The sequence below is a fragment of the Lepisma saccharinum genome, chromosome 2, assembly GCF_977018435.1.
Source record: "Lepisma saccharinum chromosome 2, izLepSacc3.1, whole genome shotgun sequence".
Taxonomy (NCBI): Eukaryota; Metazoa; Arthropoda; class Insecta; order Zygentoma; family Lepismatidae; genus Lepisma; species Lepisma saccharinum.
In genome coordinates, this window is record NC_139230.1 from 3,050,112 (window position 1) to 3,122,200 (window position 72,089).

General features: G+C 38.1%; 1 protein-coding gene across 3 annotated transcripts; it reads left to right on the forward strand.

The window, feature by feature from the left end:
• Positions 1-413: 413 nt before the first annotated feature.
• Positions 414-44,529, forward strand: LOC145983866 (uncharacterized). Of its 3 annotated transcripts, none has more exons than XM_083116928.1 (8): positions 414-776; positions 13,252-13,527; positions 18,247-18,378; positions 20,692-20,875; positions 22,151-22,220; positions 34,771-34,920; positions 37,951-38,093; positions 40,333-44,529. In XM_083116928.1, exons 1-8 carry the CDS (start codon positions 679-681, stop codon positions 42,328-42,330), a joined length of 3,051 nt encoding a protein of 1,016 aa, XP_082973054.1. In that variant the 5' UTR covers positions 414-678; the 3' UTR covers positions 42,331-44,529. The 3 variants fall into 3 exon arrangements, with proteins under 3 accessions (XP_082973054.1, XP_082973056.1, XP_082973055.1); XM_083116929.1 differs by lacking the exon at positions 414-776 and adding an exon at positions 830-1,000; XM_083116930.1 differs by lacking the exon at positions 13,252-13,527.
• Positions 44,530-72,089: the final 27,560 nt, after the last annotated feature.

Consider the following 72,089-nt stretch of genomic DNA (forward strand, 5'->3'; position numbering starts at 1 on the left):
TTCGATTTTTCTTAGCTCCTCCAACGGTCGCATCACACAGACCTTCATAAAGTAAGGGAGCCAAGAAATATGAAGTTGATTGTTTTAAATGTAATTTATATTGACTTCACAGTAGAGTATTGAAAAGAAAATTAGTATCTGCATGGTTATTATTAACTTTATCCGCTTCAGTAATTCCCAAGTTTCGCGGTTTTCAGTGTATTTCAAAATTCGCTTTAATACATTCATTTGTTTTGTTCCATATATGGCGAATCACAACCCCTCTTCTCCCCAAGTCCCACCCACTTATCGAGCAAAGCAAGTTGGGCTTCCAGCTGATTAGTGAATCAATCTTTGCACTTCGAACCATCGGATCGCGGTTGAGGATTTGCAGTACCTGTGAACGCAAGGAAAAAATAACAGTGTTTTGTGTTTGAGCATGATATTTATTTTCTCCTTGAACATACATATGTCTCAAAAATGGAGGCTCAGAGTGCATGTTATTGATTTTTCAGCAACCTAACAGTTAACCAATCGCAGTGGAGCTCACTCTTTTTAAAGGGTGAGGTTTCGATGCTCGTTTGGTTAGCCATATTTAAATGGCCAGCCATTAGGTGGAAGGGCTGGCGAAACTGTGAGACGTCGGATGTGTAAAAAGTTATTGAAACAACAAGGAACGTGTGTTTACAACATCTCACAATGCAAGTTGCAACTCTTTTTCGAGAAACCGCTACGCTCCTCGGAGCTGCAATGGAAGCGCAAGACGCTCCTGGATCGGAGTCACAGGGCTTAAAGTTGTGAGTAAACTCCAACCTGTCATTTGTAAACTAACCAGACACTGCATCAGTCATCGGCGTAGAGTAGCAGGTGCAGAAGACTTGTGTGTTGTGTTGTCATTGCAACTTAATTTTTAGACAGCGTAAAACATGCAAAAAGTGGTGCATGACTGTGTATGGCCAAACATGGGCTTTAAATGCCCTGAAAATCATTACTACAACCCCAACATGGAGTTCAGTATAGGGTAAGAAAGAGAGGATCTGGCATTTATATTATTATTTAGGATTAGAAAACAAAAAGAGGCTCTATAACGTCCGATAAGGAGCGAATTTTAAAGAAATCGATTAATACATTTCAGCGTCAAGCGATCACGGGCTGTTTGTTTACCTTTCGTTAGGCCTAATCTGCCCCGCACTGGTAAAGTTTGTTCATTCGGATACTGTTTTTTTACTTATTTCGTCGTTGCTCTACTGGACATGCAGAGGTTCTTGCGTGTGGAATATTTAATTTATGAAAGGATGTACACGCTGAAACTGAATTGTAACGGGAAAAGTACTGAATCGTCGAGGATAGCTTGTGGGTGAAATTTGCATGACGTCTTATTGATATATATTCAAAACAATAAAAAGTCACGTTACGAGTAAACTAATGGTTGAATTTTGGTTGTCAGTGTAATGTTTACAACTGCGAAGTATCCACTTTTTATGTTTGAAGATGGAAACCTTATTCAGTTGTAAAAATAGTATAAAAATCTGCCCTGTTTATGTTGTTTTATGATCCATTACTAATATTGGTAGAAGTCCTTCATTCTACTACAGAATGCACATCTTATACGTACATAAAGTTCTAAATGAAATCACTGACTCTTTTAATTGTACTACATCTCACTTTATTTCATGTGACAACCTAGAGTGGTTACCCAAAATTCAATTACTTCCACTAAGTTCCCTGTTTTACTTAGATAATGATTTTCATTGCAAATTTATGGTGCATGTGTGGATGTGCTTTGTAACAGTGAATACACAGAAGGGGCAATTGTTTAGGTGTAGTGTGCTTTGTATGGAAGTAATTTGTCTGAGACTGCTACCTCATAGGTTGAAATGAAATATATTGGGACAATGCAATGTTCTGCTTTGAGCATGATCCGTAGGATAAACCCTCAACATTTGCAAATTGATTCTCAATATTCTTTCAAGAGCACATAGAAACTAACTGGGGACACATGGAAAATAATTATTTCTACATTATGTATTGTACATTTATTTATCTCTAATAGTTTCAGTTTGCACAAGTTCATTGGTTATCTGATTGCTGCTTACAGGCAATGAAAATGAGAGCTTACAATTTTAGACATTTTGAAATTGGTGCTTACATTATGCAGCATTGTTTTTGAATCTGCAGTCAGTGTATAAAGTTGTTTCACTTAAGCAACGGAAGGTGAACTCTCAATTAATCATTATGTGGTTTACAGCAAGTTACATGCTTAGATGGTGCGTAATCCATTGGTAAGGGTACTGAGTGTGTAATGATTTTTACAAGTTGCATAGGAGGATAACAAAGGTATTAAGAATACTGGAAATGAGTGTGGAAGTAAGTTCCAAGTTCGGATAAACTATTGGATCCTTTCAAGGACACAGAAAGCAGTAATTCATGACGAATTATGTGGTGAAAAATGGGTTACATTAGTGATCACTCTTGTAAGTTTCTGCTGTCTGAAGCATTCTTAGAGTAGTTCACCCACTGTCCCTCCCTCCCGAGAATTATGTTGATTTTTTTAATCGACAAATTTTGATGTTTTACGTAATATAACATTGGTTCCAGGAGACACGGAAAACACAAATAACAGAGGTATTTCATCCAAAGAATGGCCTGTGTGAGTAAAATCCTGCCATCTCGGTACTTTTGCTGCATTTTATTATATAGCGACCACAAGGAAAAAAAAACGAAAAGTGCCCGTGCAGCTTTCCCTTCTTCCGTTCAGCTCGGGCCATAAGGAAGCATGGTCCACTCTTTCCATCCCCTCCTCACAGGAGTCACAGGTCTGTGCAGGTTGTTTTGCTTGTGGTTGCACTATAGTAGAAACTGTATGCACACTGAAATAGCGAAAGAACACATTAAAAATTGTTACCAGCTCCAAATCTAACAACTCCTATAGACGTAAAATTATAGCTGCTGTTGTGGAATTTTGTTTTGGGTGCTATATTCACTTGGGCAAAGCCTTCAGACTGTATTTCTTCGTGGTAAGGTAACGGACATACCTTACTTCACAATAACACATTTCCGCAAGCTAAAAACAACATAATCTTCATGAACCATGCAAAATATTTCACTTTCTCGAGGGGGTACGGAGTGTCAAGGGTACCACATTCTTTTTTGCATTGTGTACACATGCAAGAAATAAAGAAAAATGTGGAAATATGAATGTAATCAAATCTATCAATCCTAATCTACTCAAAAATATATAAATAATAACAAAGTAAGCATGTAGGATCATGATAATAATGTTAAGAATACCAAACATGAGCAGAATGGAAACAAAAATAATCAATATGTAATCAGAAAACCTGTTCAGAATGTGCTTACAGACAGGTATTGGATTCCATTCATGTAGAAAACATATGTGCATCATTATGATATCCAAATTCTGCAATCAAGATCTGGGCCAATGATATTTGCTTTGCCTATGAACACAATGGTACACAGGTGAAGTATTCACAGTTGGACCAGCTATCACAAACCATGAGCTAGGAAATCATTCTCTTACTCAATATATACTGTTATTAAACCGCTCAGAAAACTACTGATAGGTTTCTCTATTTAGTGCAGAGTGGATGAAAACAGTATAGTCAATGTATTCACGGCACACATTTCGGCATAGACTCATCCACATTTCTCAGTTCTAAAATCATTTTAGAATGGTGATGGTATGCTACAATTGTGTGTGTGTGAAAGTTTTAAATCGAAGTCAATAATGAGGGAGAGTTAAAAACACATGTTCATGTTTGGTCTCTCTGTCATGTAAGAATAATGCACATATAATTAACTGCACAATCAAATTATTCTCAGTGGATGAAGATGGGTTTCTGCCATTGATGCAAATGCACAAATTAAATGTGTTGCTTGTGTTTCATAACCAAATGGATTTTTCCATTGACTTTGGTATATCAGTCTTTGGTGTACCTTCCCACACGTAGGCACAAATTTTACATCATCAAGATGATTATCTGTATCATACCATTGCAGCAAATTCCATTGAATACCATGTACTGGTGGACTGATGATTTGAAATACTTTTTTGACATACTCTGTTTTTTCACTCCTTGCTTTGTATTTATTGGTTACTATGCTTTGTGTCTTCATGCATGTTGCTCAGTTCTAACTAAATTGATGCATGGCAAGTAACTTGAGTGCTTACTGTAGGGTTGCCATGAACTGTGAATGCTGCAGTGTGTTAAATCATTATGTGATGGAATCATTAGTCATGGTTTTGTCATAATTACCAGAAGTGCACACACACACTAACCTTGGAACATACGTACTATGAATAGGCATTCAAATTTTACTGAAATATTAAAAATTCTTGGAAAGTTGTGATCACTTGTACAATCCTGTAAGACTGCATTTCTTTCCATAAAGGAGGGGAGTGTGCAGGTTTTTGAAGAGCAGCAGGAATAACACATTGACTCACTCTACCAAGTGTACCATGGAGTGTGTAGATCTTATGGCCATTTCTGTAACACCTATGCAAATTTAGACTTTTTCTTTACATCTCTTTTCTACCACAATATAAATGATGATTGCATGACGTTTGATGAAAGGATACCTGTACACAAGCACTGATGCCCAGTCTGAGACTCAAATCTAACCATTGGGGATGGTTCATCGAAGTCCTGATTTCTGATAGTGTGCGCGACTAATGGCACACCTAGTTTTTACTGAAAACCCACTCTGCCGTTCCGTGAGTGACTGACACAGAGTACTTTGTTTATTTATGTGTTTGTGATTTTTCTTAAACTGTGATATTTTGTGCAATAACTTAACAGTTGGTGTAGTAAGATGGACAGAAAGCAGGAAGAGCAGATATGACAGTTATTCTTGAAAATTCCAAGGGAAAGTGAGTCAATAGATGGACAGTTTGATTCAGATGACCATTAAGCCCCATCAGCGTAACATTTGTAAGTGTGTCATGAAATATTAAAAGGACTTTGAATCACCAGTTATTTTTTGCAGCAGAAACTCATTTTTCCAGTTGCCTTCCCAATGGTGCAGTGGTAACTTTTTTGCCTTTTAATCAAGCTGTCCTAGGTTTGATGCCCAGTAGGGGCAAATGTGGTTCGGATCACACTTTAAACTGCAAGTCCAGTCCTGATTAGCCTTTCTGTGCATAAAGTGGACTTAGAACAAACACTCAAGAAAATCATTTTTCCAATTTCATGGTCACACATGTAACATCGAAATTTTCATTGTGTGAAATATTACTTATTTTGTCCTGTGTATTTATTTTATTAACTAAATTATACATTTCATAGTTTTATACAATCTCAACTGTTTGCAAAAAAATTATTCATGATAATTTTTTGTTTGGCTTTTTAGACCTTCAGTTGAACATATTTTACTCACCTGGTCTCTGGCACTCTGCGCAACCTATGACGTAATTTTTCTCGTGGGACTGATGAAGGGTTAAATTGTACAGTGAGTCAAATCTACAATTAATACAATGCAATATAGTAATTAAAAATATGTAGCTCCACATGCAATCAACTGAAAATAATTCAGCGCCACCAGAGTACTGATAGTACCACTACTACTGTTATTAATAATGATAAACATTACTGTCGAAGGATTTTGAGTTGTCAGTTAAATGATCATTGCAAGAATTGAGTTTGACATGTCTGATGTAGTTGGTCTTCATAGAAGCTGAATGATCTCTGCTTGCATGCATGTTACTACTATCTTCATGCATGATATATTATTTTGCTGGTTTTAGTAGTGTAGTGGATGTATGGAAGAGTCATTAACGTAATATGATACAATGCCAGAGGTTCCAGGTTCAAACTCTGCATGAGACATGGGTAAACATTGAGTTTATCCCATTGCCCATTTTGTAATCATGAACCTAAGAGGTAGAAAAGTGACCTACAGTAACTTAAATAGGAAGAAAGGAACCTTGGAGCCTGCGGTTAAATAAAAACCCATGTAGTTGGGAAGATATGCAGGGAACAGATGTTTTAAGTGGGAATTGGAAAGAAATGCTGTAATGGTGAATTAAAAGGAAATGACAGGTACATTTAAAATCATTGTTTTTGTTGAAATATATATTGCTAATCACCATTCTCTCCATACAAACTGAATACAAGACAAATTTCTAGATCTAAAGCAAAAAGAGAATAAGCTTCCAATAGCTCATAAAATTTAACAGTTGTGGCATGTATGGTATATACAGGATTGGGAAGGAAAGCATGAAAAATTCAACATGACTTGTTAAGGCAATCAACAAATGCTGCTGATGACATCACTATCTGCAAAAACATTGTTTTATTTCAAATCCTTCCATCTTATTCCCCATGTTGTTATACATGTAACCTTGCATACTTTTTATACCACTCTTGGCTAGCACCTGTTTCTGTAAGTATTTATAACCTGGAATTTAAACATGCTGCTCATTAAAGTGTATTGTGATTAAGTAATAAACAGTCTCTAGTGTTGTTTAATTTTTTTAAAAAATAAAACTTGTGACTTGAGTTGATATGTGTGTTCAAAATGCATGCAAGGATCAATCAACTTGGTCACAGGGTTAGCTTGTACTATGGACATTATGCTGGGGCCATAGTGCACAATGAATAAATTATATATAAATAACAACATCCCATTAACCATTCAATGTATTTTACCATCTTTTGCTCTTAGTTTTACCATCCTATCAATTTCATGTTTTTGTGATGTAGGTTGTAGAAGTGGTATCCAGTTGAAAACACCCAGCAGGTTACCTGTTATACACTTGACCCTGTAAAACCACAGTTTATGCCTTACATCCCCTTTCATTTTGCATGTTTCCTTTTCTACAGAGTTTGCTAAAGAAAATCTGCATTTTGACTGAAGTTAACGGAAAGCTTATTTTGTGAATTTTGTTCTTACTTTCATGTAAGCCTGTGAAAAACTGTATTTCGTCATTGGATGCCTTAACATCCAGTAAACTTTGCTGAATGTGTGCATTGTCCCAGTGTACATGAATGGAATAGCTAGACTGTACTTACAGGTTCACGGCAACAGTTTTCAAGTATTTGACTCACGATCCCACAACCGTAGGTCTCAGGTTAAAGTCCCACACTGGGTATGTGTTTTCATTTTAAGTATTCCTTCATCAGTTTCATGTAATCATCATTCATTTTCTTCATGATTAGCCTGATACGCTTATGAAACAATTGATTGATTTCTTTCCGATGTTTTGTAAACACCACATTTTCTTTCACAAGACCACAGCGTGAGGACGATTATTATGTTGTGAAGAACTTGAATAATTTCCTGGCCTAGAAGACTAGCTGGTTCAGCACATCCTCAAACCAAAACTTTTATCATTGCACAAATAAAGCATGCCTCCTACATGTGCATATGTTCACTGTATTTTATTGTATACCACTGCATTGTAATTTAACCTGAAATAACTTTTTTTGTCCCATTCCATGAAAGTAATGTCTTATAAGTGATTTAGGGATATTGGGTGAGTTCAGCTTAATTGTTGAACTCAAGGTCTGTTGTGGGATTACTTGCTCTAAATGGTTTGCACAACACAATATTTTTCTTGGCCTGGTATTTATTTGAAGCATTTTATCATCTGAGAAATAATTCTGAGGGTTTAGAACATTGGAATATGCTACAAGACAAAATGTGAATTAATCAAGATGTAGCACCAATCACACTTGTTTCAACATGGCATTTCTGTAACCAGAGGACGTTCAAACAGGTTTTGATGATATGTACGAGAACCATAGGCAGAGATTTGTACATCTGCAGAAAGAATAGAATTTCGATGCCCCCTGCACTCATGCAAGCTTCAACTTCTCTTGGAATAATTGTTGGGAGGAAGAAACATTTCTTTTTTTGTGGCTCACTGAGATGTGTGTCAATTTTTTATTTAGAACAGTAATGTACACATTCCGATTGAGACTCTACCGAGTTAGTTTCAGTACCTATTTGTAGTAGTAGATAGCTGGAAATGTTTTCAAAGTGTTGAATCTCTTTCCTCTATTTTTTTTTTTCTGAATCTGGGATACTTTACTTGTGCTAATGCTAACCTGATAGGTTCGTGAATGCAATGACATGCGCTGAGGACTACCGAATCTAGCAGTGATAGATTACTAGATCTTGCATCTCTTTATTATTCCCTCCATGGCAAAGTGGTTAGCACAGCATGCTATGATGCCAGAGGTCCTGGGTTCAAATCCTGATCTTGGCATGGGTGTTCTAATTTTTAAAAAGAAAAATACTCCAAAAGAAGCTCTGACTCCCTATAATCCCCCTCCTCCCCTTTGGTGGGCCTATGAGATTATTCCGTGTGTCTTTATGTACAAGTGTAGCAAATATGTGAAGAAAATTAAAGCTACTTGTGCAATCCGACAAGATTTTCAGTCGCCCGAAGTATACACCTAAAAGTTTGTGTTTCGTTGTTTAGCATTTCCTTTCTACATTTAATTTTGACAGTGAGGACTAATTTTTTATAGTATCTACTATAACGTTAGATGTAAATCACATTTAATTTTTTAAGTGAACTGCATTGAGGATTCAGATATTTACAGACACTTGCACAGATAAATAAAGTTAAGCCTTTGTACCAAATTATCACTTTCACTGAAATAGCCAAGTTCTTTCGTCTATATTGAAACAACTGCACTCTATGATTCTACGCATTTGTGTGCATGTTTGAAAAAAAAGGGGGGGTGCTTTAAAGATATACATGTATTCAATTGATACCTCAAGTGCCAAGGTCATTGCTTATCACTGGAAGACTGGCCTAAACTTGACTTCAATGAGGCACACACTATATAATTACAGTTTACGTTATGAAACAAATGTTTACTTCACCATTTTAGTTCAAATTCACAACAGCAGGTTTGTGTTTAATGTTCTCTATAAAAAAACATATAAGAAATAATGTTGCAAAATAAAGAGTATTCTTAAAGAAGTTTTCTCGGGCAATCAGCCAGGTGATTTACGGAAAGGCTACCGAGAGCTAACGCCACTCTCATCTTCAGGGAATGAAGTTCACCAGACCCCTTCCATACCAAATACATATAACGTCACCCTGACTTTTCTCTGCACTTCATTCCCTGAAGATGAGAGTGACATTACTTCTCGGAAGCCTTTCTGGAAATTACCTGGCTGATTGCCCGAGAAAACCTCTTCAATATTCGCTGCCAGGAAAGCTTCAAGAATTATTTAAGAGTATTCTTGTCGACATGTGCTGCTTCTACTTTACTATTTTCATTATTTCCAAGGCATATACTGTTGATTACTGTAATCCGTGGCGCTACAGCCCATTGAGGTGCCCAGGCCTACCTATTAAGTGCTGGCCTCACTCCCACCTGATTCTACTCACTCGAGGTGGGAGATATCCAACCAGTTACCAGGTGGCGTGTGGTCAGCACGATGGATCCCCAGTCATCGTCGTTGTAGCTTTCCATGACCGGGCTATGCTACTCATTCGTAACTCCCCAATTTCCTCATGATGGTGGGTGGCCAAAATCTCAAAAGAAAAGTTGTTACACTTCCCCCGGGAGACTCGAACCTGCATGTGTCCCATTGCCAGAGCCCAAAGGTTGCACCTTAGAATGCACGGCCATGGTGCGAGACAATGTTCAGTACTAGCATCGAACAATCTAGGTAAAAATAACTCTCGCAATACATGCCACTTCAGTGACCAAGCACATTGAATGCTTGACTCATGATCTCACTGCTGCTAGTCAAAGTAAAAGTCCAGGCCTGGGCATGGCATTCCTTTTTGTCTTTCCATCAATTTAATCTTGGTTGCAGATCATCATAATCACAATGAACCCAAAGGAAGAAAGTCAATGTAAAATTCCAAGACTAGAAACATATCTGAATTCGCATGCACAACATAGTTGGAAGATACTGCATTATGCTTTTTTTTTTTTAAGGTGTGTTCAATGCAGTTGTCATTATTTATGTCACTGCCAACTAAACATCACTCCTTAGTCTCCATATGTAACCACTACTACTAAGCTGACACTTATTATTATTTATTTTTTTAAAGAAAGTTGAATTTCGAATATTGCTTTATCCTAAAATTCATGCTTAATGATGTAATTCATAGACTTCTATTTTTTAAATAAATATTTCTCCTTCATTTTTTCACATCACTAAAAGCGTTACACTTTCGTGGTTTTGTTTGTTACATGCATCTTCTTCGCTTGTATTGAGCACCAGTTTTTTTCTACACAAGATGTATCACACATGTCCATGAGAGCATTAATTGATTATTCAGAAATCAGCTCTGGCAGTTATTGATAGCTCATTGTTACACATATGTTGTGCACTACATGTGCTATTTGTTAAGGACAATTATGTTTGTGTTAGGTCCAGTGGACACTTTGAATTTCTTGTTTATTATGAATCTTTGAATGGATCATCACCACAAATGAGTGTCTGCACTGTTGAGAAAAATCAAACATTTCTGACTAGTGTTGTATCATTACAACTGTATTGAATTTGTTTGACTTTGACTTGTTTCCCATGCAAAACAATGAAAATTACATTTTTATTCATCAAACTGCATGGACAGAGCAATGAAACAACCAAAGCTATTGCTGCATATTCTTTTAAAAGTTTTGTTTTAAAGGGAATTATTTTCTGAGATAGGCCTAATATACTCTATGTGATCAGAAGTATCCGGACACCCACCTGAAAATAAAGTACAAGTTCGGGCAACCCTCCATCGGGAACACTGGCAGTCAATACGGTGTTGACCCACCCTTAGCCTTGATGACAGCATTCACTCTCACAGGCATACTTTCAATCAGGTGCCGGAAGGTTTCCTGAGGAATGGCAGCCCATTCCTCGCAGAGGCCAAAAACGAGAAGAGGTATTGATGTGGTTCGGTGTGGTCTAGCACGAAGTCTACATTCCAAAACATCCCAGAGATGTTCTATGGGTTTCAAATCAGGACTCTGCGCAGGCCAGTCCATTAGTGGGATGTTGTTGTCGTCAAACCACTCCCCACAAGCCCTGTAGTATGGACGGGTGCTTGGTCGTGTTGAAAGACACAATGGTCATCCCCGAACTAGTCTTTGACGGTAGGCAGCATGAAAGCTGTTAAAATGTCAACGTAAGCTTGTCCCGTGACATTGCCGTGTAAAGCAACAAGGGCGCCAAGCCCCCTCCAGGAGAAACATGACCACACTGTAACCCCGCCACCTCCGAATTTCACTGTCGGCACTACACAGGCTGGTAGATGTCGTTCACGAGGCATTCGCCACACCCACACCCTACCATCGTATCGCCACATTGCGTACTGTGATTCATCACTCCACACAACGGTTTTCCACTGTTCTATGGTCCAGTTTCGACGCTCCTTGCACCACACGAGGTGGCGTTTCGCATTTGTCTGTGTGATGTTTGACTTGTGGGCAGCTGCTCGGCCATGGAAACCAAGTTGCCGCACCTTGCGCCAAACAGTAATGGTGCTTGGAGTAGATCCTGATGCAGTTCGGAATTCCTATGTGATGGTGGCGATGGATGATTGACGATAATGCTGTACGACCTCTTCAACACTCGATGGTCTCTGGAGGTTAACATGGGAGGTTGCCCTGCACGCTTTTGGGTTGTACACATCCCTTCACTATAATATTGGAAACAGTGGACAGAGGGATGTTTAGGAGGGTGGAAATCTCACACACAGACTTCCTACATAAGTGGCACCCAACCAACTGACCATGTTGAAAGTCTGTGAGTTCCTCAGACCATCCCATACTGCTGTCTCACACTGTCTGCAGACTACTGAGTTCGCTGACTATGTGTTGTACGCGGTAGATGTCAGTACTGTGTCGCCCTCTATGATAAACACACGTTTCGCGATGTGTCCGGATACTTTTGATCACATAGAGTATATCCCACCGAAATTCCTTATCAAACAATAACATGCAGACACTATTTCACATGGAAGCATTTTTTTGTAGCATTTGGGTTGGCATTTATTACATGGTTTTGATTTGAAAGCAAATACATTTAAAGTGTGTATTGACGTGACTGCATATTAATACAGCAAGTGCCCATGGAAGCACGCTGCACAGTCATTCGGATCCCACTTTAAGCTGCAGGTCCAGTTCCAATTATTTAAATTTACTGTAATCCAGCAATCTTTCACCTGCGTTCTTTATAGCCACAGGATTCCATGAACTGCATGTTATTGTCGGATCAACATTTCTAGATCTTGATCTGTGCCACAAATATCTCTATAGATGATTTCTACTCTTCTTGCTTCCTTTGTGAAGAAATGTTTTAATTTTTTTTTTTTTTTATGAATGGACGTTCTCAAACATTCATGCCCAGGCCAGGATTTGAACCTGAGATCTCTGTAGTTGCGTAGTGCGACTGTGATGTGTACCTTGATGTGTTTTTCCAAGTTTTTGGTTTGGTGCCTTTGATAAAAGTTGTAATTGACTCCTTCCTTTTTATTTTCATGATCACTGCACATTTTTCTATACATAATTGTTCATTGAAGCTAACGTGCCAGTCTCACCACACTGTATTAAAATTTGAATCATTGCTTCTTGTTAATTTGCTTTATTGAATCTTCATGGCAAATTTCCTAATTTTGTAACATAAAATTGTGCTAATATTGTCACTAAGATGGTGTCATTATTGGAATAACAGTTCCACAAAATTTTATTTAGTAGGGTCTGGTGTAGACTATGGACACTAAAGCATATTCATTAACATTACTCCCAAACAATATTAGTTCCAATTTCAACTTTTGTTGCAGATTTTTTTTTATAAAGAGAGATTAAAATGGTCTTAAGGTCAATGAGTGTAACAAATGTCTCCCTTATTACATAAAAATTCTTCAGATCATGTTATGTGCAATCTACAGATAATAAAATACCATTCCCTTGTACTTTTCTAACAGCATGCAAGTATCATTTGCAGCATACACAGAATGTTAATCATACAAGTATATACCAGTTGCATATGATATGCAATTGTATCAAGAGGTAGCTTGCATATGACTTAAATGTATATGAATCACAACACATGAGTTTCTGCATATTAGAGTAACTAGTGCATATAAACTTTAGTAGTTAGGGTGCAGTAATTTCATATAAATGTGTATGCAGTAAATTTAAATGTTTCCTATACCTTGTAACCCAATACTGTGAATTGATTAAATACAATTCTGTCCTTACGTAGATATAAGGTTAATGATGCAGTGAAGTTTTTTTAAGCACCAAACGTTAGTATTTACTGTAGTTGTTGTTCATGCAGGTCGGCTTTTCCTGACAGTACAATGAAACAAGAAGCTCATGATGATGGATATGAAACAAGTGGTGATCTCGATATCAGGGTACAAAGTGACGGACAGAAGTTATTAAGTCATATTCAGGGTAACTTGGGTCTTAAACCCGATCCTCCTGATGATCCCTACAGTTTTGTGGATGATGATCCTACTCCACCACCCCAACCACGAGGCCCCACTGTTATTTTGCAACCCATCCCCAAGAAAAGAGGACGTAAGAAAAAGCTGAAGCCAGAAGAGGAAGGGTAAGGAAATTTGGTCTATGTTCTTATCTCTCGTTCTGTTGCATTCATTGGTAGGGAATTCCTAGAAAGCTTCAGCAGGGTTCTATCTTTCCCGTTCTTTTTTTTTTCATCCATTGGTTGTTTGGCAAATTCTTCCATGAAGTTATGGAACTTAAAATGTTTGACTTGTGGCAAATTCAGTGTGTGAAAAATTCTCTTAATTTTTTAGTGCTCATGTGTATCTAAAATGTAGTTTCAACCCATGTTCCTTTCTTTTTATGTAACAACAACTATAATGTCACCCTCCTTTTAGTTTAGAGTACTGAATTCAAACAATTTGTAGTACTATTTTGTTGTTGTTGATGCAAGTATGATGTAATGTATGCTGTTATATTCCTATTGTAGAGATTCCTAAAAATTCTTTCCTTTGTTAAACTTTAATTTGTAAACTAACTTGGCAAACCCTTCTGTTTTTGTTCAAGTTGGCGTGCATTCAGTTGTCAGAGGGAGAAAGAAACCAATAGTGAATGAAACATGTTTTGTGCATATCACCTAATGCAACTTCTGTGCATTAGTTGGTCCTTTATTCACAGAGAACATCCTGCTATGTCCATTTACAGGAGAGTTTGTTTTTATATCCAAAACAAAGCTGTAATTACAATGATCAATATCGTCTAAGTATAGTTGATGCCGTTTCTATATTTTTAACCTTCCTTATATATTATTCCTGAAGTTAATCATGATTATGAGGATGAATTATGATTAGATGAAAGTTCTGAAGGGATGATGTAGCAAGTATTTTTGGCATGGCTCCTGAAGTACGAGGTTTTCCATTTTATGAACCTATGTAAATGTGATGATGTATAGAGAAGAAAGGACTCTTGTTCCTTTGAATCATCAATAAGTCTATAAAGCAGATGGTTTTATTTGTCATCTTCAATCAGACTGAATAGTTGTCATCAGTACTCATTCATATTTATTGTTGTGTGTGTGTGCAAGAAAGTGTTACAACTGCTTTCATCACAGAATTTGAATATTTGGAGCTGGGGTCTAATGCAACCTCGGAAATGCAAGCAAAAGTGTCAGATCCGTGAACTTAGAGGGCCATGTTTTGAAACAACATCTGGTGATGTTTTATTTACAACAATCCGTTACAAATGGACAGTTGTCCTATTTTAATGGAATTATAGCCAGCCATTGAACCTCCATGCATGAAGTTGAGCATAACCGACAGATTGTAATTTTGCAGCCCACAAAAGGGCGAACATTCCAATGAATTCTTGCCAGCACAGGCAGAAAGTGGCAGGTGCATGTGAAACTTATTTTTCAGCAGGATGTTAAGATTATCGACTCGATGAACTATGGTTTTATGTTTCTTACACAACATACTATGGGGTATCAAAAAGTAATGCCTCCTGCCATCCCAGATCTTTAATAATGCATCAATCAAGATAAAATATACGTCATAGTGAAGCCTCTTCTACATATGCTTACTGTTCCACATAATCACCGTTCAGTTCAATGCATGTACGGCAGCGTTGAACCCAAGTGTCAAATCCATGTTGGGAAAACTCTGGAGTTTGCTGTCTGCACTATGTCATCACTTTCTGTGTTGATCTTGCAGACTTGAATTTTTTGGAATGTGGAGGCCACTATGGCACCATTGCATCGATTGCACTTTACTCTCTGGGTCATACTTATATGCCCATGTTTCATCTCCAGTGACCCAATCTTTGAAAAAGTCATTCTGATGTGCTTCAAACGTGGCCAGGATCTCTTGCAACACTTCCTCACGCCTAGTGAGCATGTCTGCGGTCAGTTCTTTGGGAACCCACTTAGCACACACTTCGTGGTATCCTAAGTCACAGACTAAGGCCTGAGAAGTCCCATAAGACACGTTAAGTACGGCTGCCAACTCCTCGATTATGATGCGCCGATCCTGATGAATCAATTCATCTGCCCGGCATTTCTTGTCCTCCATCAGTGATGTTGATTGAAGTCCGCTGCGTGGTTTGTTTGCAATATTCTTCGTTGAACCTCTTCACCCAACATCTGACATTGCTCACGTCCACTACAGTGTCCCCATACACATTTGTTAACCTCCTATGAATTTCTACAGGGAAGCAACCCTCTTTTGCCAAGAACTCCATCACAGCTCTTTGTTTATGCCTCAAATCCATGGCTTCCTTCAGTCAAACTGAAACATAAAGTACACAAGTGTTAGTGAAGGTCTAATATATCACATAGTAATAACACATCAACAACGTGCTACACATTACAAAAAAATATACGAGGAGGCATTACTTTTTGATTATATATATATTTTATTATATTATTATTAACATGTATATTAATTATCATTATGATTTCTTTTTTATTCTACACTTTTCGAGAACATATTTATTTGTATTTTATATGTAATACACTTAGAGATTTCTTTCCTGTTTCACTAAATATTTCTAGCATTTTGTCATGTATATTTTGTTTCTTAACCTGTGGTATTTGAAATCAAGCTGCACATGTAAAGTCAATGATAATAATTTGAGTGTGTCATTGAAATGCATGCACCTTGATGTTCAGGGCATGGGTGTTTCGTTACGTTTGTTGTTTCATCTAATCATCGTTTATGCACATCATCGCATTTAACGTAGAACACATGTAAATCGTAATAGGAATGCATAATGTCACAAAAGAGCATTTACACAGCTTTAAACATGAGCATATTTCAGAAGCTAGAAATCTACTTAGGTAATCCGTAGTTTTGTAAAAAGATACTTTTATTGTGCTCAAAAAAGGACTAATAATAAACATTTCACTCCATCAAATTTTATTCCTTTAGGCAAGAGGTGTAATTTTTAAACCTCATCAAATTCTTGTTTCATTTCTCAAAGTATATATTCTAGTATTTTAAGAGTTTCCTTTTGACCCATTTTAGTAATATGCTTTTGAAGATGAGGTATGTCTTTCATTCTTCTACAGTACACTTCAGACCTTAATTAAACCCAAACAAAAAATTTAATGATATTAAATTGGGTGACTGTGTTGCCTCAGTTTGAAAACATCTACAATTAATCTGCCAGTCATGGAAGCAATTGTTAATGTAATCCACAACAGTCGTGACAAGGTGTTCTATCTCCTGAAATTGAGATTTGAAGATCATTTGAATTATAACCTCCAAAATACTTCAGTGTTGCAGAACAATTATTTTTATGCCAAATATTTCAATTGAATCAGTCACTTCAACAATGTTGTAACCAACGGAGGCAACAGAAACATTAATTTGAAGAAAAAAATGTTTTTGGCTTCTAGAATATATGTAGTAGTGACAAGATTTATGAACAGATAGAAGAATTTTCTGCACCATGTAACTTTCTGTTTGAGTTAAAAAAGCAACAGGCTGATTGTTTTGTTGTTTCTGTCGCATTTGGTTTTTCCTGGATACAATGTTGTTCATGTGACCATTTCAGTTGTCAAAATAGATGGCCATTTCATTAAACACCTTCTGTTGTAATATTGTTTACAAAAATTGGCATTTAAGCTGGTCATTGACAGACCATAGAATTAGGGCGGGAAAGTGGTAAAATAAAGTGGTTATGTCATCGAAGTAAGTCTTATAGCTTTACGGGTGACGAATGATGAAGAGATTCTCTCGAGCTATCTAGTAGGTGAGTTGTCGAAAAGATTCCAAGCTTTCAAAAGCTAAAGTCACTCTCATCTTCAGGGTAGAGTGATGTTAGCTCTCGAAAGCTTGGAATCTTTTCCACCTGGTCGATAGCCCAAGAGACTATTCATGGTTATGTCATCGTTGTAATCTTCCACAACCAGTTTTGAGAGCCCATGGTTTATCACCTGCTTGAACAGATTTCCATTTAAAAAAGTAATGGTTTACAACTTTTCAACATTTTTTTTTTTTTTGCATGAACCTGCCCTCAGTGTGTGGGAGTCAGTGGGAAAATTACTGTAAAATGGATCTACATGCATTAGTGTCAGGGATTTTGTTGAGTAACAAGAGTGAAGGAGTGAGTTTGGGTGTTTTCAGGAAAAGGAGTAATAAATATAACACTTGAACACGTATATCTATGTATTGATATTGGCCAATTCTTTTGTGGAGTATTGGTATGTTGAGTAGTTTGCAAGAATACTACACAACACTTTCGCAAAGTCTATCCTCTAAATTAATGCAAAATTCAAAATTTTAATTGTTGAAGAATTGTGGGAGAAATGAATTTAGTGATTAAACTGTGGCTATTTTAATATTCTGATTCAATTCTTTAAATAGTTTTAAGCAAAACTCTAGTAAATAATATATATTGATGCATTCACGTTGAAGTGTTTGTAAATGGTTTAGAAAATTGAGATTTTTATGAGTGCTCCCTTGTTTCATTCCACAATATATATGTATGTATAATGTGTGTGAGATGACTGTGTTATGAACATTCTTAGGTTTATGGCAGAGGGGCAGGGGCATGATACAATAAATGCAGTAACATTGTAAGTGCACTGTTATGTCTTATGTTTTAAATTTCTATCTTTTGAGCCTAAGGATCCTCTCATCTAAATCCATGTTGGGGAATATTAATTAAGTCCTGTAATATAATGCAATATTCACTAAATTTTGGATTCCCTGAGTTAGTTGATCCAAACTTGTTTGTGTTTTTTGACAGAAGAAGTAAACTCTTATGTTAAATTTATATTCATGTTTGACTTTTTTTGTATAGCTGTCTTTCTTCTTATTTAAAGGAATCAGCAGATTGGAGAGCCAACAATGTATAATTCCTTTGACTGGAGTGCAAATCAGAAGATTCCATCTGGCTGGGCTCAGTACAACATGTGCAAATATCCAACTCACAAGATGCCAGGAAGGCCTAACATGTAAGTGTGAATCCTCTTCATGGGAAGAAGGAAATCAGACACTTTGTACATTACTATATATTGCATTTGTTTGTATATTACTTCTACTAGGACCTATTGAAATTGTGCAAATTAATTATATTGGTGGTTGGTAGGGGTTGCGGTGAAATACAGTAGCAGAGAGATTTGTGGTGGTCAAGTTGGTAGGGTGTCTGACTGCCATGTGAGAGACCAAGGTTCATTTCATGGAGTTGGTGATCTAGGTCAAAGTTTTTCCAACCTTGTCCCTGCATAAAGTGGCTCTGTGGTTCACCCAGCACCAAAAGAATAGGTACCTTGAGGAGGGTTAAGACAGCCAGAGCATGGTGCTGATCACATCACCCCCAAAAATGGCTGAGATTGAGAATGTGTGGTGCCCTACTTACACATCTCCCTATGTGCCTTCATGCAATGTGCATGGGAACTTGGCCTTATCTACCTACATGATGCAACATATTCAGAGTGATCTATTCAAGTGTAGACCACTGTCCCACTGTTTGCACTATGGATAAGGGAGGTGCTTGTGGCCATGTGTTGGCACTGTAGACTGTGCATGAAGCATGCAAGTTTCCATGACTAGTTTAAAGAGTGATTTATTTGCTTACCAATTTATGAAAGAAGGTGCTGAAACTGGCAGTCTTCATTGTCCACACATTTTTTACACCTCTTGATGAAGTTAACTTATAACTTGCTTCAGTTCCTGTTGATTAATGTTGGTAATTTCTTGATGGATGTTATGTTTCAGTTCTTTCAGGGTGTGTGGATTTGACTTGTATACAGCATTTTCAAAATCTACCCCAGAGATAAAAATCACGTGAAACTTTTACATCCGGGAATCTTGTTTCAAATCGCTTTTGAACTTCACGTGCCGATTTAGTTAACACACATGAATCATAAAGAAATACACGCTGTGCAGTAGAAAACATTTGCTGAACCATAACACACTTTGTGGTTGAATACACTAGGAAAACACAGTACGTAACAAGCACCCTATCACTTTACAGTCGCCAGACTAACAAACAGGCAATACAATACAAATCAAGGACCCTTATCACTTCACAGTCTCATGTCTGCTTTCAAGACCTCTGTAAACACAGGTTTCTAGCTGCCCCCCCTCCCCCTCATTGCCAGCCAGCTTGCATTAGTAGGTGTCTTAATAAAGATGTATCAAAAATGTGTGTGCATCGAAGGAGACTAGTTTGAACACCTCCTTTTATAAATCTGGTAAGTAAATCATCATTGTCATCCTTTGCCATTTCCTGCCTGTGACTGGGTTGGCATAGAAGTCAAGCCTCTCCATTTTTTCCTGGTCTTCCACCACTCCTATCTTTCCACGGTGTTCCAATATTGTCCACTTCTCCTAACACTCTCCGCTATCTGCTCTTTCAACAGACATCTTGGTCTCCCACTTTTTAAAATAATTACAAAAACCGTGTGTGTGCTTGCTTCATTGACACTCTACGATGCCAACAAATGGTCACGAGTGCTTTGCTTGCTGATAGCGCAAACACTGACGTGGTGGTGTACACTTGAATGGAATGTTCTCTTCAAACCCATATTGCAACTTACTTTTTGCACCTGTATATATTATTAAATTTATGCATATAAGTAAGTGTTGTGAATAAACAATTTTAAAGCATTGCTTAGAATTTAACATCACATCATGTGCTAACATTGTAACATATTAAAAGAGACTCTTCTTTGCACATCATAAAGTGGCTATCCTATATTTCACCAAGTTCACTTAGTTTCTTCAAGTATAGATTGAGAAACAGGAACACTTACATGTTGGAGACAGCAATGTTAAAAGTATTACAAATATGTATCCAGCACATTTTCTCCTTCATCCTTTATATGTAATACTACAATCATTTTAAACTTCCTCTGGACACCTACTTTCACACTTTTAACACTGCTGTCTCCAATATGCAAGTACTCACATTGCAAAATATATTCCTGAAGAAGCCAAGTGAACTTGGATTACAACCTTACAGCATGCTAAGGTGAGTACCTTTTATTATATTGTAACATTGACTGCACAGTAGTGAAATTTGGAATCATGCTAGTATAGTAGCAGTGGCTTTCAGATGAACAAAACATTAAAAGTCCAAATATATGGTTTTGCACTTTCATGGTGCCACCTTGCAAAGTACTTCTGGGACACCTAAAATGTTAATACTTTTATTTGTAATAGGTATGTACATATTTGTTGTTAGTGTTTATATTTCATACAAGGTGATTTTTGTACTTAAACATTCAACATCTCAAACTAAAAATGTTCATTCTTTTCCACAGGTTAGATAGTACTGAAAGTATTATGAATGGGGATCCAGTGAAGAAGAAAAAGCTAAAAGATGATAAAATAGTGCCAAATTTCAAGGAGCGAAAAAAGCATGATAGGTTCAATGGAATGCCAGAAGAAGAAGTATCCAAACGTACTTTACCTGATCATTTGGCTCAAAATTTAGATATCGTAATTGTAAGTATGTCTTTAAAATAAGTATTATACAAATTTTAATAATTGGAATAACAACATTTTTGTACTAGATCCACATTCATATTTATTTGTAATAACATTAGACATCAGTAAATTAATTATGTATGACACACTATACAAAAGATTAGCAAATCATCCTTGTTTACTTTGGCTAATTTTTATTTTATTGTCACATTCATGCTATTTAATTAAAGTAGGTAATGACGTATATAGATACATATGTTCTTCTTAAATGTTTGCATAACCACTTTTTGTGGATGCAAAATGTTGAAATACTGTTATTTTAAGCGGTTTTAATTTTCCTTATGATGTTTCATCCTGGTATCCCAAAACTTACTCAGGCCACCAAAAAATATTAAACACACACAATGCACAACCTTACATGGCTAGTCACTCCACACTTCTAAGGAACGTATAGTTTGTGTCCTTGTTTCCTCCTATAGTGCAGGAGGCCTTAGAAAAAGCATTTCGCGGGCTAACAGCAGACATCGCTCGCACACTTTTGCCGATACTCTCATGTCGTCTGCTCCTCAGCTGAACAAACAGGCAGAGGTCACTCACCCTTCCAGAAGGGTGGATCGAGCTAGCTGTGGCAACTGGGCTCGCTCATTCGCGGACCTGATTGGTTCTCTCAGACACACCCCCATGTTGTCATCTGCTGTAAGCCCGCGAAGCGATCTTTCTAAGGCCTCCTGCACTATAGGAAAACTGTTTTTTCCACCTTGTTCTATCTCCCCAGGTGTATAAGTGATTGTTCCTTTCCCTCCCCTTCATCATGCAACCTAATCTTCTTGTCTTCCCCCTTCCCTCCTCCTCCTCCTGATGGCACTGACCTTCACATTTCCCTTTCCCCCTCCTGGATCAGCACTCTCATCCTTATCACAGTTTGTTATAGTGTTTGTTACAGCATAGCATTATTTTGCAAAACAAGTCAGGCATGTAAAAATAATTAAATAGAATAGGAAGAAGATGTTAATGTTGTACATTGCAACTTTCACTATGATATCACAATTTTATATTTATCATATATCCCCTTTGTTACCTTATCCTCTGATATTTTATGTATTTGTTTATTGAAGAAAATTTATATATGAGTATATACATACCTACATACATATGTTTTTCCTTTGTTTGTCGCATTTTGTCTCTTAAATGCTAGTAAGGATATCTCACGTGTATTACAAGGGAAAATTACATTTTTGTACCAATTTTCTATAGTTGTAAGTAGTACTTACATTTAACCTTTTCCTAATGTAGATTGGAATCAACCCAGGGCTGTTTGCAGCGTACAAAGGACATCACTATGCAGGACCAGGCAATCATTTCTGTAAGTATTTTTCAGTATTTTTTTTCTGATTTTTTTTTTGGTGGCCATTATTCTTTGAACAACATAGGGTATTTGAATTTATAGTTTTCTTTTCAAGATTGATTTGTAAATATCAATTGTATAGTATATGAAGATATTCTTTTTGGGTAATTCCATGTCAGATCAACCAAGAAAACCTAAATTTTGGAATTTGATCTCATGGATTTGATTAATTTTTCGTATATATATGTTTCTTATCATCTGAAGTATAGAAAATATTTTTTTTTCATGTTGCCAGTTTTTGAGTTATTGAAATTTGAAAATTGACAAAATTACCCAAAAACCACCCAACGCTGAAACTTTAAATACAATTTGCAAGAGACCTGTTTCAACTACAGGGCTGGGCATGGTCTCATTTTAAAGCTTATGAAGAGGGCTTTCATTTGATTAACAACATGCTTGTTTTTTTGTGAAAAACAAATTTGAAAGTTGTTTTAAAATTTTATTTTACAATTTCCAAAAAAACTAAATTTTCAAAAAATTTTCACATATTTCTACACATCTACTGAAGGTTCAGTCAAAATTTCAAGGTGGTATCTCTCTGGTATCATATGAAAAGTGAATTCCTTTCAAACACATACAGTGTGAGTACCACTGGCTCGTGCTATTATGCAACTCTTTGGTCACTCATCTTAAGTAGCAGGTATTTAAATTTAAAAGTCTGAATATTTCTCTCTGATTTCCCAGGATCAATCTTTTTTTAATGTGGATGATAGGTACACAACACTGACACATCACCAAATATTTCGATAATAATAACCGTCGAAATTTTCGGGACAAATTTTCAGGTACAAAACCCGCGATGAACTTTGTGACAAATCCTGTCTTGCAACCCATTTTTCGGTCTATTCTTCTTGTAGTGATGAAGCAATGTTCTAATTGACAAACCTTGTCGTATATCCAAATAAATTGTTCCAAAGCCTGACAGTTCTGTCTGCTGAACCATGATTCCGAAACAATAAATTCCTTTCACGTGATGAGGTTAGTGTAATCCACACTTCCATAGCTGGTTCAAAACTTGAATATCCTTGCTCAGACTATCATCCTTTTACCGACTGGGTCATAATGATGAGCGTTGAAAATAGATATCCATGGACATCCATGTAGAGTGAAGTGTACGTACAAGGGCCTTGTTATTTAACCTTTTCTCGTATTTTGGTAGATTTTTCGAGCATGCAGCTGATTACAAAATTCCTGTTTTTTTTATTATCTTGATACTTTTCTGTTATGTCGGAAACATGTACATTGGGTTAAACGAAGCTTTGGCATGTCATGTGGATACATCCCCCCCCTCCCCCGGCTCAAAATTTGTGTGTGGAAGATGACACGAATTATAAATTTGTACACTTATTCGACAAAAAATGTTATAACTTGTAGACTATTTGACCAATCTACTTTGGCTAACTTTCATTTTTCAGCTAAAACATCAGGGTATGCAACCGTGCAGAAATGAAAACGTCATAGCCAATAAGTGGGGTTGGGTGGGCCACGGCCCCCAAATTTCAATGAATGAAAAGATCATAAAAAAGGGGAGTTTGCCCCCTCTTCCCCTGCTATTTTGGGAAGGGGATGCAAATTTAGCCTTATTTTCAAAGAATGGTCCTTTCTCAACTGAATGAAAGTCATTTCATGTTCCTGGGTGCACTACATTATCAAATATGTGAAACAAACTCACCATTTTTATGATATTTTTCATTGAAAGTTGGGGACCGCGGCCCACCCAACCTCTCTTATTGGCTTTGGCATTTTGATTTCTACATGGTTGCATGCCCTGATGTTTTAGCTGCAAAACAAAAGTTACCCGAATTAGATTGGTCAAATACTCTACGAATTATAACATGTTTCGTCAAATAAGTGTACGAATTTAAAATTTGCACCAAAGACCTCTGCGAAACCGGGGTTACTTTCTGACGACCCCCTCGGCAGAGTAATGGTTAAGCATTTTGGTTTTATTAACTGCAAACAACATTTTACACAATCCGTACATTCACCTTACCGACATGTTACCAATGAACAAAACAGAATATACCCTGACAACATGCAAGTTGTCTTCTTCTTGAGAGTGTAAAATAAACCTACCAGTGGATACGTTTACCATCTGTGTCCCTCACGGAAACATAGTCTTTCGTGCCAGGCATTTGACTGCTAATTCATCACTGCAGTAAAAATCTTTAACTAATGATGCTGTTTCTTCTGGTAAAGTTTTTCCACGTCTGGGGTCAGGTGAGGACAAAATTCCTTTCTCTTCGACTAGTTTTTTTTTGCTTTCCTTGCTATGTAAGTACCAACACCATGTCCAACTTTTGGGAAAATAGACAAAATCATGAGCCTTTCACTTTTATTTGCAGTTTTAAATCTCTCTTTAAGTTGCTCAAACATTTCTGATTCTGAATTGCTACAGTGGCTCTCTTCATCATCTTTATCACCTTCTCCATTCAAAAGGGATTGGGTACAAGTATTTCTTATTTTCTTTATCTTTTCTCTGCAATACCTTTTCAAACTCTTCAGTTTCTTCTTACTCACTGGAGACTCACCAAGAGAGATCAAAGAGGCATTCAAGTAGCTGAACCCTGTATCAACATCCATATATTCTGAATCTTGGTTACTGCAACTAGGACCAGCATTATCATCTGGCCCTGAAGGATTTTCTTTTTCTGGAACGATAGCCTGCTTTTCCTTCCCCAACTGCAGTTACAGGAAGTGCAAATTTTCATGTTTTCTTTACTTCCGTAATTTAAAGAAATCATCCAAGCTGCCACATTCCTCAGATCTTTACTACACCAGTGTCCCTTTTTCTTCAAAGGATTACAACAGTAGTTGGGCCTCCCTGATGTCACAGTGGTAGCGTTGTGGCCTTGTAATCAAGGGGTCCCAGGTTTGATACCTGGTGGAGGCACATAGTGGTTCAGATTTCACTTTAAGCTGTAGGTCCAGTCCCAATTAGCCTTACTGTGCATAAAGTGGACTTAAAACACCAAATCAATAAATCAGTAATTACAACAGTAAATGGACCACTACTTGCCATCCATATCAAGATTTTTTAAAAAATGAAGACACTAGTAAAGCAAGTTTCAAACAATTCACAGCACAGAAGTTAACCGAGATGTACACACACTGACAGCTACACCACAACTTATCCAGTTGGACAAAGAAGCATAGGAGATCAGGAATAAACAAGTCACTGCAGGAAAGGGATGACTCACACTTGAGCTTTAACTGTCTCTCACTCATGATACCAAGGGCCTCCCCGATGGCGCAGTGGTTGCGTCGTTGCCTTGTAATGAAGGGGTTCCAGGTTTGATACTCGGTGGAGGCACATGGTAGTTCGGATTCCACTTGAAACTGTAGGTACAGTCCCAATTAGCCTTACTGTGCATAAAGTGGACTTAAAACACCAACTCAACTCATGATACCATAGAGATACCACCTTGAAATGTTGACTAAACCTTCAGTAGGTGTGTACAAATATGTGGAAATTTTTTAAATATTTCGTTTTTTGGAAATTGTAAAATAAAATTTTGAAACAACTTTCAAAATTTGTTTCTCACAAAAACCAAGCATGTTGTTAATCAAATAAAAGCAGTGTTCATAAGCTTTAAAATGAGGCCATGGCCAGCCCTGTAGTTGAAACAAGTCTCTTGCAAATTGTATTTAAAGTTTCAGCGGTGAGCAGTTTTTCGGCAATTTTGTCAATTTTCAAATTTCAATAACTCACAAACTGGCAACATGAAAAACAAAAAAAAAACCACAATATTTTCTATATTTCAGATGTTAAGAAACATATATACCAAAATTTAGCCAAATCCATGACATCAAAGATTTATGCACTGGTTGATTTGACGTGGAATTACCCTTTCAGGAGTAACACTTTCATTGATACAATCTAATTAAAGTTGTTGTTTCAATGTGACTTACAGATCATTAAAATTCCTTGATATTAGTCACAGTGTGTCCAATATTCAGTCACATGGAATCAAGTCCTTTTTTATATTATTATTTGTAGTATACCACTCCATCGTGTGGTTCAATGAATTGAAAACTCTTTTCATTTCAGTGCCTCTAATATGCATGTTTCTTTCTCAGTGCTAATCCTAAGTAGCACATATGCCAGATGGGAATATAAAATCACACACTAGATTAAGCCCTTCCCCTTCTTACCTTTTTTTTTTTTTTTTGCATAATCTTCATGCACTATCTAAAATATAATTGCAAGGAAACCATCCAGAATAGATATGGATGGATGCCTTTGAACAAAGTAGTAGTAGTAGTAATAGTGAACAAAGTACAGACAGAGAACATAGGCAATAGCAACGAAAATCAGCCATAGGAGCATCCGAGGAGATAGATGAGGAAATCAATTGTCATGCAAAGGGAAGTAATTTATTTGATTGTAAACTCTGAGAAAATTTACTACTAAAGTCTCCTGAAAGTGCACCCTGGCATTTGCGTAGGAAAAGTTTGTGAATTTGTAGATACATAATGAATTTTCAGCATCTTGTAATTCCTGTTTGTTGTTGCATACTATAATGTCTTCCTTCCTCAGGTGCCTGAAAACCTATACCACTGTTTAAGGTTCCACATCCTTGAAAAGCAGTAGGTATTTTGATATTTGTCTCAGTCTTTCTGTTTTATTTATTTAGGAGGAGGGAGTATGTAATTTGTTCCAGAAACATATATGGTAATCCAAGATCAGTTGCTCAAGTTGAACCAATGTCTAGAATTTTTGAATTTATTTAACTATTTCAATTGCAGCCCAAACAAGGAAATTAAAGCAACCTGCACCTGTACTCCATTTTTGTCAAAGAAGTTGCTAATATAAAAAAAATTGCTGTTTTTGTTATGATTCTTTCAGGACTTTTTAATGACTGCATGCAGCTTCTTCAAAATCAGAAATTCAACATTAAATTTTTAGGTGTAGAGTTTTCTGCATTTCAAAATAGTGGACACTGTGTTAAATAAGTATAATTGTTTATAGTTACTGGAGAACAAAGGTAAAATACATGGTCGAGCAAAGATAATAAAAGTAAGCTAAGTTGCCCAGGATGCTTGAAAGGAAGGCACAATTTTTTTTGTTACAATATGTTGTTTAGTTGTCTGCAGAAATGCAATATTGTATGGGTGTGTGTGTGCATGATTGAGGGAAGATTTAAAATTTGCTGTGTTCAAGATATTTTTATGAATGAACCATTTACACTTAATTTTCTTCATTTTGTGGATGTCTTTCTGCCCCTTGTCCATTAATGAAAATAATGCAAGGAAAAATTAATTCATAATACACAAGCATGACCATGTTATGCTATAATTTATAACATAGCAACTAACCAAATTTTGCAACTTTTGCATGTTGAACTTTGCATGAATGTTTAGTACATTAACATTGATGCTTGCTCTAAACTGTTATCATGGTTGATGGAATTTATCAAGATAATATTACTGTTCATCGAGTCTTAATTTTGGTTACTATTGTTTTTTTAGAGAAAAAGCAGAGATAGAATTATTTATTTTTTTCTCTCATATTCCACAGACACATGGCAAAGAGTACTTTGAAGAAGTACTAAGGTCCGGTAATAAGGAAGAGGTATGTAAGGCAAAATTCAACTAGAATGATGATACGAGGGTGGTAGCAGTGTGGGGAAAAGACAGTAGTACTTGAGATATGCTAAAAGTATCTTTTTTTAGGAAACAAGTATCATCATGCATTTTGTAAAGGTAAAATATTCCTGAATGTCATGCATGCCAGTGCACTTAGTGATGAGGTTATATATGAAAACCAACCTGTAGCCTTGTGTTGCCAAAAGTAAAATCAGCAATTCAGAAGCATCAAAAGTTTTTCAGCATGTCCAATAGTATCAATGTTTGTGAATTGAATGGTGGATAATTATGTTTTCTTTGCATGTTAGTGTGTTTGTAATTTACGTTTATGACTATTTTGTAGTGAGATATGTTGTACTTTTGTATTTTGCAATTATTGTTTTCTGAAAATGACACCACAGAGATCAAGTGCCCACAATTCATGCATGTGGAGTTCATTCATTATCATAAGTAAGGTAAGGGCTAGCGTATGTCACTTAATTTTGTGGATTGAGTACGTTATCCTTTAGAGAACGGGATGTCTGGCCTCCTGTAAGCCCCTCAGGATGGGGGGTTTTAAAGCATGCACTATTCAGATGTGCAGTTCTGCACAAAAAGTAGAAAGAAAAGCTACTTTCCATAGATCATTGAGGTTGTTTTTGTTTTGTTCTCAAAGAATCAATATTCTTGCAGGAAGGGAAATTTTAGTGTCCCCTTTCCAAAAAAACCCAATCTGAAGAATAAAAAAATTTAAATTTTACACCAAAATTCCTTACAATTTGCCACAAGCAGGAGATGAGGCAAAACCAGGGCTGGCTCGGTAGCTCAGTTGGTAGAGCAATGGCACTGTATACCAGATCCCTGGTTAAGCCTGCATTTTTCACTGGAATTTCTACACAAAAGTTCATATTTTGAGAACACCTGTGGCTCTCACAGTAAACAGAAGTGAATAAAAAGATTGTAAAGTGTATTACTGTTAGGGTTCCACGAATGTGCAAAGTTGTGTTAATGATTGTTCAATAGTTCATTGAAAAATATTTAGTGTGTTGTACAGTTACCAACCATTTTTTTTTTATTTTGTTGGTTGCTAAGTAGGTGCCAAATGGGTCAGATGAAAGTAAAAAAAGAAAAACATTTTTGGAATTTTTTAGTTTGTTTTTTAAATTTTTAAAAAGTTACATTTTTTGAAAGAATGGTCTTTTGTGGTACATAAATTTGAGTAACTAGGTAAATAGCCTGTTGTTAAACTATAGCCTACTTAGGAATAATTTGTAACACTACTTTCTTGCTATTCCACAATATATTTTGATATTTTTTCAATGATAAACTTTGGGACAATTTCAACTATACTTAGCACAATTGTAGGTACATAGTAGTGTCACATTTTGAAATTCTTCTATTAAATTGGGATAAATGTGGAGACCACGGGGGCTTCCTAAAAAAAAGGGATTTATTGAATGAATTAATTACCCTTTTTATCTTCTAATTGCACCTGTTGTCCTCCATCGTAACCATGCAGTCTAAGGCATCGTGCTTTGGGCTCTGGCTATGGTATGCCTACAGGTTTGAGTCTCCTGGGGAGCATAACAACTTTTCTCCTGAGATTTCGGGCTGTATGTGGTACCAATAACCACCCACCATTGTGAGGAAATTGGGGAGCTACGAATGAGTAGTGTAACCTGTTCATGGAAACTTACAACAACAGCTAGGGGTTTGTCATGTTGACCACATGTCACCCCGTAACTTGTTGGATGTTCTCCCATCTTGGCAGGTGAGAGTGAAGCTGGCAGTCAGTAGGTAAGCACTGGCTCTCATGGGCTGTTGCACCATGGGTTATTTAATTTCACCTGTATTGACATGACGTGTCAACATTGTGAAAGCCTTAGACGTTCCATCCAAACAAGAAACATCAACTCTCTGCAATGAATAATTCTCATTCTATGAATTTCTAAAAATATTTTTGTGTATTTGAAAAGCTTGTAGCCAACTAGAAAATTAAACCACCTTTTGATAACCATCCAAATCTCATATTGTGTTGTAATTCAAGTATATCATAACTACAGTGCCCCCACTTTTCGCCACTTTTGCCCCCACACTATGCTAAACCTTATCTACAAAGGGAAATATACTGTCTTTGCCCCCCAGTTTTGGCACCTTGCCCCCCTTGGTTTTTGAACCCAATCGCCGCCACTGCATACCTACAAATGTCAGTGAACAAGGAAGACAACTGAAATATCGTGTGTAGTTTGGAAGATATTGAATGTTAATTCCTGTCACATGGTGCTAGTACATGTATGGATCAGATCAACTTTCTGCTAAAGGTTATAATTTGACAAATATACATATTAAGGAAAGGTGGAAAATTCATATACAGATGGAAAGTGTCATCACATTTTGGGAGAATATTTTCATTAATGAATGAATTTGTGTTCTGGTGAAAGTTAAGACAAAAGGTGTGTATTGTACTCAATTGTAACAGAAAATGTTTAATCAAAATCCAGCGCACATGCATACTTAGTCACCCCCTTTCTCAGTCTTACTGCATTAGGGAACAGATGTTATCTTTAAATATGCCGTAAGACATAAGTAGTGGAATTGAAAAAGTTGGCAATACCAACTGAGATTTCTTGGAAAATCAACACAAATCCACGCAACCAAGAAAAATACTTTCATTGTTCATGTTCCAAACTTGCATGTTTACACATGTATATAATAATTATAATTTAAATTATCCTGTATGGGTAGTGTGTTGCAATGCAACAAGAACCTGTGAGCCCCTGGATCATCATACATAATATTTTTTTTTTCAAGAGAGAAAACATTGAAAATAATCACTATTTAATCTTAATCTTTAATCCTTCCTAGTATACTCTTATGCATGTTCTGTGTTGCTTACTTTATTTGTATTGTGCTTAGTGCTCTTTCATAAACCACACATTGTACACTAAATTGTCGCTCCATGTAATGGAAAATATTAACCGATACAAGAACATTTTGATCTGTTTATATAATATATATGTTTAGTGGATTGAATGTTATGTGCATTTATTATTATTTACCTCTCTTTTGGTTTGCTTTTATAAGTTTGATTGTGCTTTTGCATTTATAACAGTAGAGTACGTACAGTGGAACCCTGATTTTACATTTTCCTGCATTATACATTCAATCTTGATGATCCCAACATAGCAAGATGTTATGAAATTTTCCCCAATTTTACATTTTTCTGCATCTTCAGGTTTTTCAGCTTGACCACGTGAATAATGTAAAAATTGAGGTTCCTCTGTAATTCGTTTTCAAGAAAATTCTAGACCATTCAGGAAAAAGCACTTAATGTCAAAAGATGCAATTTTACAGCAGATTATTATTTATGTTTATTCTTTTAATAACAAATATTATAGACATGATATTCATATTGGATCATCATTGCTTAGAATCTTTTAACATGCCAAGTATAAAATTATACTCATAATATTTTATATTGATTCAGTGTGACTTAAATGAAAGCAACAGAAAATCACAGTTTGTGACTGTTGTGCTTTTTCCCAAACACTCTAAAATTGTGCAAATAGATTTAAAGTTTGGCAGTGGAATATCTTTCAGTACATATAGTAGTGAGTACTTGTGTTCATGAGAGAGCAGTATTTTGATCTCATTTGAATTAGTTTTATGGTGTATATGATGCAGATTGGCCATTTCATGTATCTACATCACTTTTTTTAATACTGCATTTAGGATGCAAGTGACCACAAGTCACTGAAAATGTTGGTGAATAAATAAATAAATAAAACACTGATTGTAACTGGTTATGAGAAGAAATTACATCTCACAACAATGAACCATCTTCTCTTTTTCTCCACAATCCCAGCTCCTAGTAGTGAACAATAAACTGGTAGGTTGCATTGGAGAATACATTTGAATAGAGAACGTTATATTAATTATTTGAACATTGCATGGAGATTAAATGAATGGCTGTCTTCTGCAGCCTAGTAGATAATAGTGTGTTCTACCAATCAAGAAGTTTGAATTGTAGGCAAGGCATTTTTTTCCTTGTTTGTTAATCAGTTTGTCATTTTTTCTGATTGTGATTAGCCTAACATGATAGAAAATGAAATGATGTGATGAGCTCCATGCCCCAGTTGCCTTTCCCTCCAGGGTTACCCCCCCCCCCCCCGGCAAACTGTTGATTGGAGGCTGGATGAGCTCCAGAGCCCCTGTATGCAGAGACATTGCTGGTAAAATTTTCCCCTGAGATCACCCATCCTGGGAATCATGTCCTATTTTTTAAGAATTTAATAACTCTGCAATACATTCCCTAACAATGTTGTAGCATTTGTCATCTTAAAATTTTGTGTATTGGATATTTTGCCAGTTAGATTGTAAGGAAAAATATCAGTTTTTTTAACCAAATTTCTTGTCTATTAGTAACATCTCCCTCAGCTCAAATTCCAAAATAACAGTTTGTCTCTAGATACTGCCAGTAATGTTTCTGCCTTTTTGTAATGTATGCACAACACAGTGGCATATTCTAAAAATTTGACCTGGTTTACCACAACAATTCTTATTTTAGGATATATTTATTATATATTAATTAGATATTATAGAAGTAAAACACCAATGCAGGCATTCAAGCAAAATACAAACAGAAGTCTGACAACTTCAACATTTCCAGCAATTTCTATACATATGAAAAAGTTGGTTTACTGGTGGTAAACCAGATAACATGGGAGAATATGCCACTGGCAGGAGCTAAAAGTTTTGCAATAGTAAGTGGAACCCATTGCCATGTATTCATTTGAAATAGATCAATCCTGATTATTCCACATTCCTTGAGTTTAAATAAACACAAACACATAGCCTGAAAGTAAACCAGCAGTTACGAAGCAATCCTGCTTCCACGGTAAGCTTTCTAATTAGTGCTTGGTAAATTTCTGCTACATTTTACATAAGTGTCTTTGTTTTGCATGCAGTTTAATTTATGCTTTAGACAAATTGCCTTTGTTTCTACATCTGATGATATACAATTATAAATTTACTAATTAATATTCTTTACTGTTGTCCCTAAATCATTACATCCGTGTACAGTGCAATTCAAAAGTCAGCCAACCCTAACTTTGAGTGACTATAACGTGAAACTGGGAGAGATATTCATACTGGGTTTTCTGCATTATAAAGCCTTGTCCATTGATATATTGTAAATACCTTTGATTGCCACTTCATTCCATACAGGAGATTTTAGAAATTAATTGATGTCTGAACCCAATATATTTTTTTTACCAGCATGACAATTTGGTGCGACGAAAAGGGATAAATAATTATTATGGGCCATAATTCAAAATTCTGTGACTGTCACTTGATAATCTGTGGTTTATGACCAATAGAGGTCATGTGCTGCACTTGGATTTAGGAATAGTGATTTTATGATTGAAGTGAAAATTTACATTTTAGTGGCATATAATCATGGATAGCAACACTAGCAGTCCAAAATTTTCTCCTCAGACACACCAATAGACTGACTGTTAGCTGAAATTTAAGAAAAAAATAAACTTTTATTCTAAAAATCTATTTGCATATTATTATATTTGTGTTACTGTTTGAGATTAATATAATGGCCACCATTCTTTAAGCATTGTTACTTTTAAGCTTATTTTTGCTTAAAATAAAATCATGCAATTAGAAATATGTAAACTAAAGCTAGCATATATGCAGTTTTATCTTCTTATTTTGATGTAAATAGTGTTTTGTTATTATTTTATAAAAAATTAATATACAGAGGGGATTTTCTTGTACAGTGCATGTCAATGTGTGTGCTAGTGACACAATACTTATTACTTACATTTTTTAACTATTTGCTAGGGGAGACGATTACAGTATTGAATTCTATTCCTCCCACATTATAATTTTATTTTCTTTACTTTGCATTTTCCAGCTTATGCTAGGAGTATTTAGTTACATGTAAATATTTTCTTCTGTTCAGAGATTAAGATTGAATCAAATCATTTTGAGGTTTTTTATCCCATATTTTTAGACATGGGGAGGAACATAAGAAAAGTTTAGAGGGAGTTGCCTTTCCATGCCATTCTACAAACAAATTGATCTTGATCCCTCCTATCTGCACAAAAATTGCAGAATATAATACCTGTGATCTTATGAAGTGTCCTGATTTACAGAATACCCCCTATTTCTTTAATATATTCAGATTTCATTGATATCTTTGATCTGTGGAAGATGGAGATGTCAAGTGAATCTAGCACAAAATCAGATTACCAATTTGAAATACTTTGAACTTTTTTTGGAACGTACATACTACTATGATTTTGCTTATTTTGCAGTATTGTTTGCTGAATACCTTCCATAATTTTTACCATAGTAACATAACATTTTTCAAATAACACTTATATTAATGGAATTCTTTAGTTTTATAACCTTTCCTGTTTTTTTTGCTTTTAACACAGAAATGAAGATACATTGAAACCATTGGTAAGGGTTTTCCCCAAGCAGCTAGTTGTTTTGAAGTGTAACACTGTATTTAATACAATATTTAAATTTTTATACTTAAGCAGCATGTCAGCTTTTATAGTTGGTTTCTTTCCAAATATTACTTTTATTTTTCTAGTAGAGACTAAGCAGAACATGCAGCAAAAGTGATTTTCTATGTCTTTACAACATAATATAATTTTTCTTTCTGGAAAAGTCATAGTGCTAAATTAGTATCCAACTTTAAGTATGTAAGTATTTGTATATTTTGTTTCTTGTATGATTGTAGCATTGTCATCTTGTGGTTAAATTGAATTCAGACTCACTAATAGTAATTTCCTTCCTATTAATAGTCATTCATCTAGTAGAAGAGAGAAGAGAATTGGTGCTCCATTATTTTATCTTCAGTTATTCGCAATCTATATTTGAGAATAACATTTTCTAAGTCTTAACTGATATTTTCCAGGGAAATGTTTATATCTTTCGGGCCTTACACCAGAACCAATGACTGCAGATGATGACTATAAGTTACTTCAGTATGGTATAGGTTTCACTAATATGGTATCACGTGCAACAAAAGGAAGTGCTGATCTGACAAGAAAGGAAATCAAAGAAGGTATGTAACTGCTGATAGTGGAGTTACTTTTGAATCAAATACTTTGACTGTAAACTAATTCTTTTGCCACATGTAAAATCAACAAAAGATTGCTTAAGATGTTCTCTGCAACGTTGGTCATAATGACCGAAACTGGCACACACCATCACACCATGTTGGTCATTGTGATCAAAACATGTGACTTGACTTTGTTGTTCCTAGCGTGCCATCGGTCACGAGTAAAACAATGATGTGCATATGGCGTGACCGACAAGGTGTGGGGAGTTGAGTGCACATAAAAGTGTTTTGGCTGTTCTATTTTTTTTACAGGAAAAAGAAGCGAAATTGCAAAATAAAGTCCAATAACCACTTTGGCGCAGGAGGAAAAATTAGAGAAATCACCCTGGCAGAGAATGTGTTAAAAATGAGAGAGGGTGTTATTTTGTGGTTAATTCCAAGGGGGTCGAGAATAATCCTGAAATGTGCATGCGTGCATGCACGTCACACACACTCAGAAAATTGGTTTAATTCTGCTAAGAATGTTTGAAAAATTAGCAAGGCAACAAGGACACTTAAAGATTTGCAGTCTTCCATAATTGGCAAAATACATAGTGGAACCCTGTGTTCCTGGAAAACTAAGGAAGTAACAAAGTTCTCGACAAGACATAGACCCCAAACCAAGAGGGTAGGAAATAGTAAGAGAAGGTTGCTTTGCTAATTGTGGTAGTGGCTGGCAATGCTTGGACAATGTTGAACGGAATTGGCTTTCATGTAGATTTGGATGTGTTGGTTTCATGTGCACCATAGTTACATCATCAGTTCTTATGTATCTGCCCCATACAGCAACAATAAAATATGACTGAAAAATATTTTAAAAAATATTTTGAGGAAACACCATTTTATATGATATACTGATCTATTACAAGTACAACTACTCAGTGACGGCCGGCGGCTACTATGATGGGTAGTGCCAACGTGATCAAGAAATCGGAAAAAAAATAAACTCTGCAATGACCCCCCCCCCCTGCCCCCTCCTTATGGTTGTACCACTGGCCAAGGTGTTTAACTTCTTATTTATCCTTGTTTGGTAACGTGGAAAACAGTGTGTGTAATAAATAGTAACACACTAATCTGATTCATCTTCACTTGCTATCCTATCTTTTATACACTACAGGGCACTTCCCTAAAAACACAACAATTACAGGAGGAAGGGAAAAACAAATCCTCTCACCTTCTCCTCCCCAATGCACATGTATTCCAACTGAACGTCAAAAATATCCTAGACATTTGTTGCAAAAGAATGTCAAAGGACTCGCATCATTATAGGATTTTTCTACTTTATAAAAAATATAGAAGTCTGGATGGCCCTATCTTATATCTAAATGTTCATTTAACTTTGGATAAATACTATGTTCGTTTTTTCAAAAGTAGGCAGAAAAGTAGACAGTACCTTTCTCACAAATTACTTCCCAATGGGTCTTACAAATCAGTCATATTTAGCGACTTATCTCTAAAGGTGGCAGCTATGTCCCTCGTGCCAAGCGAAAATAGGCTCATGGCTATCCCCCTCCCCTCCCTTCACCTTGTTACATACTGAGACTTCTTCAGACCTCTGCACGTGCGTCAACTTGGTTAGCCCAGCTCTTGGACAGCTCGGACCATTGCCTCGTGAGGGTACAAAACAGCTGGCGATGCTGCATGGAGGTTGGGGTAGTCGTCAGCTTGACTGATTGAGAGATTCGAATCTCCTTGTATGTAAATTATAAATGTATTAATTTAACAATACCTTGGTGAGATATGAGTTTCTTCTGAGGGTAGTGCCATGGCACGGCGGCTCTGCCCTTTGAGCCGCTGCTGCAACTACTTACAATTTCCTGATGAATATAATTATTTTTTTGCTCAAATCTCAGTCATGAAAAATTCCTAGTATTTCAACAAACTAGTATTAACATTATAATTGAAATAAGCTTAAATTACAAACTGGGGAGGAGGGGCTGTTTGAGAGAATTTATAAACATTATTTGGGCTAATGAAATTATTGAAAATTACAACCACATCACATTTTATTTATATTTATATTTTGTTTCTACAAGAATAACCAGTTGGATATTGTTGAACTTTTCTTCTGAGTACATGAGGAAGGAAATTATAAAATCCAGTTCTTGCAAGACCTTCTGTGACACATACAAGAAAAGTGAGAGAGCATAAGAAAGAATGAAACATACGGTGATAGGAAGATAGATGAAAGAAAGGAAAAGAGAAGATAGAAAAGAAAGTGAAGTGAGAGTAAGAAAGAACAGAACATAGGGATGCAAATGAAATGGTGAAAGGAATAGAAGAATAGACTCAAAGAGAAAAAGAATGGCACAGAGAGTGAAAATTGAAGGGAAAATGTTATGTAACATTATTGTAGAAATTCTGGTGGTACAAATTTTCCTTTGACTCCCTTTATCGGTATCCTTGGTTTTCATTGTACTTCATAATATTTCAAACAATTTTATGTATCTTATATTCTTTCACTGTTTGGGAGAAGGCAAGATGTCAGTAAAGGCTTTATCTTCTCTGTTGGTGGCAAATTATATGCATGGTTGCATTGCTTCAGTTGGTAAATTATATTTATCATAAATAAAGTGTGGTGTCATATTACTTTGAAGTAATATTTCTTAGGTCAAAATCTCTACCTGGAATATGGAGTGCTAATAACTGACATCTTAATATTTCACTTTTTTCCATAAAAGAACCTGTTCAACTTGTTTCCTTTGATGGAAGCTCACATTTAAGACAAGTGTCAAAATACATGATATTTGACTCATGATTTTTCAGGAATTTCTGATATGCAAGCAGTAGTTTTACATGTCAAACACTAGCTGCAAGGAAGGATTGGAAAGTGGAATGCTTGTCTGTCATCTTTTTCCAAATTTTGTACAAATTTCAAAAATCTACCCACATTCTTGAAGGCTGTTCCATGTTGAGATTTTGACCGAAATTTTGTAATAGGTAACAATTTATTTCCATGTATATCTTTTAGTCTTTACTTTTCATGATTGGCAGGGAGTCAAGTGTTGCTGGAGAAGCTGCAGAAGTTTAAGCCTAAGATAGCTGTGTTCAATGGAAAGCTCATTTACGAAGTATTTTCTGGGAAGAAAGACTTTACTTTTGGAAGACAGCCAGATTTTGTAGAGGGTACTAATACGGTGAGTATTGCAGCATGCAATGAATGAATAAAATGAAAGCCTTTGTACTATTAAATATGACGTTGTCTGTTCAAGAAAGAATTGTGCATACTAACCTCAACTAAATATGGTTGTGGTCCATTTCAAAGTAATTTCCTCTGGTTGAAATTCACCTGTCCAAAATTTGCTGCCACTTCTGAAAGATGTGCAAAGCCTGTCTTTCTGCTTTCCTCTAAGAACCACTTCTGCAGCTTTGACTGCTTCTTGTGTTCACTTAAACCTGTGTCCCAGCTGCCAGCCTCCGTGGCGGAGTGGTTAGCAAACTGCTCTACAATGCCAGAGGTCCTGGTTCCGAATCCTGGCCTGGGCATTGGTGTTCTTTGTGTGTCCGTTCATCAATTTCATCATATCATCACTCTTCCTCATCTTTGTGATTATCCAAAAGTGGTAGAAAGGCAAAGTAAAATAAACCAAATGAATCAATCTGCGTCCCAGCAACTTCTTTTGAGAGTTGAATAAAGAAAGAAGGGAGCTAAATCAGGACTGGTATGGTGGGTGTCGAACTGGCATCTCATTTCTTGGGCCCCCGTGATGGAGTGGTTAGCACATTGTGCTATGATGCCAGGGGTCCCAGATTCGAATCCCAGCCTGGGCATGGATGTTTCTGAGTGTCCATTCGTGAATTTTGTCATACCATCACTCATCCCCATCTTCACAATTAGCCAACAGTGGTACAAAAGCGAAGTTAAATAAACTAAATCAATCAAATCAGTCAATCAATAAGAAGTGATTGCCATCATCTTCCTTTAAAAGTTTTCACATCTTGCCTTTTTACATTTGGAGAAACCACAGCCTTCATAAAAATATAGCTTCACACACCTATCATATGCATGCATCATCATTTCTTACACAACCAAATTTGTTATCCCTGAACAAACCCAGAACTTCAATGGTGATTGCTGTTCCACAGTAATATTCATGACACACATAAAGGCAATCGCAAACAGAAGTTTTCTCAGAGCCCAAACCTTGCACCATCTGATTTCCACATGTTTCATTCTATGGTGCACTTCTTGAGCAACAGACAGTTCAGTTCCATGGAGGATTTGATGAATGGCATTACATAGTTGTTTTACATGAAGGCCAGCCACATGGAATCGGCCAAATGATTTCGTCACTCTGCAAACAACGAGAAGGACCATGGATGCCAATGGACTGTACTTTCCAGAATCGGTACGAATTTGAATCACCCCAGTATTTAGAAGACAAAAATCCAACTAAGTTCTTTTTGAACAGAATTCATATGGCTTTATGTATTTTAAAATGGTAACACTGTTGAACCTTGTTTCCACGTTAATAAAACATTAAAATGCTGAGCAAGGCAAAATTTATTGTATATAAAAAATATACACTAAACATGTAACGTTTCCACCCTCTAACAGGGTCTTCTTCAGATGAATCTTTAAAATGGAAAATAAAAATAATTAACTTCCACCGTGAAACAAATCCATTTAATCATAAATGCAAAGTCTAGCCTACTATATATAAGGGTTGCCCAAATGAAAGCGAGAGACTTGTTTTTTTTCTGTAATTATTTATTGGTTGGAATATATGAACATACAGGAAGTAAAAGTGATCCATGGGTGACATATCCTCTACACATAGTCACCTTGTCTGTTCAAGCAAGTGTCCCAGCACGTCACAAGGGTATGGATACCCTGAGCAAAGAACATCCATGGTTGACTGTGGAACCAATCTTCAATGGTTTCACGGACCTCAGCATCGTTGGCAAACCGGCAGCCCTTCAGATGTTTTTTTAGTGGCGTGAATATGTGGTGGTCACAGGGTGAGAGATCGGGGCTGTAGGGAGGATGGTTAAGGACTTCTCAGCGGAAACGCCACAGCAGATCACAGCACACCTTCTGCCTTAAAAAATTGAACTGCTGCTTGCTGGGTCCGTTTGGATGAATCCATGTTGTGAACATGCTTCTGCACATGTAAACAACACACTGCACCGTCAGACCATACCAGGTGTGCATATGATGTATGCTTTCTTACATACAATGCCACCTACCAGAGCAAACGCAGAGCTCTGCGTAGTTAAGCTACGACACTACGACAAAAGTCTTAGTTTCATTTGGGCAACCCTTTTACTATACTATTCTATTCTCTTCTTCCCCCCCCCCCCCCGTTCCCACCAGATAATTAAACATTCTCCTGAATGTCAGAATAAATGCATAAGTTTTCTTTTCTTTTTCAGTATATGTGGGTAATGCCTTCTTCTAGTGCTCGATGTGCTCAACTGCCACGTGCTGCAGATAAGGTTCCATTTTATGCGGGACTCAAAAAATTTCGGGACTACTTAAATGGCATAATATCTGACATAGAAGAAACTGAAGTTGTGTTCACAGACTCAAAAATCAAAACTTATGAAAATTCTGAAGTTAAGGAAGAAAATAAAGATGATCACTCATTTTATGGTTATGGTCGTCTGCCAAGTAATGGTGAATTAACAGACTTAAGTAACGCAATACCAGTTGCAAAAATGGACGACCAGCCTGCTCCAGGGAAGAAGAAAAGAGGAAGACCAAAGAAGATAAAATCTGAAGGTGGTGAAGATAAGAAAGAAGTGACTGAAATTCAAAGTAAAGAACATAAAAATGGTGAAGCACCAAAGAAAAAGAGGGGGAGACCAAAGAAGATAAAATCTGAGGAGAACAATGTTATGTCTAATGGGCTTCCAGATCATACCAACTCTTCAGTACCATTATCTAATTGTTTTTCACCTCCGATGCATTCCCCGACAAATTTCTGCCAACAAACCTTTTCACCCTCATATAGTAGCCAATCTCAACAGTATAACTCTCAAAATCCCTCCCAAAGTCCCTCATCCACGCATAATTATCATCAGTCCCCCGTACAATCTCATCATTATAGTCAGTCGCCTCAACCTCCCTCGCAACCATTTACTCATTCAGATTTATCCTCAGAGATCAGCGCGGCGATATCTTCAGAGCACAATCTGGGGTCACCTCCTCCAACCTCGCCAAGTCTAGGGCCACCAGACTTTGAGCCTCCCACCAGCATGCCTGAAGATACCAGCGACGGCGCTCAAAACACTTCCAGTGTTGTGAAGGATGAATCTTCCGGTGATAATGTTCAGAATCAAAACGAGTGTCATTTTTCTAGCCCGACACCACCAAATGACACTCCAAACATGAATTACCAGAATTACGGTAATTTTTCTGCTGATTCTGAAACGAGTTCAGCTATTGGATACTCTCAGGGTTCCACTCCCGACTACAATCCAAAACGAAACATAAACCAGGATGTTTCTTCCAAGAGTTTATCTGGTTTGGAATCTCTTGTAGATCAAATTCCCAGCATTGCTGATGGTGAAACTCCACCGCATGGTGCTGTTGCTAACAGCAGTAGCGGAGAGCAATATGATTCCAGCCAAACTACTAGTAGTCAGTACAATGAAGAATCTGCCTACCTTGCAGGATATCCAAGCAGCTCTCATTATAGTGGGTCTAGTAGTAGTAACGCTGGCAGTTATAGTCCTCATTATACCTCTTCAAGTACAAATTACTCTGTTAGCACCTCAAATAGTTACAGCTTACATCAAAGTAGTGCAAGCATGAATTTTTCTGTAAGTTCGCTAGCCAATAGTAGTTCATCTGTAAACCATGATGTTGCAGGCCAAGTTTCAAGCTCCTTTTCGGTAACTAGTCTAGCTGCTTCTAATTATAGTTCAATGAACTCCTCCATGAATTCATATTCAAATTTAATGGGAACTCCTCACCCAATGGGTAGCCACATGATGGGTGGCACCAACAGCATGGGGAGTGGCATGTTCGCAGGGACAGGACCGATGGGAAGTAGTCTTGTCGGTGGTCCTGGCATGGGAGGTGGGATCATGGAACGAGCTTGCGGCATGGGTAGTGGGATGGGTAGTTCTATGGGTGGCATGGGAAGTGCGGTCGGGTTACCTAACCCCATGGGAAGCATGAATATGCCAAGTTCATCTCTACCATATCCATATAGTCAGTATTCCCCCAGTGCATCGTCGTACACTGGAGCACCTGGGAGTGGTTTCCCTTATACACCAACTCATAGTTTACATATGCCTAGTCCAAATTACCCGTATCCTTCACCATATTCTAATTCCCCATATCCTCAGGCAGGATACCTTCAAAATCACGTGCTTGATCGAATAAAACAGGAACGAATGGACATAGGCTTTGGTGGATTCTGAGAATAATTAGTGTTGGTAAGGTGAAGAAAAGTGAAAAACGATAATTGAACAATAAACATTATTGGAAGTTATTGTTGCCAACTTAGGTGCATTGTGTATGTACAGTAGTGGGATGAAATAGAAGGTTGATTGTTTGCTGACATACAGACAGATGTGAATGTAATCCCAGTGTTTTTGTTGTATTCTCAACTTTGTACTCGATAGTCAATTTATGAAATTGAAATTGTTGGGATGATGGTATGGTTTCAATCTGATATAAGCTCCTGTTAATCGCGTTTATGTCAATCTTGGGAAGAACCACAACTTAATATTTCAGTTCTTACCACTTGACAGTGAACATGTTTTTTAAAAGAAAAAAGTATAAAAAAACTGCACAGGGTAAATGAGAGTGATAACTTGGTTAATATTTAGTGTTGAAATGTTTTTTCCAAATCTTGAGTAGAAGGTTCTGTGTATTGTTGCTTGGAAGGTTCAGAAAGAGACTTACATGCATTGAGAGATGCATTCCCTGACAGTATTGAGAGAGGATCTCAGTTACAGAATCTTGAAAACTCAATCTCTTCCATATATTTAATCATGAAGTTTTAATTTCTACATACAGAGTTTTGTTTGTTTTTATATGCAGTCAATAACAGTTTTCTTCAATGAAATTATTTTATATTTCAGTGTTTTTATCAGATCTGTACACTGTACAATATGGTGCACAATGTACTATACTAACTCAAATTTTTACATTTTAACATGTTTAAAAGATTTTCATACTCTTTAAAAACCCCTAACAGTGCATGTGAGGCATAGTTAGTATATTGAAAGGTAACTGTCACAGTATTACATGATTAGGTATTAAAGTTGTGTTTAATCTGTTTTGAATGTTGATATTTTTATGTTAAACTAGTGCTGCCAAATTCTTTGAATGGCTCTCATTGTTTATTGTGAATAGTACAGTGACTTGAATGCTTCCCTTTCTGTAGAGATTCCCAGGGTTCTTGCATGGCAGGATTCTGCACAATCCAGGGAAGAAAGTTTCCATTGTTAATAGCAGCAGCTGGGTAAGTGGAAAGATGATTTTCTTTCATATTTTGGAACAGTCGATGCCACTGTTGGAGGCCAAATAATCTCTTCAACCTATTTTTCTCTCTGTATCTTGTACATAGTTTTCTCTAGTTGGTTAGAACCGAGCACTGCTGTGGCTGTTGAACTTATCATTGAAAACCTTGGCCGGCAGTGAAAAGGCTTAAGGTTTGCCATGATGATGAACTTGTTCAGAATCCTGCCAGAGTTCGTAGGCATGAAGATCCTGGTATCACGTAGGAATAATATGACTGATGCAGCAGTATGATATCAATGTATGGTATGCAGGTACTTTATTGTTTGAAGAATCTCATATTGAGACTTTTGCATCACATGAATACCCTGATATATTGACAGCTTGCCTTATGAACTGGGACGATGTTATACAGTGGGAACCGTCCATTTCACTTCTAGAAATCAAGTCATTATCAGAGAAAAAAAAAACCTCTTTGTGATCCCAGCTCAAGGTCACAGTGTCAAGCTCGAATAGCGTATTCGGACTTTACTAGTTCCCAATGTATCCATGGCTTGTTGAAATGGTATTAGAAGGGTTAGAATTTTATTACCTTTAACGTTAAAACTCATGTATCCATATCACTTAACAGAAGTTATGTTGTACAGGTTACCAGTGAAAGGCATGCTGTATTATGGGGAAAAGTGTTCTAAATAGTGTATGTTATATCGTGTTCCTCTCATTTCATTATGTAGTATGAAGAGGAGAGAATGAACTGATGTGTTTCAATAACAGCAGGTAGTAGCTGATCTGCTCCATAGCATGACTTGTAAAGTAGCTGTTTTATACATTGGGAATAAGAAGGCAGACCAGCTTTTACCTATGTAACAGTGACTTCTTTAATCACGCCTCCCCATGTTCTCCAGTGTCATATCTCTGGCCATCGTTTCTTGGTCAGCCAATCGGTACAAACTTGTCATTTTGCTGTTCTACGTCTTTCATTGCCCCATGTCAGATTTTGTTCTTTAGTGACTTGTATTCCATACTGGTTGTTTCACAGTTTGTTTGTTAGTAGCGTATGTGTTGTGATCATGGAAAGAATATAAATGTGTTCCTATAAAACTGTATTTAATAGTTTAATTCCCTTGAAACTAGACCCTCATTTGTTGATTATTTAATTTTCATTGAGAATATTTATAGTGATATAGATCATGATATTTAGCAAAGTATTTTCAGTTTTCTTTTTCAATTAATAAAGGCATTTTATTTTTCTTGAAGTTGAAACATTCTAATTTGCAGTAGCATACTAGGTTTATACTTATTATTTATACTGTGGTGTTTTGAGACAAATCTTGCCCTTGATTTGATAAACTTGGAGAAACTTCAATCTAACAATTAGAGTTTTAAATATAACTTTGTATAAATCAAGGTCTCTGCAACAACCTATGTTAACCACTCGCATATTACGTAAATTTACATTTAACGAATAGTAGCATTGAAGTGTTTATTCAAATACTGCACAAGAGACATACTCTTACATTTTGAACTGATCCGTGTTTTAGTCTAGGGAGTATTTAATTAAATAGAAGAGTATGTGATGAAAAATTAAATCTTGCATTGTTAGACTGAAGTTTATTGTTTAATACAAGCAGGTAGACAAATGTATACTCACAAAGGTTTGCAGGAGTTTATTTTTGTTTATTAATTAGAACTTTCATGTACACAGTAAATAGGCTATTTTTTTACAATTGAAAGAACATTCCAAGCTGTTTTCACTTTCCCAGTATATTTTGAATGTGGCACCATTGGCAACTTGATACCAAATCAAAATTACACATTGTATATATTATGAATCACTTAGCTGCAATTATGTACTAGGTCATTCAAATATGACCGGGACTGATTTTTTTTTTCAAACAACCTGCCATGCGCAGCAGTTGTGCATTTTTGGGAGGTTATGTCTGAGTGTTGCTAGAGTGGTGAGCGAACAGAAGGTGCCACGGAGCATGGAAAAACACATTGTGATCAAATTTCTTGTTGGAGAAAACGTCCAGCCATCTGAAATTTTCCAGAGACTCAAACAACAGTATGAGGAAGAGTGTCTCTCACGAACCCATGTGTTTGAGTGGTGTAAGTACTTCAGAGAGGGAAGAGAGCATGTGGAGAATGAACCGCATGATCATCGGTTCTCCCAGCCCCAAGAAAGCGCAGAGGACCTGTTCGGTAGGAAAAGTGATGGCAACATTTTTTTGGGACTGGCCGGGGGTTTTGCATGTAGCCTTTCTTACAGATGGCAGAACAGTCACTGCAGCTTATTACTCAGAACTCCTGACAACAGAAGTGAAGGAAAAGATCCGATCCAAGCTAAAGATAGGTGGAAAGCAAGTGACCTTCCTTCAAGACAATGCACGGCCTCATACAGCCAAAACAACTGTGACAACCCTCATAAAATTGAAATGGGACCTTTTGGCACACCAGCCATACAGTTCCAATTTGGCCCCAAGTGATTTCTATCTGTTTGGTAGGCTTAAATCAGACTTGGAAGGTATGCGGTTTGCGGTTTGTGGATAACGACGCCGTCATCGGCAGTGCTCGGGAGTGAATATGCAGCCAACCGAAAAACCTCTATGAAAAGGGCATCAAGATGCTTCCAGAACGTTGGAAAAAATGTGTATGAACTCTGGAGGGGAGTACTTTGAGTACTGACATGTGCAAATAAGTATTTGGCAAAAAAAAAATCAGTCCCGGTCATATTTGAATGACCTAGTATTACTTGTAAGTACATTTCAAATTGTTTTACTTTCCTTTGTCTGCATAATGCTCATAATGCAGCATAACAGGAGGGAGGGAGTTTGAAGACTGGAATGTGTTTTCAAAGGTCCACCAATCATTCAATAAACCTGCCATTTAGAAATTATAAATAATTGAAATTGATGTGAACAGGATGGATGTTCTTGAGGTTGGAAAATTAAAAGAATTGGTCCATGTCTACCACCATGGCATAAGGAGGGGAAGGGTCAAACCAGGCAGTCATCCTTCTCCTTGGAAATTGCTTTTTTTTTCGAATTAGAGCAAAGAATGGTTAATTTTGATGATAACAAAAGTAAAAGTCGATTAATTAGCATTTCAGTAGCGTAACCAACAGGGCAAAACTTTACCTTTTCACATTCTACCAGTTAGTCCAAAGATTAAATATATGTAAAGGAAATTATTTGTTACTTCTATATACAGGGTGTGTAAGGTATTTGAGGACACATTGGAAGCAGTACGAATAACATCCATATCTAGGGTGGTCATTATATTTTGACCCCAAAACGGGACATCCCAAGGAGGTCAGTGTACCCCCTCCCCCTATCATTGTGAAAATCCAGTTAGACCTAATTTCTTGTTTAAAATTATTGTTGTTAGTAACATATGGTTGTTGTTATATTATTTATTGAAGTATGCACCACATAAATGATACATCATAAACAATAAATGAAATGCGATCTCAGGTTTTCAAAAGGTATTATTTATTATAATCTCGGTATGACTTGCATAGTGTTTCTGGTCCCTTCTGATCAACTTTTGATGTTGAAGTTGAGGAGTGCCAGGAGTACTTATCAGAAGAACCAATCTTCTTGAGACGAACTTTATTCTTCACCAACCGTTTATAAAACTCTCCACATATCTGGCACACAATGCAAGATTTGTCTTTTTAGTTTGTGTCAATGTACAGGCAGAGCATATAGAAGAGAAAGTGTGCACACTTCCGTTTCTTCCCGTAAGCCAAGTGAATAGAGCGGTGCCCCACCAAAACACTGGCAGCACCTTCGCTTGCGACGAGCGTCTTCTGCTTGCATTGCGGCCACTCTTTATGTAGAGCATTGTGTTTTGTTGTGCTAGAATAACATTGTGTACTTTTATTAATGACAACGTTGTTACGTTATTCAGTTTAGTGTCGTTAGATTTGTGGTTGATCCGTTGAGACTAGTTTGTGTTGTGTTCAACGCATTATTATCGTGTTTGAGACAGCAGCGAGCGAAAACTACAAGATGCCTACGTGTTTCGTACCTGGCTGTAGATCTGGATATGACCGCTCTTCTTCAGGTAGTAGACATTTTTTTAGGCAACCTAAAGACAGTAATGGTTTCTCAAAATGGGAGAGTGCCATCCCTAGAAGTCATAATTGCTATGTGTGTGATATTCATTTTTCCACTGACCTTTTAGTGAAAGTGGATTCGTTCATAGTGCATGGCGAAACAGTAGAAATTCCATGACAAAGGTGGAAATTAAAACCAGAAGCAGTGGTAGAGCAGCCACAGGCTGAACTTCGCCCATGAATAAAGAAATTCTAAATTCTAAATATATTTCCTAATCTGCCCAAATACCTCTCTAAGACAGTTAAGAAGCGAAAATCTCCCATGAAAAGACAGTCCTTGCGGACAGATGATAATGAAGTAAGTACTTGTCGCAATGTATCATTAAGCTTATCAGTAGAGGATGATTTGCTTCACACTGCAGATGCTAGCAATACAATAGCATTGCTATAGAAAAAACCTAAGAATCAGAAACTCAATTTAATTAGAACGCAGAATAAACTAAAGGTCGCACAGGCTAAAATAAATTTGCTTGTAAAAGCCATTAAAGATTCTAAATTAAACACAACGGTCACACAGTCAAAACAGTTCACGTCTCTTAGCAAAAATAAAAAAACCCTGTAATTTATACAATCTTAAAGAAATGCCAACTGAAAAGTAAGACCGGAATGAGATACAGTTCCGAGTTTATACTGGATTCTCTTCTTTTAAAAATTAAGTCCCCCAAGGGGTATAGACACTGTTTGCATCACGATTTGCCTTCTGAAGCTCACTTGAGAAAATTGGTGAAGGGTCTTAAATGTCCTTATGGCGTAAATTCCCATGCCATCGACGCTATAACACATTTTTTTAGTGAAAAGAATGAGCGTAGCGGAAAGCTGATTTTTGATGAAGTTAAACGTAGGGAAGAAATTCAGTTTAACTCGATTTCCTTAAAAATAGACGGCTTTGTTGATTTGGGAAATCTTACTCCAGACGAAAGCAAGAATAAATTAACAAATCATGCTCTAGTTTTTATGTTTGTTCCTTTTCTGTATAATTGGATTCAACCCATAGCAGTATATGCTAGCAGGAATGCCACCCCTGGTGACATTCTTACAAAAATACTTATCCAGGTTATCATACATTTGGATAAAGCAGGGGTCAGAATTATTGGTTTTACATCTGACGGTAGCCAATCTAACAAAAAGTTATGGAAATGCTTAGGAATTTCCGGAAACAGAAACAATCTTAAGTGCTCTATATCAAATTCAGCTGACTCTAGTAGAAAGCTTTGGGCATTTTCAGACGCACCACATATATTTAAATGCATAAGGAATAACTTCCATGATAAAGTGCAGGTGTACTATAATGGTGATATTGTTGATGAATCATGTTCATACACTTTTCTGTAAAATGAATAATCTATTGAATTTTCTGGTATGAAAGCTTGCTACAAAGTGACCTCTGCTCATTGGGATCCTAATTCATTCCAACGAATGAATGTAAGACTCGCACTGCTGTTCAGCAGATCTGTGGCTAATGGAATAAAATTTTATCGGAGTATTAATGCAGATAGGTTAGAAGGCAGTGAAACAAGGAAAATTTCACAAGGGACCTAAACTGCCTGGTTGACACATTAAATTCATTCACTCCTAACAGGCACTGTATAAAGGATCAGAAGCACATACAACTTTAATAAAATGGAATGCTGTCCTTAGAGATAATCGAAATTCCTTCGCTTCAGAAAAAAACGCTAGAGTCCTTAAGAGTGACTTTAGAAAGTACTTTGGAAGTGTCCGAATATTTGTGGAAGAACAATTACAAGTACGTTTTGACAGGAAAATTTAATCAAGATGCCTTAGAACACCATTTTGGTATATTGAGGTCGTTCACTTATGATCATCCCTCCACTGTGGATTTTCTGCACTTACATATGCTGCAATCAATTTACGTACCAGCAAAACTTGCTTTATTTTCGGACGGAAACTGTGAATACAGGACTGAATCTCCTCTGACATCTTTTGTTAATCAAATGCGAACTCAGGCAAGAGCAACAGAAAATAAAAATCTTTCGGTGAAGAAGCAAGCTGAAAATAAAATAAGGGAAAAAATTTCCATTGTTGAAGATGAAATTCAAATACCGGACTGGGAAAACAACATACCGAACTTAAATGAACAAAGTGTTGGTAAAGAATACTTGGTGTATCATTTGGCAAGATACATAGTGCGGCATATTTCAAAAGTGACTTATCGTAGACTGTGTACAATTTTTTCTGCACGGGGAACCAACTAATGTACCTGCCTCACTTACGCTAATCCAAGACTATGGTTTGGGCGACGGCTGTAAATACCTTACCTATGCAACGAAAAGTGTTTACGAGTGGAAGAAGTTGTTGCAGAAAAATTATCATGTGCTAATAGTTTATGGGGTGATATATTTTTTGAGTGTTTGGACAATTTAAATATAATTGCTGTAAAAACTTCGCAATTAGGATGCTGTGAAGATCTTGTGCTGCGTACGCTACCTAAACTCGTATTTCACTATCTGAAATGTTGATTTTTCTTCCCACCAAGGAGATAAGAAAGGAATGAAGTGCCTTGAAGACAGCAAAATCATCTCGGAAATTCTCCAAACTATCCAACTGCTGAGCTCTTCTCCACACTTAAGTAACATGCATTTTTGTTTCTTATGTAGTTAGTTATGTAAGCAACGCGAGCATCTTCTGTGCCGTCTCAAACGTCGCCACTGCCATCTAGGCGGTGGACCACGGCAACTTTGGGGAGTGCGCACACTATTCCTTCTATATGCTCTGGTGCAGAATAGGAATTCAAATTCTTGTTGCAGGTCCATATTGAAACTAAATATATGCTTCTTGGCCGGAACAGACACAAAACAACACAACTGCCTGTTCGAACATTCTCGACAGCCATGACGCTAGGGGCGATCGCCCTCCCCCTCCCCAACTGCCTTGTTGATGGATTTTTGGGATATAATAATGATTGATATTACTAATAATTTAAGGGCTGCATGTATGTTTTTTAAGTTACATTTCCCTCATTAACAAGGTGAACATGATTTTCCACAACAGGAGCTTCGTTACTCCCTGTTGAAGTGAAATTTTAGTTTCCTTCCCTCTGCTACCGACCAGAAGGACAAAAAAAAAAGCATTTCAGTCAACACCGAAAAGTCGCAGTCTTCGCTGGACATGCACGGTAATATGATACCCAAGCAGGAGTTGAGGGTGGGTCCAGCTGGCACCAGTCAACGTAACTTTGGGTTTGTCAGTTCTCGCGTTCTTTTCCGGTCGAGTGAATGGGTAGTGTAGTTTGGTGCGGTACGTTTCCATCGTGATAGTGGCACGTAGTGTAAAAAAAAAACGCGTTTGTTATTATTGCGCGAGATGTAGCTTGCATGAGTGGCGTTGGTGCTGTGACAGAGGTGTTTGTCTTTCTTACTTTCTTTGTGATTTGTGTTTTACATTGAAGGTATGAGCTGTGAGGATAGGAAAAAAATTAGCAACGGCTAAAAGAAAACTCCAGTAGAGGACAATAGAGAGTTTTTTTCACAAAAAAACAGGCTACGGAAGGGAGCAATGAAAATGGGGAGGGAGTAAATTCAGTTAGTAGTCTGAATGAGGATATTTTATGCGACAGTGCAGAATCTACACTATGTGCCTCCACCAGGTATCGAACCCGGGACCCCTTGATTACAAAGCGACGACGCTACCACTATGACATCAGGGAGGCCCTTTTTGATATTGGAAAATTCCTGGGGGGGACAAAGATAATTTTTCAAAAGAGGTTATTTTAAGGCGCCATTGGGTTCCACCGGTTGGATATAAATATCTGTTCTCCTTGCAAAGGAAAGGCGACAAAGATGGCCATCGATAGGCGTCCAAAAAGACCTGGAATCGTTCGAGTGGCTTGTCATTTCAGATCACCTTCATGGCTACCTGTGTAAATTTTGTCTCATTTTCGTACCTGGTCAAGTCGGGGGAAGGGGGTTTAACACTCGGGAAATTAGTTACGAAACCTTTGAAGGATTTTTCAAATTTAACAGGGAAATATGGTGATTTGGTCATTCACGAATCTAAAGATTATCACAAAAAGGCAGTGGAAGATGAGAAACTGTTTTTGAAGATGTGAAGTGATCCTAGTCTCGACGTAATAAAATCCAGCAAAACAAATGCCTAGAACAAATAGCTTAAAATTCAGCAAATCAAACGCCTAGAACAAATAGCTTAAAGTTCATCAATACAAACGCATAGAACAAATAGCTGAAAACGGGGAAAAGTTACTACCTATTATAAAACCTGTCATACTGCTTGGACGTCGAAAAGTTCCCTTCAGAGGTTCACAGGGATGACTGAAAACTCTTCGAATATGAAACTAAAGGTCCAGTCCCTTGCAATGAAGGCAATTTCCGTGAATTTTTGCGATTTCGTATTGATCTTCTAGCTTCTGTATCTGCCCCGATATCATCAGGTACAGTACCAATATTTTATTCTTGTTAAAATAATTTTAACTCTAAGCGTATGTTTTGATATATATTATAATAATTAGTAGCATGGAGGAAGTGTGTTTGGTATTTACTTTTTAAGTTATGAAGTAGTTCTGTCTCACTGCTTTGTAGTCAGAAAGATTGATTGATTTGTTCTATTTTACTTCTCGTTTTGTTCCTCTTGGCTAATTTTCGAAGATGGGGATGAGGGATGAAATGATGAATGGACATTTACAAACAACCATGCCCGAGCGGGATTCGAACCCAGGACCCCTAGCGTTGCAGCACGATGTGCTAACCACTCGGCCACGGGGTCCGACTGTAGTCCAAAATAATATCGCAGTCTGCCAAGGTGACAATATTTCCTCAGGTGCATGTAATGAGTGACAGTTTTGTTTGTCATCAGTTTATTTACAGATTTACGATGCATATTTTTATGTGTGTGTCGCGAAGTTGGAATTAATTACAATAATTATGAAAAGAAAAAGTCTAGAATTGGAATTCTCAAACCCTTGTTTCGAACGCTACCAACGAGACCTCAGGCGACAACTCAGCTTCTCTTTGAAGCAGCATTATTTACATAACCATTGAAAACGTGTCAGGATAGTTCCTGACTTAGTAAGGTAATGTAATCTACCTGGCGAAAATCGCCCCTCCCAACTCCCAATCCTGGATCCGCCACTGGTATCTGCTGAGTCTTATTTTCAGGTATGAGGGTAAGGTCAAGTTCTGGGAAGGTTGTTATGGGTCTGCCAATGAGAAATGAGGAAATGCCTTGGAGTTAATATCTGGTAATCTGATTTGTCGAGTAAAATGCAAAGTGGTCTTGAGTTTAATATGGCTTCAATCTGGCAAAGTACTTAACTCTTCATAGGTTAGTATGTCGCTTCCCATCACTCTTCATCGATGATGTTTAGCGACTTAATCGCCGCTTCCCAGAGTCCACCGAAATTTGGCGCTCTTGGGGGTATGAATTTCCATTCAAAGTGCTCATTTGCTGCGTAGTCTTGAATGACATCTTGAAACTGGGTAGATTCAAACATATTTTGTAGTTCCTGAAGTTCTTGGTGTGCACCTCGAAAGGTACTGGCGTTGTCACTGTGAATGGCTGCGCATTTTCCTCTCCGGGGTGTAAATCTTTTCAGTGCAGCTAAAAATACTTCGGTTGTTAAATCTGTAACAATTTCAATGTGTACAGCCTGCGTTGAGAAACACAAGAAAAGTGCAATTAAACATTTTCTCGTCGATTTGCTTCTTGGTGTTCCCGTCTTTATAGGTCCCGCGTAGTCTACGCCACTGTACATGAAAGGATAAGATGCTCGGATTCGGCGTTCCAGTAGATATCCTATCAGTTGTTTACTAGCTTCCGATTTGAATCTATTGCATTTAATACAATAGTGTAAGATGTGCTTAACTATTTGTCTTCCCCGGACAATCCAGTATTTTTGTCTGAGGGAGGAAAGTAGTAACTGTGTTCCAGCATGGAGTAATTTGCGATGTTCGTATTTGATTAACAGCCGTGTAAGATGTGCCTTAGGAGGCAAGATTATCTGATGTTTAGCCTCAAAAGCGAGATCGTTGTTTTGTTAACGTCCGCCCACGCGAATAATGGAATCGGCATCGAGAAATGGGTACAGATCTTTTATTCCACTGTTCGGAGAAACTTCTCTCCGGTGTGTTAAGTCTTCTATTTCCTCCGCATAGAATAAGGCTTGCTTTACTTTAATGCACGTATCTGTGGCTCGTTGCAAATCCTTGGCATTTAGTTTCGAAGTACAAACATTTCTCTCCGTGGGTCCCTTGCAATTATCAATGAAAATATGACAAAGTGCCATAACTCTTATCATTCTCAAAAAGTTAGAGAATCTCATAAGAATCTCATCTGTTTTTTGGGTAGCTACAAAGGAAGTTATCTTCACTCTCCTTCGTTCTGGTACTTCTATACGTGGATTCATTCCAAAACTGATCTCGTTGATGGCCAAATTCGGATCTTGATCTGATTGGCTTAAAAATACTGGACCGTGTAACCAAAGTGAGTTTCCCTTTAGCTTCAGGGGTTCAACACCTCTTGATAACATATCAGCAGTATTATCCTTTGACCTTACGTGCCGGCAATCACACACCTGCGTGTATTCCTGAATTTGAGCCACACTATTTGCCACAAAGGGTTTCCAATTCTCTGGGTCCTTTGAAATCCATGCCAAAACAATCTGCGAGTCTGCATATAAATATATATAGTTTATTCGGAGATTTAATATAGGTATTACTTTATTAACTAATTTTGCCAATATAAGTGCAGCGCACAGCTCTAGGCGAGGCAAAATTATTTTCTTAATGGGTGCAACTTTACTCTTGCTGCACAATAAGCGTGAATTTACTTCTCTTGCGGTTACCGTTCTGACATAATGGCACGCGCTGTACATTCTCTCTGACGCATCAGAAAACTCGTGAATTTGAATATTTATTACCTTCCCTTGAGGTAAAATACATCGTGGAATCTGAATATATGAAATGTAGCATATTTGTGCTTCCATTGGTTTAATATATCTGAAGGCAACTCCTCTTCCCAGGATACATTCAGTTTCCATAGTTTCTTTAGAAACTGTTTGAACAGTGCAATTACAGGCCCAATAATCCCAAGCGGATCGAAGAGTTGCGCGATTTGACTGGCAAACCTGCGCTTGGTTACGATTTCGTGAAAGCTCAAATCGTAGCGGGCCAAATTGTTTTCTTTCTTTACACGTATTGTCAAAGGGCTTTGCTTATTGTAAGGCTTGCTGCAGCCAGCAGCTTTACGGTTTCGTTGATTGTTGACAACTGGGTGATTGCTGTTTACACAACAAGCGTTGGTGTCTGCTTTCTCGTGTACTTGATCCCGCGGATGGAAGTTGTAATGCCCTTTTCCTCCCGTTGGCTGGATCCCAGCGCTGAGTGGTAAGGTGTTGTTTGTTTACCGGTGCGAGCGTAGCCAACTCAGCTTTGCGTTCTGGCACTAGCGCTGAACCTCCGTCCGTTACTATGTAAAGTGTGTCAGCAGTTGTGTTCCAATTGACGCCTAGAGTTTTTGTACTGTCGTCGTTAAACAGAATCGTGTCGTCCTTAACTTCCCGTAGCTCTAAAGGTATAGTTTCCATTACTCTTGCAGAATTGGATGCCCATTTTCGTAGCTTAAATCCTCCTGCCGATAATAATGCTGACAGTTCATTACGAAGATTAATGGCTTGATTCTCGTCGTCTTGCCCTGACAGCAAGTCGTCCATATAAAAATATCTCTTTAGTATTTCACCCGCTTGTGGAAAGTTGTGCATTTCGTCTGTCGCTAGTTGGTGTAAGCATTTAGTTGCTACATATGAGCTAGATGTCAAGCCATAGGTTACAGTGTTCAATTCGTAGATCATCAATGGTTCGTCTTGAGATTTTCTCCATAATATGCACTGTAATTTCCTATCAGAAGGGTGGATGTGAATCATCGATATCAGATTTCAGAGCGATTATAGGAGTTCTAAAGCGAAGCAGTAAACCAAACAGATCCTCTTGTAGAACCGGTCCTGCACTTTGTATACAATTGAGTGACTGTCCATTGGTCGTTTTAGCTGAAGCATCAAAGCCTACTCGTAGTTTCATAGTGGAACTTCCGGTGTACAAAACCGGGTGATGGGGGATGAAATATCGGATGTCTTTCTTTGCTGGCGCCTTTCTAATTTCCTGCACTTCTTGCATATGGTGTATTCTCTCGTACTCGTTCGTAAATTCCACACATTGTTCTTTCAATTCCAGTTCTCTCTAGTCGGCGTTCTAATTGTAAAAATCTGGACTCTGCATGCTCCAATGATTCCCCTAATGCTGATCTTTCTTCCATCAAATGTAAGCGTACCGTGTAAGTGCCATCTTCATTCCTTTCTGTAGTTTGGCGAAAATGTGCTTCCATTTTCTTATCTTTAGGCGACATAATTTTCTCCGACAAACCTTCAATGGTCCAGAAACGATGTAATTGAAGTTCCAAAGGCTCCTCCTGTATGAAGAATGATTTGCTTGGATGTGACATTGTACCTGGTGTTGTGAAGTACAATCCAACCAAACTGTGTTTTGTAACGTAGGATAAGGTCCTTGTTTCGACAACTTATCTGGCAGTAGGATATTGAAAAATATACTTGCAGAAATTAAAATATCAATCTTAACAGGAATATTGACGTTTTCATCCGCCAGGTCAATATCTGTAGGTATCTCCCATGACGAAGTATCCATTTTTTTCTGCAGGCAAACCTTCAGTAATATTTTTTAAGGCAGAAAATTGTGCTTCTACAGTAAATTCATTGAACCTTGATTTTAATTCCACATTAACAGCTTAAGGTAAATTTACAGTGTTGGAACTTATTCCCTGTATCAACGTGTTTTGTCTCTGCCTTCGTAATCCAAGACGTTGTACCATATCCATACTAACGAGGCTCACTTGAGACCCCGGGCCCAATAAGATGCGGCAAGGCAAGTATTTTCTATCTTTGTCCTTTGCGAGAACACAGGCAGTCGCTAGAGAACATTTTGGTTTTTATTCTTTACTGAATACGACGAACTGACTCCCTCTTCGACTTGAGGGTTGGAAACACTGCTTGCTTCATTCGCAGCTGCTAAGTATTCCTGGAGGGAGGGGAGGTACACGGCGTGCGCCCTTACCCCTCTCTTCATGCAAACTTCTGTGATTACGCAACTTACAGTACTGGCAACAGACTGCTTTACAATTTAACACTGAGTGATTAGCAAACGGCAGACAGTTACTGCATATGTGGTTCTCTTGCAGGAATTTATGTGTTTGTTTATTCGTCAATTTAAAAAATGACTGGCATCTGAATAAAGGATGAAAAGGAGAGGAATCTCTGCAGTAGATGCAGCCCTTGTACGACGCAGTAAAATAAGTGTTAGATGCTTGTGGCGGTCTTGATCTAACGTTACCAACAGCTGGTGACCTTGGAAATAGTGATGGGTCGTTCGTGAACGAACCGTTCCTTTTGAACTACTCCCTCTTGGGAACTGTGAAGTGCTCGCTCCTTCGGAGTGAACGAGCAGTTCCTTTGTGGTAGTTCCCCGGAGTCGTGAGCTTTGCGTGTATTGTTTACTGCTGTGTATGTTCTCTGGTTTTCTTGTGGGAAGTCGAGTAGAGTCCAGCGCAGATAATTCTGCCGTGCGATGCGCGAAACAACTAAAGAAGCAGTGTTGCTAATGGAGCAGATAGAAAAATCGCTGCAGTGCGCCGATGCACAGCTGTTACGTACAACAATAAAATTAGAGAATTCAGGTCTATCTAACGTTGAGTTTTAAACGTCATGCATTATACCAGGACTAGGATTAATATGTACTAACAATTGGCTTTGTATGTAGCTACATACATATGGACTAAAAATTCGCAAAATATGAACTAACACATAAGTAAAATTACCAAAAATGCTGCAAAGAAGACTTCTTCATACGATTCCTTATTTGAGTGATTTCAAACAAAATAAAAAAATATATATATTATTTTTCATTGCATTAATGCACTGGTGGCGTTCTAACTTTTCACTCCCAAAACCCGTATACACTGGTATGGAACTGCAACGGCAGATAATAACATGCCAACGTGTTAAACCGCTACAATTGCACCATAACACTCCTCCTGAAGCAGTATTATAATTTCCTCTCTGAGATCGGCGACAGTCGGTTGCCTTTGTTGTACATTTACAAAGGATGCCGGCTTCCACAACAATAACAAGTACATATACTGCCACTAGACGATAAGCAGCACGGCTTTTTCTTTTGTTATGAACCAGGGCCGGCGCTAGTCATTTTGCCTCCCTGGGAGGTGGCGGCAGATGCAGCTCTATTTCGACCCCCCCCCCCCGGTCATTACGCAGCAACGTAAAATTGAAAATCAATATATTCCTAACTAAAACATCAAAATATAAAATAAATAATGAGACTTCTTATGCTATTTCAATACTATTCAGCGCAAAAGAATATCTCGCTCGATCACAGTTTTCAATAGGCTTATTTTTTTCTTCTCTTCTAATTTTGCCGCTCTGGGCGATGGGACGGTTCGCCCTCCCCTTCCGCCGGCCCTGCTATGAACTTGGTCACCCATCAAAGCATGGCAATTTTAACACAGAAAACAATATGTATCGCATTAAGCAGCAAAAATGACAGCCTCCTCTATGCAATTTCTACAAGAACACGTGCCGGAGCCAGAGTTGAAATTATGTTGGAGCCACATAATTTATTTATTTTGAATAATTCCAAAATTATGAAATATGAACAATTTGTTGCTGCTGTTCGCTGCTCTCTTGCCAAAATGCTTTATTGGGATGCTAACACCATGACTGGCTTCCTCCTTCATGAACTCGTGCACGTTGCTTAGAATTTCCCGAGCTTGGCTATGCAAGGTTTTTGATTTCAACTTCGACAGAACTGGAGGCATTATGGAATTTAACGTTCATTAGCAAACACACACTTTTACATACACACACGCAATACACGCACACAACGTCAAACCGGTCAAATACTTAGTATAAAATAAAAATATGGTGCTTCCAATCCAACAAAACTCACCGCCACTTTACCTGCCTTTTCCCCTTCCGTGACAGAAATAGTGCTTCATTATTACAGTTGGCAACACTAGTCACTAGCTAGCCAATGAACATGCACTGCATAAAAGAAGCAAGCACTACGCCGTGCTATATTGCCACATTAGCGTCCCTACCGAACGGTGGGAACCGCGAGCTGGAGCGCTATTCAATTGTTTTCAATGATGTTTGCGCGAGTGTGTCCAGGAATGGAATGACAATGTGGCAACAATAGCGAAGGTTTTCGAGCAGGGTAGAACACGTGATGCTAAGAGAGAGGGAGACGAAACGAAAATTCGTTTCTACGCAACGGCAAATTTACGTGTGTGGCACTCTAGCAAGCGCAGTTCCCTCTCCCCTAATCCTTTTCACTCAAGCTAACTCCAGCAAGTCCTCCCCCACTCCCTTCACTTCAGCTGCACGAAACCAACATCGGGAGGAGTCGTTCGTTCGTTCGTTCGTTCCTTTGAATGGCTGCTTGAGTGAGCGAGCTCCGGTGAAGTGCTTCCCGAAAAGGAACTGCCATGACCCGTGGTACTTCCTCGGAAGTCGTGAGCTTTGCTTGTATGTTGCCAACGCTCACAGTCGATGGATGACTCACTCCTACGAACCATCGAGAGAGAGAGAGTGAGCGCGAGGTCCCGTCTTTTGTTGCCGATTGTTGATAGTGGCGGTTTTCCGCGTAGCTACGTAGCTATGCGTGCAACTCTGTTTACAGTAATGCTGCAGAAGTTCAACAATGAGGGAGGGATGGGGAAGTAATTTACCTTTAACCCTTTTTGTGGCATGTTTTCGCAACTCGCATTGCAAGGAACTGTAGAAGGAACTTGATAGATATAAGATCATCATATCAAACTTACGACAACGTTCCGTTTCCGTGCTCTTCCATTATCTCAAAGTAAAAGTGGGGCCGGGAGGCGGAAAGAGCTTGAAAAATACGAATGCTATTCTTCGTAGTTCAAAGGTTTAGCGTCCTCTCTTCCATTCTCTTACGGGTGTTGGTTTGACCGTGTAGTCATTTAATTGCATGAAAGTCTGAAAAGGTGGGGAGGGGCAACGCCTACAATAGAAAATAAATTTCAACCTAAAATTTGTACATTTTACACATACGTATAATTTCATTTCAATCTCAATTTGTTAATTATTAGAAGGGCGTTACAGGTGCATGCTAACTTCAAACTGAAGTTTTTTTTTAGGAGATTATACTATTTTGGAAAAAAAATATGCCTCGTTTGACACCTTGGAAAAATACCTTGTTTGCCCTTCCCTGGAAAAAATACAGCGAACGTCCATGTTTAAAATATTTACTATTATTTTTCCTCATCTATCACCAGGCGCTGTAATGCACTGCGACATCAAGGGGTAGGAATTCATTTTTGGAAAGGAAGAGGGGAGAATATAACTTGTCCAACTTTTCCTTTCCGATGAGGACTTTTTGTCCGCTAAAGTTCAATTATCAATTAAAATGTATTTTCATTCACCCCCACCCTGAAAGCAGCTCCCGAACCTCGGTCGGTCAGTCGATACATTGTTTCCTATAGCTGTTTAATATGTGCGCGAAGGCGGATTCCTCCCCTCTAATTATTTTCACCCACTCCAGAAGCAGTCTCCCACATCCCCTCCTCCACCCAACGAAACCAACTTCGAGCTGTGTTGGTATGGTAGCTCCTCCTGTGAACGACTTCTTCAACGAGGAAGCTCCAGTGAACTGCCTTTCTAAAAGGAACTGCCTCGTCCGAGAGCAAAGCATGCTCCATGGCTTCGTACTTCCTTTGAATGACTTCCAGTGAACGCTTCCTTTCGGTGAGCGAGCTCCGGTGAACTGCTTCCCGAAAAGGAACTGCCATGACCCATCACTACTTGGAAACTGCTTCGTCGATATCGAAGGTTCCTTTGCTTCGAATTTTTGTAGAGAGTTGCACTTAGCTTCTAAAAATATAAGCAATTCTTCTATGGTACTGAATTCTGTATTGCTCGATTGTTTCTCAAAATCCTTCCTCACATATATCTAATTTGTATGAAAGATACTGAACGAGAAAAATATCAAATTAAGTCCGCGTCTCCCTGAATGTTTCGTAAGGCTTCTATAGAGCTTCTAATCGTAGCCGTGAACTTTCTTAATTCTGTTACACTTTCCTTAGTGACTGAAGCTACATTCAAAATGTCATTTATGTAAGCAGCGGCTATTAACGGGATTATTGTACTTGCACTGAATCAAATCCCAGGCGACCTTGTAATTAGCACCTGTGAGTTGCAAATTCTCGATCGCTTGTAATGCATCACCCTTTAACGAAAGACGTAAATACTGCAATCTTTGTATGTCTGACAAGGTTTCCTATTTTTCTATGAGGGCAACAAAAATATCTTGAAACGATGAAAACTTAGTGTAGTTTCCGTCAAACGTTGGTGAAGTTACATCTGGGAGCTTGATTCGAGGTTTAGTTTCAGGCTTACATGTGTTAATCTTTCTCGTCGAGTATTTTTCTATTATTGAAAGCATTTTAGCTTCTAAAGTGAAGTAACTTTGCTCAAGTGACTCTCTCTTCTCGTCGTGAGATTGCTCATCTGATAATTCGGCTATCTTGTCCATTACATCTTCTAGTTTTAACCAAACACTGCCGAGTTGCTTATGCCTAGCTACAATTTCGTTTACATGACCACTTGCCTCGTCATAATTGGACACGTAGTTTTGAAGCCGAGTTAATTGTCCTTGAATTATACTGCGTTGCTTTACGAGCTTCTCAAGCATTTCACTTTCTTCCGGCATTTTCTCAGGCAAGGTTCGGAATATGAACAAACAAGCATGGAAAGGGAAAATTAAGGATTTACTCAAGTAAACGGAATCTGCAGCCGTCCATAATTCCTATGCTCTTGGCAACCCTGCGTCGACAGGATTCAGCGACTGGATCGTGATGCCCGTCGATTCTCCTAACTCGCTCTAATTTCCCCTAGCACGGTGTGGCTGAATTCGCGGGAAAACGACCTTGTTCTGTAACATCACTGTACTTACACTGTCTGTAACACTTCACTAAACTGCACTTTCACCAGTCCCGTCGGTTACCGATAACCGTAATTCATCCGGTTTTGCGGAGGACCAAATGTTGCGGTAATAACCAACTTATGTTGGGATGTGACTCTGGTATTTTTAGAGAACTGCTTTTCTTAGGCAAGTTTCTACCAGATGAAAAACACGGTACATCGATTTCGAATATTTATAACACTACAGTCGGGACGCGCTAGCAAGCGGCGTGGAACCACCCACTCTGGTAGCGACGCGCTGTTGCCGGATTGACCTACTTCAGGAATTTCGCGAGCCCACAGAAACACATGTAGGATTAAACATCTGGTTAAATAGTCAACAACGGGACACTTCCACTGTTGTCATTGAACTTATTTGGGCACAGGTCAAAGGGTTGGTAGCACAGAGGAACACTTTACCACCTTTTACACCGTCTAAAATTTTGCAATTGACAGAACAGGCTATCGGGGATGTGACAGCAGATAGGTGGCGTTCGGCTATAGAACACACAAGGAAGATTATTTCCGAAGCATGGGAAAAGGAGGGAGTTGAAGAGCAGGAAATGGAGGATTTTATAATTTCACTTGGGCGGGAAGTCAGCAGTGACAGTAGTAGCTCAGATGAAGATGTTCCTTTACCAACCAACAATGAAGATGATCTTGGAATAGCGCCACTGCAATGGTAGCCGGTAAGCAAAAACAACTGATTCTTTAACAACTACTTCTGTTCTTTCATTCATTTTTTATGTTTTTACATACAGGTAGCTCAAAGCATTAATAACACATGTACCAAATGTATCAATAATGTTAAGGAAATCAAGCAATTGCCAAGCGTTTCGTTGTAATTTATTGACTGTATTGCCAGAGCCTGCATTCTCATATAGCTTCCCAAATTATCTCGCTTCACACACCCACATGTGCCTCCCCGATGGCACAGTGGTAGGGTAAGTGTTGTCGCCTTGTAATCAAGTAGTTCTGGGTTTGATACCCTGTCGAAGCACATAGTGGTTCGGATCCCACTTCCAACTGTAGGTCCATTCCAGATTAGCCGTAGTGTGCATAAAGTGGACTTTAAAACACCAACTCAATCAATCAATTCACACACATTTGATTTGTTGTTGATAAATTCTCCTGCGTAATACAGTAACTCAGTTCTGTAAAATTCTGTTTTCGAGGTGAATTTTTGTAGGTTCCTCAAAATATAATTTAAAGACGTGTTAACGAAACGAAGTTGTACGTAATTTGTTTATACGTAATTTGCCCTAATTTTCAAGAAATACATTTCATTTGTACGTTCTAAAGATTCAACAATCGCGGCGTGACAAAGAAGGCAAAGAGAGGCATCATGAAATCAAAGGAGAACGATTTGCCACAGTGTTGTTCATAACACAAGACGCATTTTCTTTTGTTGGTAATTGTGATACGATACAACATAAGTAAAAAGATGCCGGTAGCTGATGCTTGCAATGTACCATAATAAAAACACAACAAAGAAAACTTCAGATTCAAACTTCTAGATTCGTTAAATTATCACTTTACGACGGAAATAACATATATTAGCATACTGATATGTACAGTGGGATCCATAAGTATTCCTCAGCAAATTGTCCACGACTATTTTCGTTTGTTCTTATCTTCATCCTACGTATTTTTAAGGACTGTATTTTTACGTATACTGGTTCAGAGGTTGTAAGCAGATTGTTTGGTATTTTGTGCCAGTTGTTGAAGCTCTCATTGCATAAAACAAAGGGAATAAACGTGGTGATGGACAATTTGCTTGATAATACTTATGGATCCCACTGTACGTGCTTAATTTCGCGTGACGCTTTTTTCCCGAGCTTGCCAACAGCTGACTAGCCTGTCCGTGTGTTTGTGCGAACGTGGCAACGTAGAAACCCCCCAGCCACATGGCAGCCAACGAGGAGACAGAATTTGGTCACGTTCTACCGTTCTGCGTTCTGATTGCACGCCGCTTCTTATCGCGTCCGTACTGTAAATGCTAATACATACTGGTATTCAGAACCATAATTACACTGTCTGATACATCGTAGAGTGATTATTTGTCCCATATACTAGGAGACGCGCACGTAGCGTGTTGCACGGCCGAGCTCAATGACTGCCCGCAGCGGATTGTTTCACTTCTCGAACACACGGGTGACATCAGAAGGATCTGCACTTAACCACCTGTGGCATCCCCAATGATATGACATCATCGCCTTGTAATCAAGGGGTCCCAGGTTCGATACCTGATGGAGGCACATTGCACAGTGGTTCGGATCCCACTTTAAACTGTAGGTCCAGTCCAAATTAGCCTACCTGTGCATAAAGTGGACTTAAAAGAACAATCAATCGATCAATAACCACCTGTCATATCTCCTGTTCACCTTTTGATCCTGGTCGAATTATTTTTTCATCGAAAAACAGAGCAGGCCAGGTTCTTCCAGACGTTTCACCTTGTTCAGTAATCGCTTTGCTCGTAGCAGCTGTTGTGAGCCGACATGAACTGCCTATTTACCATCACATACGACTTGTATCCAATGTCCACATGCACTACAGTGCGAATTGTGCCCTCGGACACCTGGAGATCTCTGGCAATGGCCATCGTGGACACTCAGCGTTTTCACCGATGATTTCCTGCACCTCCTGTTCGAACTGTGGTATCCGCATACTGTCTTAATGCTGGAAGTGCCCTCTGTTCTTGGCTAAAAGTGTCACATTCCTGCTGGAGGCTTCCAACTCCTTCTGAACTTTGTGCACAAAAGACCTGGCAACTTTAAAGAAACCATGCAATATCAACATCGTTGTGCTTTGCGTGTATCGCAACTATCACAGCGTGCTTTTCATCTCTTGCGTTAGCTGATAGTCGGTCATTGTTGCTCAGAAAAGATTAAAGTACAGCAATTAGTTCACACAGAAATGCAGGTGAAGAATCACTTGTCCTCAAATACTTTACGCACCCTCTATATATGATATTTTAAAGCAGTAAACTAATTAATTTCTGTACCGACTGGTTAAAGATGTCAATAAATTACAAAATAGTTTAAATGGTATTATTATGTGTGTGTGTTTCTGTTTAGTTTTTGGTTTCTATTAATATAAATCAATGAGGTTTTATACTTGTACATGTCTTTTACTTTTGTTGTGCATATATTTTTATTGGTGAATATCTGTTGAGCCTGGTTTACATTGGTCGAGCAGACGAGAGAGTAGCTGAAGCGAGTGGGGTAAAGCGAGCTACTCTTTCCATGTAAACAACTGGGGCAGTCGAGTGGCTGTCCCGACTCGACCGAGTTACTTCCTCTCCCATCGATTTTTTTCATTCGTGTGTAAACTCGATAGACCACTCGATCAATGTAAACGCTTTCTGAGGACAGTATAGAGTCTGTGTTGTGTTGTGTCTGTGAGTGTCCATGGAATTTGTGTCGATTATAGGAACAAACAAGATAAACTACGGGCGTATGACGCTATAAGTGTAGGAGATGAGACTTGATGTATTTGGCGTAGGAGAAGTAAAATTAAAAATAAGGAATTGACGTGCTACGTACAACCAAGAACGATTGAAAATAGAAAAATCAAGGAAATTTGTTTTTTTTCAGACATGTCCTTGTGCATTATTGTATTAATTTCTAGTGAAAAAATGTGTCTAAGCTGTGCGTCAAGTTAACTTTGCAGCAGGTTTTCACATATGTAGACCCAAACGTTGCACATAATATAGTTCCGCTGAGACGGGTTCTATTCCGACATAACTGTATACTTGCCACAAAACAGTTATTTCATTTGTAATAATTATATAGACAAAATAATACATACATTAACAGGTATGGACTTGATTGGTTGCAATCACTAGGCAGACAAACTTGGCCGCAGATCCGCCAACTGGACTGTCGGTTGCGCGAAAGGAACACTGAAACTCAAAAGCGAGTCCGTGACGTTGCATAGCGTATGGAATCAGTGATACCATTGTTGCACACCCCACTATTTTCACCCTGTGTTTATCGTGATTCGTTGCTAATCGTGCTATACAGCGGCGGGAATGGCTGAATCGAGGTCTCCTGTTCGGTGCGCGGTTTTGCCCGAGTGTTACTTTGGGAAAAGCTCTTCAAAGTCAAACAAGTTGTTTTAAATGTATGTTCCTCCTTACGGCAACAATATCAAAATGAAACAGAGCTTGAGGTGACGGAAATAACGCCAGTGCTGACAGGTGTCAGCGAACATTCCATTTATGCGATGAAAAGTTTGTTTTTTTAACATGTAAGATGAAAGCACCAGGCAAGAAGAGGCCTTTTGTCGTTCAAGAATCGTGGTCTTCAATGATTTCTCCGCGCGACTGATTTGGAAGAAAGTGCACGAGGTTTATACTCCACCGCAATGAAGTGAGAGTGATTTGCCGTCAATGTGCGCACGAACTGCGTCTCGGGTGTTGAATGATTTGGGGTTTGAGTGCAGAATAAGGAAACGATTATTTGTTTGGCAACACAAGAATCTCCGCGGTATTAAAAGATACGCCGTTAGAAGAAACATGTTTATTATTTGTCAATGGGTCGTACATTGAACAAAGTGTGGCCAGTCTTTCATTGAAGAGTGCTGAGCGCTGGGTTGACCAACAGGAAAGGTGGAGGGGGGAGCTTATTGTTGAAGACGCATGTTTATTGTTCCGTGCAAAGAAAGGGAAGGTTGGATTATTACTAAGAAATGGACAGACCAAGATATGAATCCTGTTTTAGCGAAGTGATTCATAAATTGAAACCAAACAGAGTAATAGTAGTTGTGTAATATCACCAGTAACAAATCCTCCTTTTTGTGTAAACTTGAAGTGCGCGTGTTCACATTTTTTTTTTTTTTCGTTTTTTACGTGTTCGACACATACACACATGCCCTCGTGTTTCGAAGGTATTTCGCGATTTATATTAAGCAATTACACAATTATTACACAATTTATGTACAGAAAGTCCTTTAAAAATTGTATGGTCCAGGAAACAGAAAGAAGCAAAAATACATTCCTCTTGACATACATGTACGGGTTTGGATCTGTTGAGCGGTTGGCTATGCTGCGGATTTTCTCATTGTCTGCGATATGAACAGCTCGACGGTTGAGGCAAGAAGATTCTGAGCCCTGTTGTCGCGTGGATTAATACATAAAACCTGCTGTACCAACGTCGATTTACTCGCGAGTAAGAGTAAACCAAGAGTTAACCCACGAATCGGCTGATTATCTGCTGCACCTAGGGGTGTGCGGGACAGAATTTTCTGGGTCGGCACGGGAATTTTTAAAATTACCATTTGGTATTTCCCGAAGTCGGGATCGGGACGAGAAATTTTTTTCCCGATCCCGGTCCCGACTTTTCGGGATGCCTCACACCCTTAGTTGCACCAACAGAAACCGCCGGGTAAGCTGGGAGTAAAAGCAGGGTCAACTTTACCCTCCGAGATCGGCGAGTAAAAGCGGAGTAATGGCTGCCGTCCGCAACCGGTAATGTAGCACTTCAGAGTTTCAAAACTACCGTGTTTAACGGTTGGAACTGTGTTAATGTGATCATTGTCTTTATTTGATTTTCTCCAGACCCTATTTATCCCATCTGACCCGTATATATTAATCTTGGACTCGTCTGACCATATGACACTATCCCAAAATTCCTGGTCCTTGTGGATGTGCTCTTTCGCGAATGAAAGTCTATTCCTGAGATTCACCTTATTTACATACTGCCTCTTTCGTGGTATTCTGCCATGATATCCATGCTTCCACAAGGCACATCGGACAGTTTGATCGGACATCATCTTGCCAGCAACATTTTCTACTAACGGTCGTAACTGAGGAACACTTAGTCACGGGTTTTCTCACACTCTTTTTAAAATAAAGCGTTCATCACGTTTATTCAACCCTCTCTCTTTTGGTTTTCTCGGCACATTCTGTGTTGAACCTTCCTCTCTAAATTTGTGTACTATGTATTGAACTGTGGAGTGTGATTTATTGACTGTTTGTCCAATTTTTCTTAACGAATAAACTCTAAGGGTCAAATTTATAATAACATCCTTCAGATCGGAACTAAGTTCCTTCACCTTGTCCATTTCGAACACGCTGATAGATAGACGATAGGCCTACAACAATACCTACGCCAACATTCCACTCGACAGGGAGTGCGCCTGCATGTTCAAACTTGTTACGAAGTTGCAAACTGCACGAAATCGCCCGAATAGCGGGGGCGCTGTATGCGAATAACAATGTTGCATGAAATAGCGTGTTTTTCTCTTTTCACACAAATTATATGGTCTGTTTATACACTTTGAACATACATTTTTATTGACATTTGTTGGTGAAACCTTTATTAACATTAATTTCAAGGTACATATGAAAATGATTATATTTGCTAGTAGATATGGCATTTTTTCCTCGGAAATTCTATGTGTACGAATAACAATGTTACATATTGTATCAAAATCTCTTTTTTCCTGTCATGCAGCCCCACGGGTTGAAACACGCCTTGTCGAAACAAGTAGCCAATCACGTGCTTCCATCTGTATGACGTTTAGGCATTTGCTTTGAGGCTAGCTGCTATCCTAGAGTAAAGCCGGGGTTTCATGACTCGCGTGGAGTGGAATGCCTTTCAGACTGGTGCAATGGGAAATGATCCTAACTCGAGTGTTACCCTGACCCATGGATTTTCAAACTCGGGAGTTTATGCAATGTTGGTACAAAGGGGCAACTCTCTCCTCTTTTATATATATATATATAATCGCAAACACGTGGGTGTGTTCATTCTGTCAAAAGAGCACCAAACAGCTGCAGCTACTATCCCACTTTGCTGGAGTCAAGTAGAAAGTGTGTAAACAGCCATAGAAATGTCGAGTCGAGCATACAGGCCAGTAACTCTCTCGCTCATGGCCGCGTGCACCAACGCCGATTATTTCGAAGTTCAGATGAACGAGATCAATTTTAATCCATTCTAAATGAACTTGGTTTAAAGATTTGCACTGCACCAACGAAAAACTACGTTCACGAGATTCCGTTCAACTGATCCGAGATTAATTTGTAAGGCTATACCTGATTTGTTGGCTAAAACAAATGACAATCAAGAACCCCACAGAGTAGTGTGATGTGTTAAAGCATGGTACAGTATTTAGAAATATTTCGACTTTGCACCACAGAACCACAAATTATTATTATTATTATTTTGGCAGTTTTTAGTTTACTTTACACATTTCTCGAATTATCAGCATTGTACATCCAACATCTCTAGCGGCGTTTGCACGCCCTCGATATCACTTGCTTGCTTGCTTGCTTTTTCTTGGCTCACACCGCCTATCCTTTGCTGTTTCGAGCAGGGTTGGCATGTTTAAAACAAAAGTGTTTAAAACACTTTGTTTTAAACGTTTAAAACACAGGGCTTTGTTTTTTTACAAATGTTTTAAACGTTTAAAACAATGTGTTTTAAACATGTTTTTTTTACAAGTGTTAAAAACACATTTTGGTGGTAGATATTTTATAGTCTGTGATATTTTTTTTTGTTTGGCAACCCTGTTTTTCATTGAATCTGTGTCAATTAATCCGTGCTTTACAGGTCTCACTTATCGCACAACACTTGAGCAACCTTATGTTCTGACGTCACGGGAGAAAGCTTTTTAATTTTAGGCCAAATGCCTATGATGTTAGGTTAGACAGGCTAGCTATGTATGCACAAGGTAGCAAAATTGTTGTGCGACAAGAAAGACCCGTGCTTTACTGTAGAAATCGAAACCTCTCAGTTCCTTGTTTCGTATCGTCCTGTAAGTTTGAGACTGGTGGAAGCTTGAAATGGAAACTAATATCTAAATACACAATGGGTGATTTTGATCATGACGTGATTTTTTTTTTTTTTTTGGCGATACCATAGAAAAGTTAGGCGATACGATTCATTGCTCTGTATAACTGAATGAAGCGCAGATGCTTACTTTTGGTAACATAATTTTGTACTTTGAAAAAAATTCATCTGGAGAATCTATTATGACACTGCAGGTTGTTTTCTGCTTTATAAACTGTTCAGGCAGCAGGAAATATTTCACCCTGATTTTTTCAGGACGAGGATAGGAATTCTATAATATTTAGTTTCTTGAAATTTAGATGAATATAAATCCTAACCTACATCAGTAGTGGCGGAAAAAGGGGGGCTATTACCCACAACTTTTGTCCCTGCAGTCACGGACGCCGACTTGTCAAAATTATTGGGGGGCTCTGATCACTGAAATAAATTAATGAATGACTCACTCTCTCCCTTTTTGGCCTCAGTGTTCGGAATCTCATAAAAGCTAGGGGTGTGCGGGATCCCGAAAAGTCAGGACCGGGATCGGGAAAAAAATTTCCCGTTCCGATCCGGACTTCGGGAAATGATTTCCCGAATTTTCGGGATCCCGTGTAGTCGGGAAATACCGAATGCTCATTTGAAAATGTCGTTATTTCTCGACGTTTTCTGCATTGTCAATTTCTGGAACTTACCTTAAATTGTTAGTTTTTAATCCAGAAATCACTTAAAGTGAAAATGACGTGTATAATTCGAGATTTTCAGAGCTTCGGGAAATTTTGAACATTTCCCGACTCAGTAGGGAAATTGAAAATTTTTCCCGTCCCGATCCCCTCCTTCACACCCCTAATAACAGCCCATGAATTCCTCAAAAATATCATTTTTTTATTCACAGTTCGAATGCAGAATATTAATTGTCCACGGATGGATATGTCACAAGTTTCGTCAACCATAATAGCAAAATATTCCCGACTTTTATTATCTGTTACCACGGAGCGCAAAACAGATCTCCCTAATATATCAATGATCTCGTTCTGAATGTCATGCGAGAGCCATTTGGTGCCTCCCCCATGGCGCAGTGGTAGCGTCTTTGCCTTGTAATCAAGGGGTCCCGGGTTCGATACCCGGTGGAGGCACAAGTGGTTCGGATCCCACTTTAAACTGTAGGTCCAGTACCGATTAGCCTTACTGTGCATAAAGTGGACTTAAAACAGCAAATCAAACCAAACCATGCGAGAGCCATTTGTAGCCCGAACGTCCCATCCACTACCCTAGTTCATGCACATCGTCTTTTGAAACTCCTTTTTAGTAAAAATTTTAACAATACTCATAATTACATACTTAGTATATACTAGTAATAAATCATGCGTTTTGCTGTCTCTGGTCATAGACTTCCCAAAGTTGATGGTTTAGCGGTTTCAGTTCCCCAAAGTTGATGGTCTAGAAAATTTTAAATGTGTATTAAAAGTTAAGTTCATGTGGCACAATTCAGAGTAAACTTTACAAGAGAAGCAAAATAATACATTAGATCCTCTTAAGCAAAATTATATGGGGGCTCTGCCCCCACATTGTTAATATTGGGGGGGGTCGAGCCCCCCCCCCCCAAGCCCCATGGAGTCGGCGCCTATGCCTGCAGTAGAGATGTGCGAGATCCCGAAAAGTCGGGACCGGGATCGGGAAAGAAAATTTCCGTCCCGATCCCGACTTCCGGAAATGACTTCCCGACTTTTTGGGATCCCAAGCAGTCTGGAAATTCCGAATGGTCATTTTAAAACGTCGTCAATTCTAGACGTTCTCTGCATTGTGGTTTTGTACCAGAAGTGCAAAAACAAGCACTTAAGATGGAAATTACGGGTAGAATTCGAGATTTCAAGAACTTTGGGAAATTTCGAACACATCCCGTCCCGAAAATTTTCCGACTTTTTCGGGAAATTGAGAATTTTTTCGTCCGGAATGTCGGGATTTAAAGAATTTCCCGTCCCGACCCAAAAAATTCTGTACCGCACACCCCTACCCTGCAGTATGGTAAACCTTATCTCCAAAGGTAAATAAACTGTCCTTGCCGCCATTGTACTCATAAAAATTAGTATTTTTTCTCTTTAACGACTTTAACTATAATTTACTGGGAAAAGGTTGAATTTGTTTTGTTTAAAACATGTTTTTTTAAACTCATGTTTAAAACTATGTTTAAAACAAAAAAAAACATGTTTTAAACAAAAAAAAACCGTTTGTTTTGTTCTTTTTAAAAAAAACACAAATTTTGCCAACCCTGGTTTCGAGCCAGCGGGACTGTTTAATGTGCTCAAGGTGAACACAATCACTGCCCGAGGTAGATTCAGAGATTGATACCAAGGTTGTTTTGTGCCGATATTCGCGTTCCACTTGTAGGTTGTTGTGTTTTGGATTTCATGGGTAGAGTCCAGCGCAGATAATTCTGCCGTGCGATGCGCGAAACAACTAAAGAAGCAGTGTTGCTAATGGAGCAGATAGAAAAATCGCTGCAGTGCGCCGATGCACAGCTGTTACGTACAACAATAAAATTAGAGAATTCAGGTCTATCTAACGTTGAGTTTTAAACGTCATGCATTATACCAGGACTAGGATTAATATGTACTAACAAGTGGCTTTGTATGTAGCTACATACATATGGACTAAAAATTCGCAAAATATGAACTAACACATACGTAAAATTACCAAAAATGCTGCAAAGAAGACTTCTTCATACGATTCCTTATTTGAGTGATTTCAAACAAAATAAAAAATATATATATATTATTTTTCATTGCATTAATG

Excerpts from the sequence above, each read along its gene's own strand:
- LOC145983866 (XM_083116928.1), top strand. The coding sequence starts at position 679 with ATGCAAGTTGCAACTCTTTTTCGAGAAACCGCTACGCTCCTCGGAGCT. Across the intron at positions 13,528-18,246 it reads CTGAAGCCAGAAGAGGAAGG|GAATCAGCAGATTGGAGAGC; the intron begins GTAAGGAAATTT and ends TCTTATTTAAAG. Across the intron at positions 34,921-37,950 it reads AAGAAAGGAAATCAAAGAAG|GGAGTCAAGTGTTGCTGGAG; the intron begins GTATGTAACTGC and ends CATGATTGGCAG.